General features: G+C 37.1%; 2 protein-coding genes across 7 annotated transcripts; one reads left to right on the top strand and one right to left on the bottom strand.

Annotated features, from left to right (window-relative positions):
* The first annotated feature begins 20,328 nt into the window (after positions 1-20,328).
* LOC113077163 (FAD synthase-like) lies at positions 20,329-28,298 on the top strand. 6 transcript variants are annotated; one of them, XM_026249616.1, is made up of 8 exons: positions 20,329-20,820; positions 23,627-23,779; positions 23,981-24,740; positions 24,867-25,014; positions 25,715-25,813; positions 26,406-26,595; positions 27,784-27,857; positions 27,947-28,298. In XM_026249616.1, the coding sequence occupies exons 1-8, from the start codon at positions 20,524-20,526 to the stop codon at positions 28,080-28,082; spliced, it is 1,857 nt and encodes a 618-aa protein (XP_026105401.1). In that variant the 5' UTR covers positions 20,329-20,523; the 3' UTR covers positions 28,083-28,298. The 6 variants fall into 6 exon arrangements, with proteins under 6 accessions (XP_026105401.1, XP_026105402.1, XP_026105406.1 ...); XM_026249617.1 differs by having other exon boundaries at positions 23,630-23,779; positions 27,947-28,084; XM_026249621.1 differs by having other exon boundaries at positions 20,684-20,820; positions 23,555-23,779; positions 27,947-28,084.
* Positions 28,299-31,619: 3,321 nt separating this feature from the next.
* Positions 31,620-45,235, bottom strand: LOC113077162 (ephrin-A4-like; the record flags this gene model as incomplete). The annotated part of the gene is made up of 4 exons (XM_026249615.1): positions 31,620-33,344; positions 34,011-34,037; positions 40,556-40,624; positions 44,908-45,235. Coding segments are annotated over 4 exons (531 nt in total), but the record flags the coding sequence as incomplete, so codon positions are not given.
* Between the last annotated feature and the right edge of the window lie 26,107 nt (positions 45,236-71,342).

The following is a 71,342-nucleotide window of genomic DNA, read 5'->3' as shown; positions in this document are numbered from 1 at the left end:
CCAGAGAGGTCCGGAAAGTATCAAAAACAGGATGCCAAAGGAGACGAAAAGACAGATGAAAAAATGTAATAAAGTTTTCTGCTGTCGTCATACACAGCTTGTAGTTTTGCATCAGATCTTAAGTCTGCATAGAGCTTCTCAGGACACTAGGAATGACTAAATATAGAATGATTGTCATGAAGTTACTGATGTAGTCAGACATAAGTGCTCCAGACATAATCCATCTCGGTAGATGTGTGAAATAGTACTACTGTTTTATATGCATGCGAGTGTGTTTATGTGCATGTTTATTCTCTTTGCATGTGCTGGGCTCCTCTCTACTAGCTCTTGTCTGACAGACTCCCATAAAAAGCCTATTAGCTGCAGCTGAGACTTTCAGAGAGGAGGCTTCCGTCAGACAGACGGATCAATAGAGTGAGAGAGGAAGAGAGCGGGAAGAGATGGATGGAATATGCTAAAAGTACTGATCCAGTGAATGTGGACCATTTAATAATGATTCAAACTGCTGCGTTCAGTGATGATTAGACTGGCACGATCAACATAATCCTCACCGTTTGGTTTAAAGACTTAATTTAGTCCAGGTGTTAAAAAAGTACACCAGGGATCTACTACAAGGGTTACACTGACCTCTAGAAGGTCTGTTAATTATCACTTGATTTGAAACTACCCAATTTATTGGTAAAAACTGAAATTATGCATACAATATTAAGCTAAATCTGAAGTTCAGAAGCTAAAGTGCAGCTAAATGTTTCATTTTTCCTTCAACATTATTAATAAATATATAATGAAAAATGAAATGAAACTCGAGTTTTTTGATTCTGTCATATACATATATTAATATGATACAATACACATTTTACTATAAGCCAGACTTAAATTCAACACTTAATTTCATACAAGACATAAAAAGGGACCTGATGTACACTATTTAGCACCTAGATTACATGAAGTCTGAGTACATGCAAGTTTATTTGTACCGTCTGAATCTGCCACCTCATGTCCTGTCACACATCTGAAAGCACTTAGAGCACACATCCCCATCTTTTCCTGTCACTCCCTTTCCCCCCTCCTCCAGATGATTGTGGGACCTCTATCGCCAAGCCGAGCTCTATCCCTATCTTTTTCCTCCTCTTCCTCTCGTCTTTTCCAGATCACCTCCGGCTGCGCAGCTTTCGCGCCCTCTGCACTCGTCCCTTTAAGTCTATCCTCCTCTCTATCCTTCCTCTCCTGAAATCCCTCCCTCAGCCTCCACACCGTGTATCCCACAGTGTTCCTCCTCTCCTCCTCCAGCTTCTGCCTCTCCAGCTCTCTCTCTCCCCTCTCCAACACACTCGCTCTCTTCTTCCAGATAATCTCTCGCTCCCCCGCGCCCTCCCACGTCTTCTTTCCCGTTCTCCAGGCTGTCCTGCTACTCCTATTTACCTTTAAAATGAAAATACAAAAAATAACACCTGAGAGCCTCGTTGCGATCTTCAAATTAGCGCATTAATTCACTGAATCAACAAACTCAGGAAAAAATTATTTGATTATACACAGATAATTAACCCTGATAAACAACAGTTTGTAGAAATGTGATTTAGAAAAGGACAAATGACTCAGAAAGCCCTGAAACAGTCAGAAGATACTGTATAGAAGATAACATGGGTTTGAGCACCATTTAGAGAATCACTGATTGGTTGGTGTGATCCGTGAAGAAGTTGAAGTGTGACAATCCAGCCGCAAGGGAACTATGATGTTCCTAAAACAACCACGTTTCAGCACTGTCAGGGTGACGGTAATAAGACCCGACTGGCCAAATCTGAAGTCCCGCCTCCAGAGATCTGCTCATTAGACGCTAACTGGAAAATCAATCAGATGCTCATTAGCCTAAATGACACCTTAAAATCAGGCAAACAAGTCTTGGATTGAGCGGATCTTTATTAGATCTGTTTCCTGAGTGAAAACAACCTACCACCTAAATGTCACTTAGCAAAGTCAAACACGAATTTTACTGCACCAATGCACATCCTAGGGGAAGCACTTTAAAACCCTCTGAATAGGGAGGCAACAGTCTTGTAACCTCTAACAGTTCTGACGCTAACAGACCAGGGTAACTCTAAACCTCACAAATGATTGGAATATATAGACCATTAACAGTTTCTACTGGTATTATGAATGCCATTTATAGCCAAGTCCAGCTGACTTCGACCAAATCCACTCTTGTTCTATGTACAATGGTTTTCACTGTATATATGTATATTTTACATCAGCAAACACAAAACACCTTGAGCTTCTATTGTTGTGGTTTCCTTTGTCAATTCAGGTGTTTCTGATTGTTTTTTTTTCACTCTTTAGCACCAGTGTGTGACCACAAAGAAGCCTCAGGGCTTCAAAAAGACATAGTGTCTTGCCTCAGACGTGCATGAATTAATGTGAGACATCCCAAGTTGTTCCAACAGATCAACAGGCAGTCAAAGACAATGATGTGGCTCGATTATCTCGGTTTTGACTGCGACAAGACCCGAGAGTGTGCACTCCTTTGCATCTACAAAGTGTCACGTTAGTGGTGCTATTGGGCCATTCTTATGGAGAGATTCCTCACAGAGGACCTGTAAAGAGAACCACTCAGACCTGGTTGACAAAGTGCAATAAGTTATGAGATAAAGTTTGTAAACCGTATCACGATGACATGGCACCAGTAGTTTAGTGCTGCAGAGCTCACTGTATTCAGTATAGTCCAAACGGCTTTGCTCATTTTATATCTTGTGCACTACACAGAAGTGTCCCAGACTTGGCTGTATTAACGAGTTGCTCATCGTGTCATGGACTTTATCGACATCAACACAACATGGCACAGGAACAGCACAGTATTTAGGAGAACTTGTACAGAGAAGTAGAAATCCAACTATATATATATATATATATATTAAAAAAGAACATTTAAATAATATCATAACCACACTATTGGTAACCTAGCTTGGGTGTAGCACCTGTCAGTTAGGAATATGGCAAAATCCCTGTTTTGATAATGATGGGTTGCTTCAGAAACACATGAGTGAACGAGATGCCAGCCCAACAGTGGCTACACTGTATCTAAATTCTGAGAGGTTTCCTGTTCATCATAAAGTGAAACCAAAGGCAAGTTAACCAGAGAGACTACAGTCAAGCACAGGTGTGGTTAATAGGCTAGACTGTATATTTATAATTAATGTAAGCCGAAACAGCTAATCTCACTAATCTCCTAAAGGTAAATCAAATGTTGAATTAGTGCAGTTGAGCTCCAGCACAGATGGAAAAACCTGAGTTTAACTACACCATTTGAATATAAAACATCATAAATCAATGATTTTGACGTCAGCGAAAAAATAAGTCCAATGTTGGATATGGCAACTCTTATTTAGAGATTGGCTAAATGAACTAAAGATTCAGAGCGAGCACCTTGAACTCTTGTAAGGTTTGAAGGCACGACTCTTTCCGAATTCGACATTGAACACTGAGTCCAGTTAAAAGCATAGCTTGGGACACTGCAACACGCTAGCGCTGAAGTTGTAAAAGACAGACATTGAGAACTTAACATGCCAATGAAACTGTTGCTATGGTAACAGACTAGGGAAAAAACGTGCGAGACAAGAGTCGTGACACAACCCAAGCAATGGCCAACAAGTTTTGCCCAACACAAAACCTGTCGGCTCTCTCCCTGTCCAACCACGAGAGCTCAGAGCCAGCTTGAATCAATGTTCTGCAGTGAGCACTGGCACAGGACAGGAAAGTTCAACCGCTGCCGCCACAAACACCACAGCGGTGATCAGTGTTGACATCCAAACTCAAAAAGAACCAGACACACATCTGAACACATGCACAGAGCGCAGTCGTGGCACTGGTCCAAATGAGAAAATCAAATATTGCTCGAGTACACACACACACACACACACACACACTCTTAAGACAGACTCATGCACACTTCCGCCTAAAGACAGCAAAACTAGCAAAAGCTAAAAAGTCCTGATATCTATTAAATATCTACTGATATCTATGAAAGCACCTGTTTATACACAAAAAAACACAGACATCTAGGTTTTGCATAAAAATCCTGATTTTTGTCTGCATAACTCTTAAGTAACACCAAAAAATCACTATGTAAATTAAAAATAGAAGAGTTCATAAGATATAATCCAAAAAAGTAAACAAAACAATTTAAAGAGCTTTTTTTGGTGGTCCTCACGGTGTAGTTGCTGCAGAAAGTTATTTCATCCACTAAGTCCTTGGATTAAAAAGAGAACGAGAGAGCCACGTTTTAGTTAAAAACGAACGACCTCCATGTTCACATCATAATCACATTAATATTTAAACAGTGCTAGGCAATTTTCCTCCTTCTCCCTCACATGCTTTCTGGCTCAGCCCCCTCCCTGAAAGACAAAAACACGCTCTTTTGTTTTATCCTTTTCTTCTGTTTTCTTCAAAATCACAAAGTCACGCCGGCTCCCTCGTTCAGCGTCAGTCTTGTCCAGCCTCACTTCTTTGGAATGGCGTGATGAACTGCACAGCGGTCTTCTTTTGTCCTCTCCTTCCCCCACAGTCTCTCATCCGCTCCTCTCTCCACCTCCGTCTGTGTGTGAGGAGCGATGTAGCCAACTGTCCTCTATTCTCCTCTCCTCCCTGTCTGGTCTCTCTCTCTCTCTCTCTCTCTCTCTCACTGATGCTAGTGCTGATTCCCCCTGCACTCCTGCCCCCTCCTTCCCTTTCGCTCTCACTCTCTCTTCGCAGTGTCAGTCATTTATGCATTTATGAGAGTGAGCATGCATGCACAAGCAGCCGAACACCTCTCTCTCAAATGCACAAAATTATGATGAGAGAGAGTAAACGCATCAATGGATGGAGAGAAAAAGCGAATGAGGAGCATGAAGTCTGCCCCCAATGCTCCTCCCATGGTAACTCAAGAGCAGGTAAGTTGCAGGGGCTAGTCATTTCTGTCTTGATATTCCATAATCCTGCACATAATTACAATTTTTTTTCATAAATATGACACTTAAAAGATACAGATCACCTTGAAATGAAAATTCTGTCATGTATGATGTACTTTCTTCTATGGAACATAGAATAAGATATTCTGAAAAACTGAAGTTTTTGTCCATACAATGAAAGTCCATGCTGACTACATTGGACCCCATTGACTTTCATTGTATAAAAAAAAAAACGAATTTATTTGGAATGACATGAGGGTGAGGAAATGATGTCAGAGTTTTCATTTTTGTCTTAACCATCCTCAACCACATCAACAAGCCAATGGCGAGCAAAAACAAAAAGCAGGTAATTTGACGCCATCCTCAAGGTTATCTATGCGCTTACAAATCCAGACCAACCACGCAATAAGCATCTAATTGAGAGTGTCAGAGTAACTAGAGGGTTTTGTGAGTCATTCAGTCGAGTGACCTGAATTCAGGGTTATTAGGAAGAGTCAACTGAACTACAAATCCCAGAGTGCACTCTGTCCGTGCTCTTGCTTTTCTAAGGACACTGCGTATGCTGCAAAGGTGCACTGATTCTTTTTTGCGCTGCTTCTTCCCTGTCACATCTCAGTGCTGAAATGTCCATCAGAAACGTCTGGAGGGAGGGAATATTCTGGCTAAAACACGGTTGCATCATGGTCCTTGGCTCCAGGGCATGGGCATGTCTGGTGAGCACACACACTTGGAGCAGACAGGCGGAGGGGGAGGGAGAGAGAAAGAGAGAAGATGCAAAACACACATATAGCAAAGAAATACAGCTCGACAATCACAAGAAATTCATTAATGCAGACAAACATTTACAACAGGGTAAACAAACACATGATCAATGCAAAAAGACAACTGATTCAATAAGATACTTTTAATTTTAAGCTTACAGACAAACAAACACAGCAGGGCTCAATAATAAGGATGGTGAGAGTATTTTGGGCACACTGATACTCATCGTTTCAACCCAATACTTATTCGATTTTTTGGTGATGATGATGATTTAAGCATTAGAAATTGTTCTTGCAAATTGAGCTGATGTAAATAAATATGTCACCAAGATAAGGTTATTTATTTCTTTAACACATGGATGAGGCTTTGCCAAAATGAAAGAATTATTGGTGAAAGTTAGGGGTGTAGAATATATTGGTACCAGATTGGTTATCACTAGGGCTGCACGATGTGTCGTTTAAGCATCGATATTGCGATTTATGAATCCATGATAGTCACATCGCAGGATGTGCGATGTAGGCAGTCGTAGTTGATCCGTTATTCATTAACTCTACAGGCTAGCTGCTCCCCGGCCCTTGACGAATGTGATTCGCGGATTATGTTTAAATAATTTAAAATTATAATGTATGTGTGCTCACCCCATTTTGTATGTAAGAAAAAAAAAATTTTGATTTCATATAGCAATATCTATCGCAAAAAAATAAAATATCGCAATGTCATTTTTTGCCAATATCATGCAGCCCTAGTTATCACCCAGTACTAAAGATTGGAATATTGGAAAAGTAAAAAAAAGAATAATTATTTAGATTACCTTTGCTGGCATTTAATAAGTCTTTAGAACTCAAATAAATTAATAACACATTGTAAAAAGAAATCGTTAGCAGATTTAAAATATAAGGACTTATTTTAGTGATTTATTTTAGTTTAAGACAACATACTACATTTTAATATCAGCCATTTATCAGTTAATAGCCATAACAAACTATTATGATTTATCCGTACTGGCCAGAATTTGTGAAATCCTGATGAAAGTGCTATAACATTAATTAAACGTTTAATAATTATTAAAAAAAATGTATATGCCATTATTCACCATCAAAAATATTTAAAAATTCGTTTTAATTTTGTTCAATTTAATAAAATAAAATAAAAATTGGGCTCAGAAAAAAAAAAATCTTATTGTTGAGCCCTGTGGGAACAGCCAAATTTTAAAGTGAAAAGCAAAACAAGAAATCACATTAAACACAATGTGCAATATCAATAATTTTACTTAATTTGCTTCCAAGAACAAATTCAAACAAAAATGAAAAGATCTATGCCAAGATGAACCCAAGAACCCCAGAGGAAATCACAGCAGGTAAGACAAGACAACAAATCCCAGGCTCCCCGCTTTCATTTTCAATTCTGGTGCCATGACCCAAGATCTCCAACACATTGAGATGAAATAAAAAGGTAAATCCACACCTCAAAAATAAGAAGTAAGAAAGGAAAGGAGAACACACACGTGGCAAAGTAAAGGTCCAGACACCCAACCCATCACCTGTTGCATGTCGGAAGTGTAACCCAAGGCATAGAGGCTAATGATTGTGATCAATGACAACGTGGAGGTGTTTCACCTATAGAACCACACACTAGAGCATCTCAGAACAGGAGGACAGGAAGTGAGCTAACACAGAGAGATGCAGAGCCAGGCATTATGGTAAATCTAATGACCTACATTTTCAACTCCCTGAAGAAACGTAATGTTGTGTATAAAGCACAGTGCGCGTGCATGTGTGGAATGCAGTAAAAGATATTCATAGACGGCACTAGATGTTCTCTTCTTACCCGGCTCACTCTGCTAAAACTTTTGTTGCCATGTAACTGCAAGGACCAGACTCGCATCGATTAAAAATAAGAATGGAGGACAAAATCAAAGCCTATTTTAATAATAAACTACATAATACACAGTGAAAGAGCAGAATATTCACTGTGAGGCTTGTGACACGACTGGTTAATCGAGGCACGCCCAACAAATTAACGTAATTTAGCCTAAATCGTTGATGAAAAAGCATTCATACCAATTATAAAGGGTGTAATTCCTGAAGGTTGAGTCTCTGTCTGAGTAATAGCATACAGCAGGTTTATAAGTTAACCTACTGGCTTCTACACTAACTCGGCCAAATGTGTCAGGTCAGGTTTTTCAGTAATGTATGACCAGCCTCTATGCCTCGGGACACATACGTGCAGGTGTGTTTGGAAACGCTTACCACATACTCCATTGGAAAACACTCTTTTGTGTGTCAGTTCTCCTAGAAAATGCATGTAAACGTATATTAGAATGTTCTCACACATACAAATTAAATTAAATAAAAAAATCACATGACACATCAGCAAAGACATCAATCACAGTAAGCCTTTGATTAGCCTGAGGGCGAAATCACCCAAAAGATTTATAAAAAAAAATAAAAAAAAAAAAAGGGGAGAGAGAGAGAATGTATTGACATAAAAAAATAATTTACCTCAGGAATGCATTCATTCATCTATGATTTATGTCATCTATGATGACTAAAGACTTACTAATTAGTCCGGTTTCCTCATAGCACCTCATCACAACTCCATCTGGCTACAACTGAGAGTTTGATTGTACATTCAAGATTAAAATACACCCCGCAAATAAGAAAAAGGCAAATTAAAGAATGTCTGCATCTATGTCTCTGGTCGTGCTCAGACAAGCCATGGAATGAAAGGAATGACCAGGCAGGATGGGAAACGGGTACATTATATGCTGTAGCTTGCCGATATCTCCAAAACACAAGCAGACTGAATGGGTGACAGCGTGCACATGTTCCAGCCTGCTGAGAGTTGATCAGAGCAGGTAACATTCTTCAAACAGTCATCCAGAATAGAAGTGTTCCTGCGGTCAGTAACCAATAGCAACTCCTCAGGAAAATTTTGTGCTACTTTGGTAACAATGTGTTCTTTGCTTATCAAAAAAAAAAAAGACACTAACTCTGCAGTGTGCACTGATCTCAAAAAGCATTGTGGGTGCACTTCGAACCCACATTCACACTTTTGTGAAGATGTGGGCAGAGGATGCAAGGTACACAGGCTCATAGAACTACAATAACTTTTGTAAATGTATGCAAAAAAAAAAAAAAAGGATTAAACTGGCACTTTATTTCCAATGTATTATATCTGCATTTACTGTACACAGGGCACAGAGACTGTTTGTTAGTGGCTATTTACAGTAGCAGCTTATTTTAGAAAAGAACCACCTACTCAGACTGACAAAAAATAAATTGGCTGATCACAGTTTGCTTTTTTAATTAAAGTTCAACCAAGTGTGTTGTGACAATTACATTAACACGGTGTTATTTTAATGAACAAAAAACAATAACAAAAACTGAGCAAAAACAAATGGTAATAAATATCAGTTTGTGACAAGCAACTTGTCCTGCCAGTCCCAGAGGTACATATAGTTCTGAATCAGCTGGAGGTGGACTGTTGATATTGGTGGAAGGGCTGCGTGTTTGCACTTCTCTTTCTGGGACTGGACAGAGGCCCAACACAGCCTGCTTTTTTTCTGCAAGGCCCATAATAACAGGGCTGACTGGAGGACTGAGCTGAACTATATAGCAGTGCAATGTTTCAGACATGCGGCCCATTTATGTCCCTGAAACCACATATCTCTGTGATAAACGATTAATAGAAGGCCTGAAGACGCAAGTAACAACTCTCTGTCAACTTGACACACAGCCATTTACATACATACAGAACCTTTGACCAAGATGTGACAGCATATTTTCAAGTGAAGCAGGAAAACAACATAAAACGCCCCAGAGAACTTTTACATGTGGTTTCATATTGGTCTTATGATACCTTTGATTCTTTCAGGCATGTACACTGTATAAAAGTCTACCTTTCACAATCACAGGTGTTCAGAGCACAGCAAAGACAGCAAACGTGACAGGAGATACTAAAATACTGCTCTGACCACAAACCAGGACTATGAACAAAACCAGAAAGCATGCAATAGTGCCCTGATTCTCGCACGAATACCAAGCTTAACACCATCATCTCACATCCACACTGTGGTCACGATGGCATGAATTGTGGGAATCTGTCGTTGGTTCTTCTGAGCGCACATTAGATTAGCGTTCACTCAGACTTCTAGACTACAAAAGTGTGAGCTTTCTATTTTAGGTTTCTTCCTCCTTCTCTCTTTTCCAAGTACTACCACAGTCTGTCCAGCTTAAACACACAGTGTTGCTCGCTTCCTCAAACATCAGTTTCCACTTTCTCTTCAATGCTGAAAGGTATATCCAAGTTCTACAACAACATATGCGTCTCTTTCAGGGAAGACCTTTCATTTACCTACATGAAAACATTTAGCGCATCATGAAGAGGTCTTCTTTGGCGCATCTTCCTAAGACAGTTGCGCAACTAGAAGCCTGTATTAGACAAGAATGGGACAACATTCCTATTCTCAGTCCCCAGACGTTTGCAGACTGTTATAAAAAGAAGAGGGGATGCCACAAAGCTGTAAAAATGGCCTTGTCCCAAGTTTTTTGAGATGTGTTGATGCCATGAAATTTAAAATAAACCTATTTTCCCTTAAAATTATACACTTTTATAGTTTAAACATTTGATGCGTCATCTATGTTGTATTCTGAATAAAATATTGAAATTTGAAACTTCCACATCATTGCATTCTGTTTTTATTCAAAATTTGTACATTGTCCCAACTTTTTTGGAATCGGGTTTGTAGATTTTAAAATCGAAAGAACTAAAATAACTCACTTTTTGGATTTAATCCACAAAATCTATTGGTTGAACTCTTCTATACACTACTGTCAGTATTAGGGCTATGCGATATGGACAAAAAAAAAAACCTATCACAATTTTTTTTTATAAATTTAGCGATTTCAATTTTAATCACGATTTTGACACACACAGACATGCTTTACAGTCATAAATGCATTGAGTATACATTTGAAACATATTTCCAAAAGAAAACCAATGAGAGCTTTATCAAAAAGTTGTAACATGTCTCTAGAACAGACAGAAGTCAAAATAATCACCAAGATGTCAAACAAAATGTCGAGACATATGGCAAAAAATTATAATAAAAAAATAAAATTAAACCGGTTCAGGGATTTATTTATTTTTTATTTTTTTGCCATGCATTGGTCATAGAGCTCACTGTAGCGGTGCCTCAAGTTTTATATGTTTTGCCCAATTTTGCCCAAATATTGCCCAAGGTTTACACATACTCCTTCTGCAGTGCGTATACAGTAAGTTATGTGTACGTGGTTCAGAAGCAGCAACGAGAGCACATTATTGTGAGGTGAAAGCACATTAAAATCATGCGCGAGCGCGAATCTATCCGCTCGCAGGCAGATTTTCTTTGCTCTGTTAACAAAACCAGATGCATGTGCTTAGATCATATTAAATCTTTTCACACATTTCTATTTATAACCTTTTCTGTTCTCATCTTTTTACTGCGTGCAGTGTGAACGTTCTGATCCGTTAACATGGGCCCCAAAAAATAAAAGGCTACGCATCACAGACAGTGTGTGAACCTGGAGTTTAATAATGAATAAAGCACTGTAAAAATACTCTGATGCAAGTAAAAGTCTTGCATTGAAAATGCTACTTAAGTAAATATATCAAGTATAAACATTACTTAATGTAAGTATAATCAGGGAAATTTGTTTAAAAGTAAACTGGGACTACAGTACTATTATTTTTTGTTATATCATTAGATTATTATTCATACGTTACTGCATAATCAGCAACTCACCAGGAAAATGAACAATCTCAGACACCTTGGTCCACGTATCACTTTTAATTTATTTTTTACGTCCCTGTACGCAAACAGGGACACATCATAGATTATTGCAAACCCGAAACAGCAATAATCAACCTGTCCTCTATTGTGCTTGGGAACTAATGGTCGGAGCTGCGTTCTCTTGAATCCTCTAAAGCGGTGGACTTCTACATTCTGATTGGTTGCTGCCCAACTGCTTCATAGCTCATTATCATAAAGTTGCCTTGATTTCAACTCTCCTCTACGCTCTCAATGGCCAAGTCGCGCAGCGCCGCTCCTCGCCGCTGCTCGACGATGGCTTACATTGAAAATGAATGACTTCCTGCCACTTTGACGCTCTCGATTCCAGCGGTGTGAACGCACAGTTAGGCATATGCCCAGTCTGCTCTGTTCTCACGCTCCACTTAGGCGCGCTGCATCCTGATTGGTTCAATTAACATACTTCGGGAGGCCGGGGCCACTGAAAATTGTGCAATAAAGCGATTTAGAAATCGCGCACACTCAAATCACGATTTTATTTCGATTTCGATTAGTCGCACAGCCCTTGTTAGTATGATTATTTAATGTCTCTTATGCTCTCTATGGTTGCACTACAGTAAAAACAGTTTTATAACAATTTAAAATAACTGTTTTCTACTTGTTCCTGTAATGGCAAAGCTGAATTTTCAGCAGCCAATACTGCAGTCTTCAGTGTCACATGGTCCTACAGAATTCATTGTAATGATTTGGAGCACAAGAAACATTTCTTCTTCTTCTTCTTCTTCTTATTATTATAAATGTTGAAAAGAGTTGTGCTGCTTAATATTTTGTCTGAAACCGTGATACATTTTGTTTTCAGCATTCTTTCTGACTTTCAAAGAAAACAGCATTTATTTGAAATGCCACTTTTGTGTCTTTGCTTAAGAAATATGTTCATTTCTAGACCTTATATTAATGTATGTAAAACGTTCTCACTGTTTTTTCTCCAACTCTTAACATTTCATTAGAATCGTTTAAATCCTGAGCGACCAGTATAACATCTTGTGTTTATACAGTCAAGAAAAACTTAAAAAGAATAAGTACTGACATATATTTTAATAATATGTGATATTACTGGTACATTTAGTAATTTTGCAGACGCTTTTATCTAAACTGACTGGGGAAACATAAAGCAATTCTTCTTAAAGAGGCAAACAGACACAGGAAGTGCTTGTAATACCAAGTTTTAGACATTGTTCAAATAAGTGCAAGCTAGAAAAAGAAGGAATAAATATATATATATATATATATATATATTTATATATATTTATTTTTTTATTTTTTTTACGATAAAGCCAAGTAGTTTCGAAAGAGATGAGTTTTTAGATGTCGCTTGAAAATTCAGCATTCCGGACAGGGGTGGGAAGATCATTCCACCAGCCAGGAATGGTGAACAAGAATGTTCTGGAAAGTGATTTTGAGCCTCTCTGTGATGGAACCACGAGGCATTGCTCACTAGTGGATCTCAGACATCTGGAGAGGATGTAGTAATAGTGAGTGGAAGTAGGTGGGTGCTGAGCCTGTGGCTGTTCTATATGCAAGCATCTATGTCTTGAACTTGATGCAAGCCGCAACCGGTAGCCAATGCAAGGAGATAAAGAGAGGTGCAACATGGGCTCTTTTGGGTTCGCTGAAGACCAGTCGAAACCTACATGCACAAATATTGTGGCACTACAATAGAACCTATGTGGGACTGACCTTAAACCAACCACATGCTAGAACTAGCAACAAAATACAGCCTGATTTCTCAAAGTAGGTCAAAGTCTCCAGCTTTTTAACTCATAATCAACCCTGGATATTTGTCAAAATCTCAACTAGGGAAAACATTTGCAAGCTCACATTTCCAAATGCCTAGGCATTAGGGACACAAGTGCAGGATTTGAGAAACAGCTTGTGTGTCTCTCGCAGTGGGTATGCCATGCGTGGGTTTACTCAGAGCAAGACTATTTGGACAAAAGGCAGTAGCATCCAAGGGGAAAAAATGTTCACAGGAACCGCAAACAGCTCACCAGGTTGGAGCAGGATGCCTGTGATCTCAGAGAAGGTCCTGTCGCTGGAAGAGGTCAGAGGTCATGTAACACTCCTCCAACAACAAAACTTTGGGACTGACTTTTAAAGTGACAGTTCATGTAAAAATGAACATTGTTATCAAATACTTGTCCTCATGTCATTTTGAGCCAGTATTATTTTCTTTCTTTCAGAATATATTTGAGAGCTCTGTCAGACTGGAAGATTATCAGTGAATAATGTCTCATAACGCAACTGTGGGGTTTTAGACGATTCATCACACAGCATTTTATGAACTTTTTTTTTTAGAACCTGTGAGTATAAATCACCATCCACAATACAGGGCTGGAATTACATAGAGGTGTGTAAATGATGACACATTTGCCATTTCAGGACATTTAGAGGCCTACCATGTAAGATGAGACAGTTGATCTTCACTTTCTGGAGTGACATTTCAGAGTTTGAGAAATAAAAAAAAATTCATCACTACCTCCACGACAATAACCAATAACAGACTGGATGTTAATGTGAGGAGACAAGATGTCCTGTTAGGAGACAGACAGACTGAGGTGCCAGACATGAGAGGAGACAGACAGACTAGAAACAACCATTTTTTATTTTTTTACTACTTGCTTATGGATCATAAAGAGCCAAATAAATCAGTTATAAACAAAGAATGTGGCTGCCTCTGTATTTTGCCAGTAGCTGGTTTCTGGGCGCACATTTTTATGCAAATGTAGGAATATTTGCATAAAATAAAAATACAAAATAGAAAATGGAATCAAACATGCTGGATGGAAAAAAAAAACAAGATGCAAATGAAGTTTTCAAAATGTATGAAAAAAAAGATTATACGCATACACAAAGTGGAGGAATTCTGTTCATTAACTATGATGATGATGATTAACTGATTAAATAAAGCGCATCAAAAAACACGAGGCTAGGAATGCACAATATATCAGTATCATATTATTTAATGACTAATTTTAAGCTTTGTGTGTGTGTGTATGTAAGTGCGTGCATGTGCCTGTTGAAGAAAATACAGAACATGGTCAGAATTGAACAGGAAATGCCCTCCCTACTTTTCTGGGTACAAGACAACCAATAAAGTGGTAAGAAAGAGAGGAAGAGAGAGAAACAAAAGACAATGCATACTGCAAGAGGTCTGTGCATAATAAAAGCATGACATTTAACTACACACCACATTTAGAGCAGAACTTTTTTATTATTATTATTATCATCATCATCACTGTATATAGTCCATGTGGCTTCAGTATCTGACCATGCTCCTCTACATGCAGCAGCTGAACTACTCGCTTTGTTGCAAACCTAACCAACATCCTGTTGACTCCAGGGTTGACCACTTCCACATCATTGCTGCTGTAGTTGTTTTAGCACTGGCCAAATTTCTCATCAAACAACTGCACGAAGATAGCTTCCTAAATAAACCTTCAGGGTGACAACACTGCAGTCTCATGACAGGAGACAGAGGGCAGGCTGCCTTCAGCAGTCACATACAGTGGTGAATACTGCTTCAGATATGCCACAGGCGAATCTGAAACCCATGGAAAAACCCATTTGACGTCCTGCTCAGGGTAAAGGACTAGATCTGGAAACGACTGCATATGTTGAAGCAGTCAACTTGACCAGGCAAACTATAAATCGCTGTTGCCCAGCAAAATTATCATCTGGGCTATCGAAAATACAAACTACTCAGCGGGACATTGTGATAGCACAGGAACATGATATCCTGTCGAGTGCTCCTAAGAGACTAGATGGGAAGTTTGGGACAGTAGCTCAAACTAAAGTGGCGTGTTTCTAAACTTGATATAAATTAGAGGAAGCCAGACAATGGAAAACATCAATAACATCACCAAAAACCAAAGACTCATTGGAATTTGGTCAATTGTTCATAAATCCATCTTTACATAAATCCGTCCTGCTTGCATTTCATCAATGCGATTCACTGGGCAAACATCATTCAATACGTAATCATTTACAACAAAAGCAAAATCTCGAAATACTTCCAACTGAAGTCCTCAAAATGAGATAAGCTGTTTGGAGGACACCTCAAAAGGGACAATATTACGGTCCACTCTGTTCTGACAGGTTCAGAAGACTTTCTGACGCCTCAAACAGATCGATACTCCTCAGAAACCGAAATGTCTGTTCTGGGCACCTGATTTTTCATCTGAGATTGAGCAGGTGTGTGTCACAGTGATATCAGGCTGTTTCAGAGAGTCGATTTTACAGTAAGAATTTCCACTTTCGGCCTGTTCGTCCTGCTTCTAATCAGGTGAAACTGTGAGCTATCTAGAGCTTCCTTCACCGGTTAGTGTCATCTGCAGGCAACCTAATAACATATCGGTAACACTTTAGAATAAGGTTCCATTAGTTAATGTTAGTTAACTACTTTCGTTAACATGAACTAAGCAAGAACAATCCTTCTACAGCATTTATAAGTCTTAGTTCATGTTAATTTCAACATTTACTAATGCATTATTTAAATCAAAAGTTGTGCTTGTTAACATTAGTTAATGCACTGTGAATTACCATGAACTAACAATTAATAACTGTATTTTCATTAACTAACATTAACGAAGATGAATAAATACAGTAATAAATGTATTATTCATTGTTTTTTCATGTTAATTAATACATTAACTAACATTAACTAATGGAACCTTATTCTAAAGAGTTACCAACATATCTACTTAGAAGATAAGGGGAAAATAGAGTTACAATAAACAAGGCTGTCAGTTCATCATAAATCCGGTTTGGTTTTGTCATGATGCTACCGTCAATCATCTTGCTACAAATATACTGAAAAAACAATGAACTGGTTGTAATTTTAATGGACTCAAAGTTAATAAATTATAAAAATTGTAGTTATCCAACAACTTCTATCACTGAAGCCTAAATTAGGCCAAAAATAAAAAGTAATATCAAGGCTCAAAGAGCTCTTCCCAAATTAAGCACATGGACATGATGCAAGATATGATGGAAAGAGCCCAGTTGGCTCAGATATTGTTATGTAAGATGAAATAGAGGCCGTCAAGAAAGACTAAACTTTAAAACAATTCCATCAGCAACAAAACAACGGACTCCGTTTCCTGAGACTGACATCACGGGCATTGTTTCATAACTGACTGCACCGTCCAGAGATCATGTACAGTTTGGGGACTAATGTCCCAGCCAGACGTCTGAATCTGATAAGAACACATAGCCTCGTCCCTCGTGTTGGACTGAATCATTATTTGAGTTGCTCCAAATGTCTGCGACAGCTGCTCATGCAGCAGATAAGAGCTCAGGCTGGTGTAGGATTCGCAGCTGGCAAGATCAGTCCATGATAAATGGCCCTAATGTTGAGGACAACTGCTCTTCACAACAAGAAAAGATTATTTACATTTGTGTCGCTGTAACAACAACATAACAGAGATAGACTGATAATTGGTTTTATAAATATTTTTATAAATACTCTCACTTCAGCTAAATGGTTAATCAGTGCTTTAAGTTCCTCTTGGACACAGCTTTATTTAACATAATAATAAGCACAATTCGCCCAGTTTAATATCATAATCTACTGATAATGACACCGTTTGCAGAGTCTCTTACAGTGAAACAAATGCGTAATATTGTTACTTAACAATTAAACAGTCCAAAAGTCTAAAACGTTAGTAATACTTCACATAAATATAAGATGTTAAAATAACCATTTATAATTATTTAATTACAATTAATATAATTTAAAAAATAATTCAATTAAAATTACTAAATGCATTCATAATTATTTGTATCACTATTATTCTTAAAACTTTTATAGTGGGTGTTGTTTTCATTGTTCTAGTCAACTGATTATTGATTTTGTGTATTAACAATAGTTACAATACGGTCACAAAACGCTGGACTTTTGGTCGTTCCTAGGATAGCAAAGTCCACTAAAGGAGGTAGAGCTTTCTCACATTTAGCTTCCAAACTCTGGAATAGCCTTCCTGATAATGTTCGGGGTTCAGACACACTCTCTCTGTTTAAATCTAGATTAAAAACACATTTCTTTCGCCAAGCATTCGAATAATGTATCTTTTAATTTGTGAGTGTAGTTGCATCTGATCAAAGGAGCATTTTTATTCATTAGCTTGGGTTAAACTAATTTTACTTTGTTGGATCAGCAGCTATGCTAATGATGTCTCTATTTTGTTTCTATGTTTCGCGTAACTAGGATTTACACAAGCTCCAGTCTGGATCCAGAACACCTGAGAAGAGATGATGCTGACCCTCAGAGGACCCCAGATGATGCTAATCCTGAATCAACAAACAGAACTAACAATTATTGCTAAATGTGTGACTGCATCATATAATAACTTAATTAATAATATTGATAGTTCATCGTCTAGCTGACTACTTCTTGTATTATTATTATTATTTTAATTTTTTCTAAAATCCTGTCAAATGTGCACAAACTACTAGCTACTACTAAATATTGTAGAAACATAATTTTCTGTAAAGTTGCTTTGTAACGATTTGTTTTGTAAAAAACGCTATACAAATAAACTTGAATTGAATTGAATTGAAAAAAAAATACAGTTTGGTTCTACATATCAGTTATGACACGTTTGAATCATTAAAAAACATCATACTGGACGATTTCTATAACACAATTCACATAAAGGCAAAGATTAAGTAAGGATAAAACTTTAAAAATGACAACGAATCTAGATTCTGAAAAGCTATCATGTGGTCTTACAGTAAGCACGCTGGGTAATAATGAGACAAAATTCTGTTAAATGTCAAAAATAAATAAATAAATTGTGTCAGTACAGGCCATAGAACTGGCGATGTTTAAAATAGAAAGGCTGCCGAGACAAAAGTAAACCGCCAAGTCTTGCCTCAAAACCTGAGAGATTGTAACAAGTTGAAACTGCTAGCATTCGAGCACGTTCCGCACGGAGCAGTCTGGATTCCTGTCCCGGATCGTACAGTCATGACTGTGGTCAACTTTTGCCAAACTTACCCGCTCGCTTCCTCTCGGCCCCTCGATTCCGGTCCTGCTCTCCTAAGCACTTTTCAAATCAACTGCTGGAAATGTCACATTTGAGGAACAAAAGACGGTCCAGATTAGAAATAAAGCACTGGGCTCGCCAGGCTCATTTAAACGTCGAGTACGAGTAATGTAATGAAACTTTTCTTTTCGGCTCTGCCTTCCTTTCCTCCCCAAGTCTTCCCCCCCTTGTCCACGGTCCAAAAAAGTCACTTCCGCGATCGGATGGCTGCTTGTATCATGTGGTTTGGCGTCCACGAGAGCGCTCGCACCTGGCTCTGTCAGCGCGCGCCCTTGACCTGTTTTTATTTATTTATTATTACGTTCAACGACGGGGACTCACAGTTCAACAAGTAACGAATTTTGGAATATGAGCTCATTCATGACTTAGCTACCTAAAAAAAAACTTGTAGCCTATAAGAAGCCACTATTTAAGTCGCAGTTAACACTATCATGAAGAGAGTTTAAGAATTTAAGAACAGTGCAAGTCTATAAGTATATATATAATAGAGGTCTTAGATTTCATGCCACCGTGCAAAAAGTTATTTAATAATATATCCAAAATTAAAGCTTTCTCCTAATTTAACCTCATGTATTTCACAAGTGATATGACTTTTTCCCCCCTGTGGAACTAAAAGTAAAAATGTTTTTAATGTCCATTTTTCTTACTTGCAATGACAAGAAATTGTGTCTAAAGATGTCAAGTCTCAGAATAGTGAAATCACAAAAAAAGTATCAGAAAAGTAGCCTGCAAACACAATATGGCAAGTCATAGCACCAAAGCACCAGCAAACAGAATTTGAACGAGGGCTGTGAATCCAATTTCATTTGTTTAGTCTAAGAATAAGAACATTGTGCGAGTTGAATCTGAGCAAAACACACAGCAGCACTTTTTTCAAGAACTGAAACTGAATAAACTAGGTCAGGGGTCTTCAACAGGGGGGTCTGCAGAATATTGCAGAATTACATTTAATACCTGTTAAATACAAAAACACAATATTAAAACAGTGAATGCTCAAATTTGGCTAAATGTTTCGTTTTAGCTTGATATAAATCAGCCATCTGTTGACAAAATTAAGAAAATTATAAATCTGCTTATTTTGCTTTTTATTTCAGGGAGTCTGTTTCTAGTTACTATTTTACGAACATCGAAACATCTTAATTTAACAAATGATAATATATGCCTGTTACTGTATTTTCAGAAATATTTTATATGAATGATTCAAAGACTCATTCGTAACATAAAAAAGACAACCTGAAGTCGCCACCTACTGATGGAACCTGCAGAAAGGGCCACTAAACAATTCAATGATCGAACTGAACCAATTCAAATGATTCGAATCACTGAGATGAATCATACTTACTATGAAGCCCTCCAAACACCACACGCTGGTGACGTCTGCTGGTCAAAACTGTGTAAACGCAGCAAAAGCTCATCCCAAACATCTATAAAATAATTTTATTGGGGAAATGCAAATCTTTCAGTTTAATAGTTTAATCTATTACTGCAATTAATAAATCATCTTATAGAATATGAAGTGTTTGTAAAACGTGTACATTTAGGACATGTTTTGGTTGTTTTATGGAGAGCTTGGTTAATCAGGTCAATATAAAAGTCTATTAGCTACAACTCTTCCTTTTTATTCTACAAATGTGTCATTGGAATCGGTACAAATTTATGAAACATGGCGAAACATTGAAATTTCAAAACGTTTCTGAACAGTTTTAAAGTGAGGAAGCCTCGTTTATTGACATCACGTGACTTTGGCAGTTTTCACGGGTTCGAAACAAATGATTCTCAAAGGTTCTAAAGCCCATCGCCGGGCTTCGAATCTGCTAGTTCTCTTCCGGGATTGAGAGGACTACAAACTGAACAGCTCGATTTACAAAAGAGAAGAAAGTGCACGCAAACTTTATTGGTTTCGCGTGGCGGTGGATTTTTCAAAATGGTGCGCGTGTGTGCTTATCCTGGATGCTTCAACCAAGAGAAATCCGTGAGACTCCGTCAGTGGGCGTCAATGCAAGAGGAAAGTTTGACTTTTCACACATTGCCCCTGCACGATCCAGAAAGATTGAACCTGTGGCTGATCGCCCTTCGTCGAGATACCGGAGCACCAGTCCAGTCCATCCGAGGATTGAGGGTCTGCAGCCAACATTTTGTACCGTCCGATTTCAGTGTAGCCAAAGGAAATAAAAGGCGTTTGTGTTCAACAGCTGTGCCTAAGATACAACAACGTGCTGAGGTAGGTGTGGAAATACACATTTAGCGTAATCATATGATTTCCCATGGAGTTGACAATGATAATTTCAAGGGGGCTCGAGTCCGACCCGAGTTATTTGGTAAAAAAAAAAAAAAAACTTTAACTAAGCGATGCGACGGATAATATATCATGCGGTGTCTGTAGACTTACGAAGTAAACATGTTAAACATAGCGTAACGTTACTATTAAAATTACTGAGAAACAAACAAACTTAACCATCATATACATTTTTGTGTGTCAAAGCTGCTTACAAGTGGCCATAAGACTAACCGTAGAAGAAAACTAAGCTGATTTGATATAAATGTTTAACAGTTGTTCAAAGGGATAATTAATTGTGAGCATTTACAATAGAATCAACGTTAATTTTATAAGAGACAAAAGCAAATAGTCTGCTTTTACTTCCACGGGGACGTTCCCGCCCTCATTACGCTGATTGGTTAGTTATTAAGGAAGTAATGAAACGCCTCGCTTCAATTGGCCAAGAGACGTCACGTGACCGGAGGAGTGCACCATGTGTTCTTACTGATATGTAACTGGCGTAGTTAGGGTCTCGTCCGGTAGTAAACGTTATAAACCAATTCTAGCTTTAAAAAATATACATATCCCGATTCGGTATTGTATTGAGCTTGCATTAGCTAGTATCGTTAGCTGGTAACTTTATCAATGTTCACAGATGGCATGTTCATAGCTTTCAAATGACCGTGACAGTACCTTGAGTTTTCCTGAGCCAGCCTTCAATGAGATAACTGCTCCATTGAATAGCTTTTAGTTGGCCACACAATCCGGGCTAAAGCAAGGATTCAGTTACGTGCCTTCCAGGTAAGAGAACTGCCAACAATCGTGAGTGATTTCATTTCAAGTCACTCTATGGTTTGATGAACCAAAAAAGAGTAAGATGTAATTGAACTAAAACAGCAGTGACATGAATCATTGGCAGTGACCGCTGTTTTCTGCTTTAGACTGACATTGATGTGGGAATATAATAGAAATGCAGTACTGTAGAGGTACAGCAGTTATGAGGTGAAGAGTGATTTTGTTGTTAACATCTAACATGGGGATACATGATTTAGGAAAAAACTTGGTAAAATTTTTGCGATGTGTATATATTTACAAGTATTGCAATATATTCACTGAAAATATCAAGAAAAATTGTTTTATTTTACATCACAGCTTACCCTTAAATCTTCTCTTTTGTTGACAACTGCCCGTTTATAAGCGCTTTGTATTAAAGTTTTGGGAAGATGGTTGGTGCGTGTTGAGTTTTTAAATGCATGTTATAAAGTTTATAATATAAACAATCCAAAACCTTTCAGAGATGAGATTGTGTGGAGAAGCATTTACTTTAAATCAAGAAAAGACTTCTTGGCTTGTCTTGAAGTCGGTGTGGTGTTCACACTACGTGACATTACGTAAATGATCCACAACAGGAGTTCATAGACTACACAAGCTGAAAACGTGTCTGTCACCCAATGACTCTATCACAGCATAAATTATCAAAGATGTGATCTAATGCTGGGTACACACCAAAAGATAATCGGACTGATTTTGGGCCAATTTCCCCCTTTCCGACAATCAGATTTTCCCCAGAGTGTCCGAACCTGATCGGAAGAACGTCGTAGCCGCCCCGATCACAAATCGTAAATGTTCAACATGTTTAATACTTACGCTCTGGAGATCATCATGTGAAACTAAACAATATCCAATCAGAAAGCGAATGATCATGTTCTTAAGGAGTGATAACAATTATTTAAAGTTTATTTAATAAGGCAATTTTTTTTTGCGAGATTTCCTGTGTTCACAGTCAAGACTCTGGTTGAAAATCTGCTCATGTGTGGTGTGCTGTTTTTGTCACATCATGGCACACCACACACTATAAGAGCAAGACGGTTAAATCTAGGATTTTTGTTATCCTCATGTTTGTGGTCGATCACATTTAGAAAATCTTATAAGATGTAAAAAATCTTTTGGTGTGTACCCAGCATAACAGAATCAAAGATGTGTCGCCGACGTCCATGAAATATTTGGCATGCTAAATATCTGGACCTGTCTGCGATTCAAAAACCCTGTTGTGTGAAATGAGTTCTGACTAAAAAAACACGTTGGCGATAACCTACAGCCAATGAGAGAGCAAGAGACAGGGCTTTGAGGAGGAGTTATTTCCTTATTAATTATCGCTTGCGTATGATTGTGAAACATAGTTTGCAGACCAGACAGAGTTGTAGGTGATCTTTCCTGATGATAGATAGATAGTCATGCAGTGTGAAGACAATGGCGATCCAACGACTTGGAAAACCATGCAGTGTGTGAAATGTGCATGAAAACCATGCATAAGACTCTGAAAACACAGGATCATTAGCTGGTCATGTGTAAATGAGCAAAGTGCAGCGCTCCATTGAAACATTCAGAGCATTTAATTAAATTAACTGCAGTCTTTGCAATTTGATAATTACACAAAGTCATGTCACGATTTTGGTTTCATTCCTATTAACCATGCAGCCTTAAGATCTGTGAGTTGTTTTTAAATGAAAGGTATGTCTTGGTTTCATGTTACACAAAGTCATCTAGAGAAATCTATAGATCTGCAGAAATTTTGATTTGTATCCACATTTTTATTGTGTTTGATGTTCAGTCTTAAAATTTGGCATTGTAATTGATCAAATTTAAAAGTCAAGTCGACTAGTTTTATTGCTCAGACTTTTGTGCTTGTTCCCAACAGACCCTCTCCATCTGTCTCTTCCTTTTTCTTTCATTGCCTTTCTCCTGTGTTACAATTTTTGGCTGAATGCAGCAGGCGTTGCCTCGGATCAGTAAAGTAGTTAAGAGGGTTCAGCGAATTGGTAGCCAAATCATCCCAATGGCTCAGAACTGCACTGCGTCCTCCACACAGAAAGATGGTGCTGTCACAGCAGCTATTCTCATCATAGGAGATGAGATCCTCAAGGTAATTTACAATAGCCATTGATAATAGTCACAATTAACCCTGTGTCTTATATATGATGTTATTATGACAGTTGGGAGCTGGATTATCTGGATATGGATTATCCGTTTTCCGACCATTGACAGATGCAGGGACATTTCCACTTCAGAAATTAAACTCTTTAAGAATTATTAGAAAGCAATGGTTTATATGCTTACATTACAGGGCCACACTGTCGACACTAATAGTGCTTTCCTGTGCCGTGGACTTCGCAAGCTTGGCGTCACCGTAGAGCGAATCACTGTCGTACCTGATGTCCAGGAAGTCATTGCTAAAGAAGTGGCACAGCTTTCCTCCGCTGTTACTCACCTCATCACGTCCGGTGGCATCGGTCCCACTCATGATGATGTCACATTTGAGAGCGTTGCGATGGCATTTGGCGAAGGTCTGCACGCTCACCCTGAACTGACAAAGCTAGTGGAGGGGTTCTTTGGCCCAGACACACCCAGTAGTGCCCAAATGAAGCTTGCCATGGTTCCAGTTTCAGCCAAACTCAATTTTGGCATAGACCCTCAGACAGGCCAGCGAAATCGTTTCCCTCTTGTCAGTGTCCGCAACGTATACATATTTCCCGGCATCCCCTCTCTGCTGGAAAAGGCTTTCAATGGACTGGCCCATCTGTTTTCAGGTTCTGGGACCACCTTTCACACCCGTGAGGTGTTTGTGGATGCAGATGAGACTGATATTGCCCAGTGTCTAACAAAACTGCAGGCAGATTGGGGCAAGCGTGTCTCTCTGGGCTCTTACCCAGACTGGCTTAGTAATTATCACCGTGTCCGATTGGTTTTGGACTCTGGCAGTGCGGAAGAGGTGGAACGAGCAAGAACTCAACTGATAGAAGAGCTACCTGAAAGATCTGTGGTTCCTCTCATCACTGACCCAGTGTCAGTCGCAGCTGAAGAGGTGTACGCACTCTCGAAAAGCGGTGAGCTGCCTTTAACCAAATTTGAGTGATGTTGTTGCAGTCACTTACATGTGTTTGATCTTGACCAGGTTAGATCTCGATTTAAATCAGTTGAGAATAACCTTGTTAAACATGTATATCTCACAGAGACGATGCTGGGGAAGAAAGTAGCTGCAGCATTGGGGACCATTGAGATGGCGATGGAGAAATACTTGACTAATGAAATCTGTGTGGGCTTCAATGGTGGCAAAGACTGCACAGCTCTACTGCATTTATATTATGCTGCTCTGAAACGGTAAGAGACTAAATTAAAGACAATGGCTAGACAGAAAAAGGAGAATATTGTTTGTAATTTTGTAAATAATTTTTGCCCAGTATCGCCTTTAAGTTTAGTGACCTCAAAACGTATTTGGACTCTTAATAAAGCAAACTTAAATGTATAGTTCACCCAAAAATTCTGCCATCATTTACTTACATTCACCTTTAGAGATAAATGATTAAATTAACCATTTAAGACAGCACGGGCATTACTTCCAAAAATATTACAGAAATAGATGTTTAAGTCATAAAATAATAGATATACTATCTGACATTTAAGACAAGTATTTGGAAATGTTCTGGTTGTCAAATGCTAGTGTATCTTCAGAGTTATGTTGATGAACTAAGGCTGCAATTATTTTGCTAGGTTTGTAAACTTGAGGAGAACTGATTCCATACTAATGATCACCTTAAGACCTCTATGCATAAAAATGTCTAAGAAAAACTTCTCACATCTGCATAATTTGTTTGCAGATGTCATGTGGTTTGCTATTTTCTGTGAATGCAGAAAATGTATACATTGAGTGTGTCCAAATACTCTTTGGAGCACTATATGTATTTATAAATGCTGTGAATTGAATCTAATGTCCATGTTTAATTGGCAATAATATAAATTTAATAATATAAAAACATCTTTAAAGAACAACCCCCCATCTCTCTCTCTCTATCTCTCTCAGGCGGTATCCAGATAGTAAAGACAGATTGAAAGCTTTGTACATTCGAATTGTCTCTCCTTTTCCAGAAATGGAGAGGTTTTTGCAGGATACGATTAAAAGGTAAGACAAGGTGTCTTTAAAAAAATGTGTGCATGTATATATGTGTGTGTGTGTGTGTATTAGGTACAGCAATGATTTAAAGAGGAGATCAAAAATCTGGGATGGGTTCCTTTCCTCCTGAGTAGGTAAATCTCAGACTGGATCCTCTGACATTTCTCCCAGAATTTTTTGCATACATCAGAAAACGGCATATGAAAACTATTTACAGTATGTATATGATTTAGTCATTTCTGATTCAAACAATTATTTTGACCAAATTTCTGAATTGTGAAGTTTTCCAGATAGGCTTTGAGCAGTATAACACTAATGTTAGAATCACCAGTCATGTTTGGTTACGCACATACAACATGGGATCTGGCACCAGCTAGTTAGTGAAATGTCTTAACCAAATCACTCGACTTTCAAGGGAGACGTGCCATCTGTGAGCCCTAACAGCTTTTGTACAGCTTCAGACGAACCAGCTGCAGTCTGTTCCTCATCCATGATGAGTTGAACATGGATCCAGCCCATCCAGGCCTCATTAATTCATCAGTGTCCATCAAAGCTCCATAGGTGTAATTAATTGGCACATCTCGTCCTCTCTCTTCTATAGATATGACCTGGAGCTGTTCTCGGTGGAGGGCAGTATTCGGCAGGCTCTGCATGAGGTCCAGGAAAGGAGGCCAGATTTAAAGGCGGTTCTGATGGGAACGAGACAGACTGACCCTTACTCGCACACACTGACACCCCTCTGTCCCACAGACCCGGGCTGGCCTGAATACATGAGGGTTAACCCACTGCTGGTAAGGGGGAAAGAATATATATATCTGTGCTGCTTAATATTTTGTTACTTTTTTTTTTTTTTTTTTTTACTGACTTCGAACTTTTGAACATTAATGTTAGATTAAAAAATTCAACAAACACATGAAGCTTTGTGCCACACTGCTTAAATTGATAAAGCAGTAAAGCCTATCCTGCACCTAAAACAAGGAGTCCAAAGCAGGGACTGGTGGGACAGTATTACTTCATAGATGGTAAGTGGTGGAAAAAAGTTTAGACTGGCACTTATGATTCATGATTCATTTATAACACTTATGATTTCAACAACAGCATCTCATTCTGTGCATTGATATATCATTAAGTCATTTAATTTCACATGCAGTGCACTTTCCAGTTTCAGTTTTCAACCCGTGTAAGTGTTTACATGTCCTAAAAATATAAACATTTCTGTTATGATGTCAAGATGACATGTACACCTTTCAAAAATGTTTTTTATGACATTAGTCTTTGGTAAATCGTTCAATTTTATGTGTTGCCCAGCGGCAACACTGCAATAGTGGAATGACATTATTACAATTGCTTAGCTAGCTAGCAAGGTCAGCTGCCATCTGTTAAGCTGTAACAATAACAACATTAATACTAGTAATATAATGTTGATTAGTCGTATGTTAACTGATAGGAACCCTATATAGATTACAGCAATTGAATTGAATCTGAATTTAATTGAACCGATGAGCTTGTAAATCAAAATTGAATTGATTTGTGAAATCTATCAATACCCAGTTCGGGTATTTTCTTTTTTTTTTTTTATGGACTTGGTTCTAAACATTTATTGCACATTTAATGTAATACAGTATTACTATACCTGTGTATTATGTGACCACGCACACACAAACACACAAATATATACATAAAAACAGACAAAAACCCACCTTTCCTGTAGTGTCTAAACTGACTCCACAGTCAGTAAATCACTGTCATGTCTCCCACTCACTCTCATGTAAGCCGGCAGCAGAAACAGCCAAGAGATGGTGAATGATGATGAATGAGGCTCTCCAACATCATTACACAGCAACTCCATCATCACAATCAGTGGTGCTTATGTAAAAGACACTGCAGTACAGCATGTTCTCTGAATTACAAATGCCCTGGATCCTTGTTACTTCGAAATGTTTGCCTCATATCCACCATCTCTCTCTCTCTTTCCGTAGGAATGGTCCTATCATGACATCTGGTCGTTCCTCAGAACCTTGTATGTGCCCTACTGCATTCTGTATGACAAAGGGTGAGGTGCTTCTCTTCACAGTCAGTCTTCACTTATCAAATGAGATTGTCTTCATGGTTTGCGTTTGCCCTTATCTCTCATCCTCGTAGATACACTTCTTTAGGCAGTATGGATAACACATGCAGGAATCCATCTCTTAAAGTGGTGGACGAGAGAGGGGTGACTCGCTACAAACCTGCCTACAAGCTGGAAAATGAGGAGGAGGAACGCAACTCAAGGGCATGACTGAGTTTTTTTCGAGTTTAGATGACTCGTTGTGAAACTGAGGACATTTTGAATAAGGAACTTAATCTGAAATATCATCTCAGTAACAGATCTTTTAAAAAGCCCCAGTATTTTTTATTCTGAAGAGTCTGTCTATGAATGTGGATGCATAGAAAAGTGAGAAATGTCACTGTATGCTGTACTTAAGATTTATATTAAAACCGGATCAAATCATGATTTGTGTTTTGTGCCTCAGTTGTGGGGAACCATGTGTGCAAATCTTTTGTCTCATTTGGTGGCATTTTCCAAGTTTTTCACGTTAGATAACAGGACAAGCTAGTTAAAATAATTATGTTTTAAGCGACTTAAGTTTAAAGTGAAAAATCTCTTCAAAGATTAGAGTAGTCTTGCCGTCTGAAGAGCATCGTCGTTCACTGACAGGAGGAGGCACAGTTAATGAAATGCAATGGCTGTTTCCCGCCTCACGGGTGCGATGGAGTCACGTTATACATGGTTATTAAAATAAAGTACTCTATCCAAGCGAGATTCAATCCAAGGTTATCGATGTCCCCATCTGGAAATTCATCAGCGGTCTGGCGACGGGAATCGATGCGGTGCAATCTAATAAAGCGACTCGCTCACGGACGCGTGGCCTGTTACACTTCAGATGACCACCGTTACCTTTATATCAGCAATAACCTTTAATCTTAGACGATTTAAATGATAAGAATAGTTCTTTAATAAAAGTTAGATACAGCCCAACGTGTAATTAATGGAAATTATAAGAAAGGTTTGTTCATCGAGGTAAACTGATCGAATTTGTAAGTGTAAAGGTAAAGTTGTACATTGGGGTAAGATGGCCCCCTTAAAATGGGGCAAAAGGCACTCTGGGACATCTTGCCCTAAAATATTAGGTCGCTTGAAAATGATAAAGATGAAGTGTTAAAGAGTGAGTGAGAGTGAATCTGAGGATTTAGCTTTAGCTTACCTTCACTTCAGGACGAAGCATTCTGAGGTGTGTGTGTGTGTGTACACATTGGGGAAAAATTTGTAAGTGAGCTAAACCCAGAAAAAAATATTTTTGGGCACATCAAGAGACATCTTCATTTCTAAAAGTAAAATATATATATATATATATATATTATATATGTATATATAATATAAAAGAACAACAACAGAAACATATAGTAATAAGACTACTAATAAATACTGTGATGGTTTTAGGTTATAGTATTTAAAATTAGAAATAAGTCTTACACAATTAGACAAGTAAACGTGTGTGTGTGTGTTTAAACATGTTATATAATGTTCATAAGTCATCACAATATTTTGGAATCCATTGTTATGTATGCTATTTAATAATTCTTCAGCCTGAGAACGATACTGTAAACTTCATAAATCGATAGTAATCAAATACTTTTTCCTATAGTGTCTTGTAAATATAATTTTTACACGCACACATACAGTATATGTTAAAAAACGATTAAAAAGAATGTCTAGCTGATATTTTGATGTTTCCATTAATTAATACCATTCAAATAATACTGAGAAAATATACATTCAAGCTTGTGTAATACTTATATTATATGATATTGAATTAATATAATATGTGTGACTGAAGTACTCTCACACTGATTTAATTAGAACTGTTATAAGTTAAACATCATCTTTTTACATCATAATTAAAGTTTAAAAGAGATTACAATTGCTTTATTACAACTGCAACACATCTTTATCACAATATATACTTTCTAGTGTCACATGCTCATAAATGCACACACACACTAAAAGTGCAAAGGTTTTAGTTAGGGAAATCAATATGTTAATGTTATACTTTGTTCTTAGTCTTGCACCCCTGAATCCAACTTTCTCTCTATCAGTATCTCTGTTTGTCTTCATTACTTGAATTACTGGAATAGCTATTATAAGGAGGTGTCCAAAAATATTGATGCAAAGTACAAAATGTCACATCTTTTCTCTTTATCAGGGTCATATTTCTGAATGCTGAAATATTTAAGTCATGCTTCATTCCAGCATGACTCATGTAACTCTCCTTAAGGAGTGGCAACTTCTTTTCTACGAAACTCCAATGAAAGGCTGAATCATCACTCACTCTTGTCAACAGCTGACAGTACAACACATATAATAATAATATAGAGTTTCTCACACCCACCCAACATCAGAAAGGGGAGTTTGATATAGTTTATACTGTTTTATATTGTGTGTATGCCATTAATAAAGATATAAAACACAGAATATTAATATAGATTAAAGAGCAGTATTTGACTGTTCAATGATATTTTGTGCAATTTATTGTAAATAAAAAGAGTCAGATTTTGTTTTACAAGTAAATACTATTTTAGTATTTTAACTTCAGAATTTCAGATTTAATTCAATGTTATTTGTTTCTTTTTAATTATTTGTGACATATACAAGCAATTTCTGATAGAAAATTATTTAAAAGGAAAACACACACACAAAAAAAAACATTTTCCCCAGTGTACGATCCTCTTCAAATAGCATTATTTTACAAGATTAGACTGCATGTTGGTGTCTTATAAATAAAATAGGGAGCATATTATTGCACCTTTTGTAGTTTGCTTTTGGCCTCTGATAGAGCACGTATTGTGAAGATTACAGTAGATATCATAAATTTGACGATTTAGTGAGTTTTAAATATTTTCTTCATCATAACAGCTGACTGTGGTGAGAACACCTGGAACTGATCGAAGCACTGTTGACTTTAATCAATATATTTTCAGAGTGCCAATATTATCTGGATATCTGGAGAGAATTTCAACTCTTTTTTTTTTTTTTTTCTTTAAAGTGTTCCATGTATTAATTAGACAATATTTAGGTACAGTAACTTGGTATATTCTGTGTGCTATGTTGGACATGAGCTATTGTTCACACACTTAGATCATGTTTTATTAAAGTGTCCCAAGAATTTAATGAGGCTGTCATGATTTTTTTTTTTTACATAAACATATTTTCATATAAGGCTGATGATACATGGGGCAGCTTTTTGAGCAACTTTGTTTGGGCACTTTCACATTGAGAATGGGTGACAAATTTCTATCAGGGTACTTTAGATCGCTCATGGGCCCTGTGTCTCATGGTTGCCCGTTGACACACAATTGGCCAAAACAACAGCTCAAAAAGTTGCCCCGTGTCATCAGCCTAACTGTCATTTTTCTTTTTTTGAATGGTTTTTATTTAGAGACTATGTCTGGAACTTTTAAACTCCTCACTGTTGCATTTCTTCAAGAGACACATATCAATGATGTTAGCCATGTTGAAGACATTTGTGGTTGGAAACTATTTTACTGTTTTTATCATCCACGTAGCAAAGGTGTTGCAATACTGTTAAAAATATGTATTTTTTGACAAATTAGATTATACAGCTTGGCCGCACATAATAAAAAAGGCAAACAAGCTGATTTTGCAAAAAATAAATAAATTCATGAGTCCTGACTGGCTTTCAAGTAACACATACTGTACATGAAACAGGAATTTATACTGTAAAAAAAAAACAAAAAAAAAAAAAAACATGGAATGTACAGGTTAAAACACATTAGGTTTTATTTTTGTTGCTCATTTTGCCGTGGAAAAATGGCTAAGATAAAGTTCTTCACAGAAGATCCTGATCACTTCACAAAAATGTGAAACATTCAAATTACAAAGATACAAAGATAATGACATTCCTACACACTATATAAAAATCTGTAAACTGTTCTGTTTTGGCAGACATGATTTGCATCTGAAAATATGAAATTAACAGAAAACCATCAGAAACTAGAGAAACAAAAACAAAACATTTATCAGAAAATGTATTAACATTCTAAAACTCAAAAAGTGGACAAAATGACTTAACTATTATTAGAACTGAATTTTAAAAAAAATAATTTTTTTTTTTATTTCAAACATTAAAAACAAACAAAAATACTTAAATTATTTAAATAAAAACATTTCCGGCTTCTCTTATATGATGATAATATGTATAATTCATTGTTCAAATTAAAAGTACAGTAAATAAAACATCTTGATAAAAACAACGGTTAAAAAAGGATATTAAACAACACTAAGGAAATATAGTTTTCTCTATAATCAATGCATTATTTCAGACTAACTGGAAAAAAAACCTGATTGCTCATGCTTATTCTTTTTGCATATTCCCTTATTAAGGTAGACAAAATGAACACTTTCATTACATATAATTCACATACCCACAAACAATCATGTGTGGAAACAACCAATGTTGTATGAACCTGATTAAGTGCCTTATTAAACTGCTTGCTTTACAGAGAGTTAAGAAACACGCAGACCAATCAGAGGAGTCCATACTGGGAAGTGACTGATCATACATTTCCCACAAGTGACAAACAGGAAGTAGTTTCTTCTCTTCCTGTGTGGTCCATGGAGGCCGTCACTCAGTCACGCAAATTCCAAATTACAAATAAATTCGAAAGAAATTCAAGACACCAAAATTCCAGGATATTCCACGTAATTCCAGAGTTCTGCCAGGTTGCGTGAAGTCAATACAGCAACAAAGAAAAATTTAATGTTGTGGTCTGGCTTTGGTTTCAATGCATGTTTGTATGTGTGTGTGTGTGTGTGTGTATGTATGTATATATATATATATATATTCTTCAAAGAGAGAAAAAAAAATTATGTACACTAAGTATTTTCCCCCCAAGCTGTTGATGACTGGATATGGCAGTGCTCACACATTGGAATGGTCACTTCTGATCTGTCCCTGGTCTTTCACTCAGTGGTACAAACAGCAGGAGCGGGAGCTTCATCCTCCTCGTCTTTGGCTCAGTTTGTTGTACAGTAGGACAGAGGGGGGGAGCAGGGGCTTGTAAAGGAATGTCTGACTCTCAAGGACAGAAGGATTAAAAGAAAATGAACAGTAAGATAAGCTCTTTGAAGGTAGATTAGTGTCGCTCTGTTACAGAGTGAACTTTCAGCAGAACAGACAGGAGTAAAGAGCCACTGAGAGTGGACAGAGAGAGAGAGACAACCAGAAAGTGGAAATTGAGGGATGGGAGATTAATAGTGTGACAAAAATGACAGAGAAAAGGAGTATGAGAAAGAGAGTCTGTGTGTGTGTGTGTAATCCACAGAAGTAGAGCAAGAATTTACTGTAATGCAACTGGTTATGGAGCACTTGTATTTAGGTTTTAAAAAGAAATATTAGAGAAAATAAGACAATAAGAGGAAGATGAGGAGGAGAGAAAGTCACTGGACGGACAGCACTGCTGGGTGATGGTCTCTCTGTGTCTATAATAATCATAAAAAGGTAACACAGACAAACAAATAAATATGATGTAAAAATACAAATGCAAAACAAACAAACACACTTGCACACATATATTTGGGAAGCACACTATATTAGCATCTGAGATTTTGTAAATCAATCCGTATTGGCACATATTGGAAATGTAATGGTTTTTACCCATTTTAACATTTACATTCATCTAGCATCTTGATGGCTCCCGAAATCTAAAAATGCAGTTTCATATGCATAAAATATAGACTTTATACTGTTTATAGTGGTCATAAAAAATTAAATCAATGATAAAAAATAATTTTGCATTAGGTATATGCAAAATCTAATTCCAATTATATTGTTTCATATTGTTCCTGGTGTGGCAAGGGCACACACAAAACCTGATATGAAAAAAAATATAAATAAATTAATATGTTAAAAAATATGATCAACAATAATATAAAAGTGTTTGTATTAAGTAGTGTAACCATTTCAATTATTTTAAGTAATGTAAATGACTACATTTGGTCACTTTCATTAATTTCTAACGAATGTTTTTATAATTATATATATATTATAATAATTAGCTTTATTAATAATAAAAAAAAGTTTTGTAGGTACATCTTATTATAAACCAAGGGACTTTACAAGTAAAGTGTATGCCAATAAACACTAACCTTCTCGTCTTGATGATCCAGCTGTTGCTATAACATATATAGAGAGGGAGGGAGAAAGAGAAAGAGAAAGAGACATGTGAGACTCAAGTGATTTCTATTTTTATTTATTTTTTTGTAGAACAACAAACTTCGAACATCATTCTTGAAAACAAATGAGGCAAAAAATTCACATAGAGACACATTTACCATTACTCAGGCAGAAACATAGTGAAAAATTACCAACGGCTGCGCAACCCCAAAATACGTCCTCAATGCAAATTCTCTTAAAGGTCGCACACGGAAAGATAGCAGAAAAAAAAAATGAAGGTGGAAGGAGATGAAAGATTCTGCAAGAAACAAAAAAGGTGGAATGGAAAGATGAACAAAAGAGAGGAGTGCAGAAAGGAAAGATTTAGATGGGGAAAAGGAGCAAGAGATACAAGACTGAACAGAGAAGGGCCACAAAAGCAACAAAGATAGAGTGATGGAGCGAAACACAGGAGAAGACAGAAGAGAAAAGACGAGATGAGGAAGTGTGAGAAAAGCAGAGGGAGAACGAACAGGGAAGAGAACCTGAAAGAAGGTCAGACGGCAAAAGGAAAGAGACGAGAGTGGGAAAGAGGGAGGGAGTTTGTGTCTGTGTGTCACTCTCTCAACGGGGGGTCAGACTGAGAAACATAATGGAGAAAAGATGAATGGAGAGAGAGAGAGAGAAAGAGCGAGAGACATACAGAGATATCGCAGATGTGGAGGAAAGTGGAGCATAGCAGACTCAACAAGAGCAGAAAAATGTTGAGGAAAACTACAGAGCGAGTTAAAAGTGGAAGACAAGTGTAAAAACAAACATAAAGATAAACTTAAAAAAAATGAACATGAAAAACTGTTAAATTCACACGTGTGAAGTGGTATTCTATGACTGTGCCCTTTTTAGATTTTCAATTTTGGAATCAACTTCTTGCCTTCACGGGTATGTTTGTATAAAATGGACAAATAACAATAGTTATAGATAGAAGGGTTTAAATTAATTTCATGTACTTTCTCAGTTAATCTGGTCACACAAACTGCACGCATAATAATTATGAAATATTTGGAAAAATGGTTTACGAGGTTTTAAATGAAGCATAGCATGTCCCACCGCAGGACATGTCAGTTTTCCAAAAGCATTTCACGTCAACTAATTGGCTGCTCGTTAAGCAAAATCAAGTTAACACACATTAGTTCAAGTTAGTTTAACCCATCATTAACACTTGACTAAACAGAGAGATAAAATACCTTCTTCTGATGAGGACACTGCCTTTCGTCAATGTTTACAGCCAAGAAAAATAAGAAAAAATGTGTGCAAATAAAACAATAGAACATGACTAAGAATGAGCAACAAAACTATAGAAATGTTTAAAATTTAATTATAGTCAATTAAATGTAAAAAAAAAACAATGCATAGGCTAAATGTAATGCATTTATAATGAACCACTAATCAAACACGGTTTGACTTTATCATATAGCTATGGATCATGTAACATTCTGCTACTTTTTGTCCAATTTTATCTTTCTACAAATCCTAACTTTGGAACACGAGTTTTAATTTTAATCAAATTTTTAATTCATTTTAATGCTAATTTACATGACAAGGGCATGGAATTATATAATAGGACTAATCTAAAATCTGTATTTTAACCAAAAATATCATAAATAAATAAGAAGAAAATCATTATTAAGACAATTAAAACAAATTTAAATAAAATACATTCTGCAAAACACAAAAACAGTGTGAATTAAATTAATTTGTTTACATTTGACAACACACAAAAAAGTTAAAATAAAAATGAAATGTTAATCAGTCATTAAATTAAAACGAAGATGAATAAGAATTGATATTATTATTTCTATTTTCTGATCTTCTATAATTACCATTCAAATATACCAAGTATCCAAATTTTTTCACGTTGTTTTGAACAGAAAAGGCACCTTAAACTGAAATGAAAAAAAAAAACGAGAAGATCATTAGTCTTGAAGAAAAATATATTATTTCAACAAAGGTTTAAACCTATTTTTCTCTCTTACTAAAGTTAAATGAAATGTTTGCTTCAACAAAATGGCAGTTTTTGTTTTCAAGCACAAAATGGCTGCAGTTGCGCTTTCCTTAAAACATGGCTGCCATGGTAAGATGCAGAGAACGCCCGGGAAGAGGATACGAGAGATTTAAAGAAGAAAAGAGGGCTTCCCTACTTCTGCGTTTACTGCAATTTTACCCTTTACTTTGTTATTACAAAATGAAATAATTCGACTCGCATGACGAAAACGTAACTTTAATTTTCCCATTTATATTTGCGGAAAAATCGGTCACTTCAAGGAAAAACTACACTTGTGTAAAGGCACCGAATTAGTGTTTTTTATCATTTTTTTCCGCTTTGGAAAAAACGCTCTGGTTAATGACAAATCTAACAAGGCGAGAGAGGTGAAAAAAAGGGGGAGGACGAGGCATCCACTGAGGTGGGCAGCGCAAAACGAACAGAGTTTCAGGTTTTTGAAACAATTAAAAAGATGAGAAACGGCCAGAAACTGGAAAAAGGAAATGGTGCGCTCACAGCAGGACCGAGCGAGTTAAAAAGAGTCGAAAAGACAGGGATCAATTAGAGAGAAAGTAGAACTGACTGAAATGGTTTTTCACAGCAGGGGAGAGAAGGACCGAGTAAGACGCTGAGGGGAAAAAAACAACAGCAGAATTAATGTTTTGACAAGTTTCCCCCGAGAAAGTGCAGGGAGCGGAGCAAAGTGAATGGGATGAAAGACGAGGGGCACCCAGGAGCTGTTTTCCACGAGGCGCCACTCAATCAAGACCGAATATTGGCAAGTTTTTGGATTTAATTGCACTTTTACAATTTGAGCGAGGTGTCTTGCTACCAAAATCCAGGTATAAACGTTATAAAGCTTTTCTTACGAGCATTGGTGCATTTTGCGATATATGCACACACACGAGTGCGACACATTGGCAGCTTTTGGGGATCCTTCAAGCATGAAACCGTTGCTGTCAGGGGGAACAATTTCACTGTTACACTCCATGAACAGCAGAATCCGTCATGGTCTATAATGAGCGCTACATTCAGTCAGACTTTTAATAATTCACATACAGCTCAATACGTTTCAAATGAATATAAAGGCTAATTTCACAGCGTTAACCGACCTTCCAACCAACTTGTGACCTGATTCCCTCTGGTATTACTGATCTATTTGCATGTTCTGTTTCCCATGAGCCTAGTCATTAAGGCTCAAATGACCTAGCGAAATGAGATTGACTTAATTAAACTTTAAATACAGCTTGCTGCTGGTGCCGCGTGACTGAGATTTAGCTCCGGTTGCGGCTGTAACGTTGTTTCCATGGCTCTGGTTCTGAGGCAAACACTGACAGGACTCGAAGTCGAACACGGACTGTCAGATAAAAGACCATCCGCAGGAAGGAACTGAAGTCGGTTTGTGGCGCTACCAGGAGGAACAAACATCAGCTGTGCTAAACATGCCCTGGCGCAAAGTCCCGTCACACACCTCTCTATTCATTCGTCTTTACATGCAAGTGATCAGAGGAAAACCGCACAGGGAAAATGCTGTAAAGGTGTGCAAGAAGGTATGAGGAAAATACAAAGGGGCTAAAAGCCAAATGTGGTGGAGAATGCAGAGATATTTGAAAGCAAAGGTGGATAATAAGTGCAGATCTTAATTTTAAATGCTCTTTTTAGGCTTGTAGAAAACAATACATTTTAGTTGATGTCAGGAGGGTTGAAGCATGGTTAAAACCAATAAATATTACAATTTAATGCCAAATAAATACACACCAAATTGCTGAATTTAAACGAACATTACAATTTTCATGGATGATAAACGTTAAATGAGTGAATAAAAAAGAAGCCAATAATAATAATTGTATGTATAAAAGTGAATACATGAAGACAGTTTGAATTCTGCTAAAGAAAAAAATTACAGTTTGAAAAGAAATTATTGCATTTTTTTAATTATTGCATTAAAAAAAAGACTAAAACGTAAATATAATTTAAAAAATAAGTTGTATTTTTTATTATGATATTATATAAAATGATATTTTATTGTCTTATATACACCGCTAATTCCTTCTGTACAATATTTACTCAAAATCAATACAGAAATACTAAAAATGTGCATTACACATTGACAAAGCTGACACGAGAATTAATGAATACTTACGTTAATCGGCCAACCAAGCACATTTGTCAACCAAAATGCTTAGAAATGGTCAAATATATATAAATATATATATGAATGAATATAAATAGATGTGTCTATAACTATTCAAGAACATGATGCAAGGGCTAGACAGAATGAAACATGAGATGAAATCCAGAAATGGACAGAGTTCGTAAAGAGACTCGGAGAAAGTGTAGTGGATAAGACTCTGATTAGTTTTGCTCTGGTAACGACAGATCATAAAAATGAGGGAGGGAAGGAAAAGACTAAAAGAAAGTGTGGGGGAGATTAGTGCCACTCCAGGAATGACTAAACACTAGGAGGAGAAAGAAAGAGAAAAGGAGGGAGGGAGAAGCAGGGATGCTACAGTTTAGTCTGGATTAGTTTCGGTCAGAGAACAGAAAAAGAGGGGGAAAGATAGGGAGAAAGGGAAAGAGAGGGATAAAAGAGATGGACCATCTGAAGCGAGAGCATGAGAAGGGGAAAATGTGCAAAGACGAGGAAGAAAAGTTGTCATTCCACGCATTCATTAAAGCATCTACCACGGATAAAGTAAATGTTAATTCAAATGAATGAAGAAAAACTCCATCTTTCTCTATCAAAGATTTGCTCCAAACACAAACACATCCACCTCAGATCATTCTCAGCTACAGATGTTTCACATACAAACATTTCAAATCAATCGCAGAAACATTTTCTGCTCCAACCACAAACTAGAAACTAGATATTTCTCACTGAAGGTTACGCAACACTCAGAAAGAAGCAAAACATCTTAAAGGCTTCAAGAATTTGATTTCACAACAGAGCGTTTCTGTTTGATTTACTTGATGTGGAACAAACGCAATGGTTATCCACTTTTCAAACTACGAAAAAGTCACTGAGATATTTAAATACAGTGCTATTGATCTCAAGTCAAACTAGCCAAATGTCCAATATTTTCAGAGCTGATTTACTACAAATGGTGGCAAGAAAAGTTGGAGAGCTGTGAGAGGCCAGAAGGCAGGTTTGGGGCCATGACAGGACTTGGATATTGGGTTAGACAGCTTCTGAGGCAGTGTGTGTGTGTATGTGCATGTGTGTGAGGCAGGAGGTGGAATTGGGTCGGACGGCTTACGGACGGGACTGCCATTCCCACTCTTACTGGGCGGCATTCCCTGCTGATCCCGCATCAGCCAAGCCGAGCGGAAGGTCAACATAACTGCAGGGGTCTGAGAGCCAGCCTCTCTCCACGCACAGGGCACGCACACACACACACATACACGCACACGCACACACAGACACACACACACACGCACAGACAGACACACACACACACAAGCTTTCAAACATCATGCTATAACAAAAATTTTTATTTGCCAAATATAATTTAAAAAATAAATTCAAATATCAATTGACAACAGTTTACAATAAATGTGATTTTGTTGCTGTACCATATATATATGTATATATATATATATATATATACACACACACACACACACACACACACACATTTAAAGTCACTTGACTATACAGATTATTTTTTCTATATTGTTTATCTACAAAAAATAAAATTTTGAAACAAATGTATTATATTATAATTATGTTTATTGTAATTCAAATTACTACAACTACTACTACTACTACTACTAATTATTATTATTACTTAATATAAAAATATTTATAAATAAAATCATGTTTTATATACAAAGATTATTTGTATACAAATTACATTGTTATATTATCTAAAAAAAACATACAATACAGATTCTAATTTCAAAACAAATTAATGTTTATTATAATATAATGTGTTATAACATTATAATTATTATTCAACAGACAGGTTGACTGATTTTCTTGGTAAATTATCTACAGAAATAAATACAAACTAATTCCAATTTTAACAAATGTATTATTTTATTTTTGTTTATTTTAAAAATTATGCATATTATGCATGCATGCATATCTATAAAATTTGAAAATTAATGTGTTGTTTTCCATGTACAACAACATCAGGTGACTGTTCAGCCCAAGACAGGTATGAGACTTTCTTTTCTATTTGCTGCTTTAACCTCCATTTAAACCATTGTGTTGCAGAAAAAAAAGAGAAGGAGGCAAAATAGAATGATGAGCCAGAAAAAGAATGCATTAGCAGAAGAGGGGGAATGGAAAGATGAGGACATATCTGCAGAAGGTAGGCAGAGAGGAGGTTGCGTGCAGAGAGAAGGGTTGTGTCTGATGGCGTGAGAGGGTGTGTGTGTGTGGTGGTGGTGGGGTGGGGGGTGTGACATGATTTTTTTCCCCAAGAAAAAAAAAGGTCAACCAAAAAAAAAAATAAAAAAAAAATTGGAGGATGAAGAAATGACTGTACTTACTCGGTGGACAACACACAGTGACTCGTAGTTTCATACATGGGAGGGGGGGTCCGTCATCTGTAGACAGGGCTGGAAGGAAAGAAAGACAAAGAGAGAGAGTAAAATAGCAGACTGATGTCTTTGACACTGGGACAGAGGAATCTACATTTGTTGCCACCAAATCGATGCTTTAGACTGCTTGCACAAAAACACAAAAACACACATAACCCAGGGCCATAAAAAGACTTCTTGACTCTGATGGAATGGCTAATCCATTAGCACACGCAGGAGCTGTAACGACCGACTGTGAGCCGTTCCACAAATGATGGACACTCGGATGCAGTCAGACGGGCTCCACGCAGACATTCACACCTCATAAGCGTACATGATTACACCGTTACAACATTATTTACACACCTGGAGGTCATATTTACTTTCAGCTCATCTCGAAGTGTGATCCCAGCGTGACGGCATATATTCATTTTGAAGAAAATTCCACAACAGAGTTGCATCAGAATGCTCAAGCACAGTCTAACATTTCCTCAGTGGGGAAAAAAAGAATTAAACGTGCCCGGATTATGAAACATTGCGGATGTTGATGATAATGGGTGTATATTTTACATTACACTACATTTCTGCTTTGTTCTTTACTGCAAATGAAAGGTTCTCGGGGCGCTTAGGCCCTTTAGGAAGAGAACATATAATGATCTTCATTTACAGCTGCACTGGAACTGCAGCTTGTCAAGCTGCTCATTTCAAGTTGTTCGACTGCAGTCAAAAGCAGCTTTTTGAAAAAGTGGTTCAACACAGGAACTGAAGGCCTCAAAGTTTAGTTTTAAAGTTAAGCTGAACCTGTCAGTTTTAGTCATAACACAATTTTGACAAAATGTGTAGCTACTGCATTTCATCTAAATTCAAGATTATTTATTTAATATTCATTTAATATTTTATTTGTCAAACAGCTGTATTTATCTGACACAAATATTCAGAAACCTAATTAGGGAGACAGCATTACAGCATTTGAACAAATCATTTTACACTAAATATCACCAATAACTCCACAAAAATGCTATATTTCAGTCACCATAATTTGTATAAATCGAAAACAAATAATGAAAAGCCCTATTTAACTAAATACTATATTAAAATTACTATTTTAATAGGCTACTGATTAGTTTTTTGAGTGCACACCATTTTAATGTATTTTGCAAAATAAGAAAGTATTAATTTCTACGTTAAAAAAGAAAAAGAAAAAGAAAAAGAAAAATCCTCACTGCACCTTTAACGTGATGACTTCTGCTAGAGCCTGCTGATGTTTTTTTTTAGCATTCTGCATTAACATCAAGGGTAATTCTGACGTTACAGTTGTAGATACAGATAGAATTAATGTATATGTACACATACGTACACACACACACAAACACACACACACACACACACACACACCCACTGCAACACAGCATGTGCTCGGTAATGCCGTGTGTTTCTGCATATGCATACCTCATTAGCATCAGACCATGTTATGAACACTGTAAAACTATAATGAATCTCTTCCCAGAATCTGAGCAGCAGGTCTGGAGGTTCAGGCTTGAGTGGGTCTGCCGTTTTAAAGAGCGTCTCCGACTCAATGTTTAATCATAACCATAAATTTATAACAGCCATTTCAGTAACACACACCACAGCAGCAGCCATTTTCGTCTAGTAGAGAAGCTTTTAACCGAACGTCTAACAACCGCAGATACATCCATTTAGTATGCGCAGTAATTCCACATTGAGGATAATGAGAACGGCTGACTACAGCGAAGGTCTGTGTGTGTGTGTGTGTTTTGGTTTTCTGAAACCCAAAATGCATTCGACCATATCTTTTGGGTTTGTGTTCAAGGCATTTGAGTGATTCTGGATTTCAAACCAAAAGTCTGAGACCACTCATAAAACTGCCTCTATTTTTATTTATTTTTTAATGCATTTTTTTTCTTCAAAAATTATATTAGCAGCATAGAAATTTTAAGTGGGACGTTTAATTGAAAAAATGAACAATTGAAAATTGACGTTTAATTGAAAAATTGTCTTTGTATTTGGTATGGGGGTCAACGACAAAGTGCCCATGATAAACGCAAGAAAAAAAAACATTTTACAAATCTAGTTTAAAACACATGTGCCATGATTTTAAGCAGTGTACTCAGTACACAGTGTTCTGTGTTTATGTTTGTTTCAGATGGTTTGAAATTCTTAAAAAAAAAAAAAATTCAAGAAAAGTTTAAATTAATTGCTCTCAAACATGTCTGGTTTAATCAAGTAAAAAGTTGCACTCCTTACACTGTATTATTTATAACTGAATTTAATCTTTTTAAAAGAAGTATCATGAATTGAAAATTCATAAATATCATTACATTTCTGGGAATGCACCACATGACATCTCATTGTTTTAAACCAACAACAACAAAAAAAAAGTCATAAGCTTTAATGATTTTTTTTTTTTTTTTTGCAATGTTGTTTGCACAATAACTTTAATGTTGCATGTTACAAAAAATATGAATAAGCAGTTTCGCAGTTTAATATGTATTTGTATTAATTGTAATAATTTTATATTTTTAATAATTATAAAAATTATGATAATTTTTAAGAAATAAAAAAATAGATAATTTAGTACAAAGTAAAACACACTCATTATAGAAATGTGCGCAATGTTTAAATTTGATGTATATTTATCTTTTTTTTTAAGCATGTTGGTTGCACCATGACTAATTTGGCAGGCACATTTTTTACATATTAATAAGCGGTTTTGCTGTTTAATATTTATTTGTATTAACTGTTATTTTTTAAAACAATAATAATATTTATAATAATAATTATTATTATTATATTAATAAGAAATATTAATACTTTTTTATTTTAAAATCTGAATGCAAAGATTAAGACAAAGAAACAAACATGCTCATAGAAGTGTATTCAGTCAATGAATTAACTTAACATAAATTTTAAGTGTATCTTTTAACAACAATAAAAAATGGCATCGTGTCATTGGCCCATGTCTCTCTGTTGATTACATTAGTTACAGTGAAGCTGAAAACTCGATCCATGTTGTTAATCTAAAAGGAAACGATCCAATGGGAGACTCACTTACAGGTACTTCCTGTATTAAAGTCCAGTTTTTGTCTTGAAAGCACATCTCTACATCTCCACATCTCTTTAGTAGTTATCTCTTCTGTTTCATCCTGGAATGCTCTTGCTTGTACCAACACACACAGACAAACTACAACTTGAATTTAGATCGGACACACTGATCCCTTGTTTTCAGCTACAGGATTGAGCTTAAACAATTAAAAAGACAGACACATTGTTACACTTTCTTTGAAGTGAACAATAGACACACACACACACACACACACACACACACACACAAGCAGGGTAGGGTAGGGTTCGTGAAGTTTGACACAATGGCTCTTTGCTGTGTATACACTCTCATGCTGGAACAATGCTCTATTGTCCAGGTCAGCACTGCTGTAATTTATGTAAAGATATGTTCCCCCCTTTCTGTCTCTTCCTCTTTTTCCCACCCTCTTTCTGGCCTTTTTTTGTCCCACTCTTTCTTTTAAGGAGACACTTTCCTCTTCTTCTACTTTCTCCCATCCTTCATCCAGTAAGACCCCTGTGTCAGTGGTTTTCTTCATCTACTTAGGGTTCCTACAGTATACTGATTCTCTTTCTATTCTCGGCTCCATCATGCTATTCCACTCTTTCAGATCAGGCACATTGATAGAATATGGTAAACTTCCAAAGTTCTAAAAAGCAACAGTAAAAAATGGCTAAATAACAATAAACCACTGATCTAGCATTAAAAGCGGTTCGTTTTAAACAAACTAAATGTTTAATATTTAATACTTCAGGCTTTTTTTTTCCCCCCAACATAAATATTAATAAGAAAACAGTGTTCTTTTCTAACCCAGAAGGGGAGAAGAAATAAAAGAAGGGAACTGAAAAGCTTTGGCCCGAAATCAAATCTATAAAAACAGGAAAACTGTCATGTAATTTTATGGCCACAGACCATCTTTCCTTCCTTTTTGGAGCCAAAAGAGGACAAGGGTAGAGCCAAAAGCAAAAAAAAGGAGCATTTTCACTTATACGTTAATGAATATTCATATAAATCCTAAAAATAATTATTAGATACACATGCAGATAAACACAAAAGTGGGGACTGGGCTCCTGCTAACCAGGGTAGTCAATTTTTTTTAAAAAAAGTTGCTGTTAAAACATTATTTACTACAATTTATCTTAATTTAAGTTGTATTTAGTATAAATGCATCCATTTCAAGGTTAAGCCGTCACCCTGATTGACGTTTTTGTGTATGTTCTCCAAACTGCAGCTCACTTACAGCTATAGTAGTAATGGTGTCCGGGCAGGAATTCAAAGCCCAGGGAGAAGGGCGTGAAGCGCTGGATCTTTTCAGAGAACCTGACAGGACCGTAGGGAGCGTACGGCTGGTTACACTCCCATCTCTTAATGGCCTCTTTAGTCTCCACGCAGCCCCTGAACTGGGCCTCAGACACCAGGTAGAGAGCCAGAGTCTCCACAGGACCGCTGGACGGGGGGTCGGCGGGATAGTGTGGACACAGTATATCCAGATAATCACTCAGATTGACCTGGACAGAGTAATCATCTCCTGTTAACCTGAGAGCAAGAGAGAGAGAAAGAGTGGTATATTAGAGGGTGTATTTCTATCATGAGAGAAATTCATTGCCACAGTCATTAAAAATGGCATTTTTCCAAAGTCCACAGAACAGATTTCAGATGCGTCAGCAAGATCCGCACTGAATCACACTTGCTTGGCCGCTCCGTGGAATATTTAGTGATCAGTCACTGCTGCGGAAACAAATGCTTTAACGCGTCAGAAAATGAGTTATACCAGATGATACAGACAGAGGGATGCAGCCAAATCTTGTAATTGTAAAGATGGGCAAGCTAAATTAAGCAAGTTTTCGTGTTACTGGAGTGATAGTTCACAATAACACTGAAAGGAAAGAGAACCCCTGAGGAATTCAGAAAGGTCAAGAGATTCACACAGCAGCAGATACGGACCATGGCTCTTAATAAAAGCTTCATGCTAATTAGTGAGGGTTTCCTTCCTTCGCTTGCCACACGCCCAAAGTCAAAAGTCAAGTCGCACTAATAGGGGAAGAATTAGCATAGAATGGCCCTTAGTGGCTTGGTAAATAAATTCACGCTTCCATTTGTTTACACACTGTTGATTTTAAGAGGAGGAAGTGTGTACAAGACACCATCAATGAAATGAAAGCAAGAAAGAGAGACACAAAGAAATAAAAGAAAAGAAAAAGAAATCATAAAGGATTAAAAATGAAAGATGGAAAGAGAAAACCGAGAGAGATAAAAGGAAATTAGACAAAAAGAAAGAAAAACCAAAAAATATATAACAGACCGAAAGAATGAATGAAAATGAACAAAAAAATTATGAACAAAATAAAAGATGAACAAACATAATGAGAGAAATATGGAAAAAAGACAGGTAGAACCAAGAACGAATGAATTAAAGAAAAATAGAGAGAGAGAAAAATATTAAGAAAGAAAAAAGAAAAGGAAAAGTAGGAACAAAAAAAGGTGAACAGAATGACAGAAAAATAAAGAAAAGTCAAAAAGATAGCAAGACAGACAAATGAAAGTATGAATGCAGGAAATTAAGAAAGGAGGAACAAAAAGAAAGCAAGAAAAACTAAAAATAGAAAGAATGACAATGAACAAAAGAATGAATAAACAATAAGGATGAACAAAAATAATAAAAACATTTTGGAGAAAGACAGGCAGAAGCGATGACAGAAGCAAAGAACAAAAGAAGAGTAGGGAGAGAGAAAAATATAAAGAAAGAGAAAGAAAGAAAAAAGACAGAAAAGAAAGTGAAAAAGATAGCAAGACCGAAAGATGCAAAGAAAGTATGAATGACAGAAGAAAATAATGACAGAAATTTAAGAAAGGAAGGAAGGAATCCAAACAGAAAAGAAGAAAAAAAGAATGTAAAAAAGAAAAAGTTTGCAGTTCACAGTACTTAAGAAGTGCAGCTCAACTACAGACCGTGGAAGAGAGGTGAGGACGGAGAGAGAGAAGGGTTAGAGAGCGGAGAGACAGACACATGGAGGGAGGTAAAGAAAGGGTTCTGCTTTAATTAGTGGCCCTAGAGAGAGTTTGGTGGGAGACAGCAAGAAGACAAGATGGGTTTTAATTGTCTTTCTTGACTGCGAACGTGTGTGTGCCTGAGAAGGAACGCGAGCGAGGGATGAGAGGAGGCCACGGAGGAGAAGAAGTACAGGATGTGAGAGCGAGGTGGCCGGGCCAGGTCTGTCACTGGGAGTCTTTTGTGAAGAAGCGGCAGAGGAAGTCTGAGAAAGAAAGAAGGGAGGGAGGAAGTGAGCAGAAGAATGAGGAGGGGGTTATACAGAGTTAAGTGGGTGGACAGAGAGACGACAGAAAAAGGCTAATGAAAGACTGCAGACCAGAGGAAGAAAGAGCAAGGGAGCCAAAACAGATGGAGTGCAGAGGGAGAAACAGAGAAACTTAGAGAGTAAACTAGGTATCTGACCCACAACTATGACCTAGTTAAAAAATTACCTCCATTTTTTTGTTGTAAACTCATACAGAACCAAAAAAATACAAGATGTGCTCTGGCTGAGGCCATCCTTCCATTAACTTTCATACTGAACCAACAACAGTGATTTGAGATGAAGATAAAGATCATCTCTTCATCAAACTATCATGACTTAGTCCATCCAAGATCTGACAGCAAATGTCGTATTTACAAATATTGCAAGCTTGGCCAGTGATGAGACATCCATAAGTTGCTAATTAGCTGTCAAGCTAATGTAATTTTCATCAATCAGGCCCATCTGAAGAGACAATCATCTCATGTCGTAGTTGAATAAATGAACACTGGACCAGAATAAATAGAGTTTGTTTGACCTTTTCTCTTGTTTTCTCAGGATTATACATTCAGAAACTAATCTGAGGATCAGTTTCATGTTTAATTTCATTAGAGATTGTTATTGGATATTTATTGGTTAAGGAATAAAGAGTCATTCATACCAAGGATGGTAACTATAAATATAGAAGTTTGATAATTGTTCTAATTCTATTCTATTCTATCACCCTCAAGTTTAAAGAGAATTTAAAGTGATCGATGACATAACTATAGCACTCGCTTAGAATAAACAAAACAATATGGTCTGTTGGTGTGGATGCAAATATAGTCTTTTATTTTCTTAGTGTGAACGGGCCTATATGGAAGAGGAAAGCTTTAGAGTGAAAAATAAAATTGGTAATTGTGAGATAAGGATTAAAATAAAGTCAGTTATGAGGAAAAAATAACTATGAAAAAAGTTGTAAATATGAATTGACACATTGCTTCCATGTGTAACAATATGCTTACAGTATATCATGTTTTTCACAAAAAATATTAAGCAGCAAAACTGTTTCCGGCATTGATAAAAATGAGAAATGTTTCTTGAGCACTAAGTCAGAACATTAGAATTATTTCTGAAGGATTGTGTGTAAAGACTCTAGTAATGCCTGCTGAAAATTCAGCTTTGCCATCACAGACAAATTAATTTAAATAGAATACAGTTTAAAATTGTAATAATATGTCTGTATCTTCTGAATCCTGTATCTTTTGAATACTTTTGGTATTTTGACTTCAGAACCATAAAAAAGAAAAACTTTTGAACAGTAGTGTAAAATAAGAAATGATCAAAATGTTCTGTGTTTGGTAAGTTTGAACCACAGAGTGTAACCACAGAAATGACAACATCAATTCAAACCAACTTAAAAAATAATAATAATAATTTCAAATCGAGGGGTAATGCACCGCAATTACTCAAAGTACACAAGTTTTTAGGATGAAAGCCGCTGAAAAACCAGCGTAATCGAACTCTTAGATGGTTAAACCTTCTGGAGAAAAAGGTTAGCAAGACTAAATCGTGCAATTATAGCATCTGAGAACTGCAGCTGAACTTTGACAGTGTCAGACAACATTATGCCCTAGTTATAATATTCAAACTGCTATAATTCACAGACACCAATAATTATGTGTAGCTGAGCTTCCAGTCATAGCACACTCTCTTTACAGTGCGGCAGAGATGAAAGCGCAATAAGTAAAGGAAATGTGTTTACGGGTCCCTCTCCTCCTCCACACAGCGACTCGAGCGATGACACAACCAGTGAGCTGATCAATAACTGTGACTGAGTATTGGTTCTCAATCTCCACGACAGGCCGAATCGATCAGGAATCAGTCATACGAAACTCAGACAAGGCCTTATGATCAACACCCTGGAGCTGCATAACACATCTCAATTAACACACCCACATACTCGCAAATACATGTACACAAGAAAATAAAATCGGTTATGAACTGTCAACTAAAATGAAGCATGCAGAACGACTTTCCTACACACATTACTAAAAGCTGGCAGATCAACTCGTCCATTTACATATTACTTTACAGAGGGCAACTGAGAGTAAAAAGGTGAGGGAGTGAGAGGGAAAAAGAAGCTATAAGGGACAGGAGACATAAAGCAATCAGCAGAGAGAGGTTAAAGTGTCAGGCTTTGTCAGATAGTCTGAAAAAGGAAAATGCCCTGAGTATTAGAGAACGACTGGGGGGTGGGGAGGTGGGATGCTAGGCCCTGTAAACTGTGGTAATCATGGTCGTATTCACTGTGGCTGCTTCCCTTGAACTGAGACCTGCCGTGGACTTCAGTGGATGCATGAATAATGATGAAGAAGAACTCAGTTTACTGAAGAGGAAGAATAAATACTTAACAGATTCATGCACTAGGGGCTGTCAATTGAATGTGTCAATTCTGTGTGATTTATTACAATTAAAACAATCCAACAATAAAAAAAATGTAAATATGGGAAAAACAAAATACAGAAATGCATCCTCTGCAAAGTTTACCTCAGACGGACTAACAAACTAGATTAGAAAAGGGTTTGCATAAATTGTATGTATAAATAATATTAATAAAATAATAAATTAAATATTAAAATCTAAAAAAAAAATACAAACTAAAACAAACAAAAATTATACTGTAAAATACTGAAATAATACAAAATGAAAGAATCTGAATGAATGAATTTGGAGAAAAAGGGGATTTAATAAATAAAAGCAAATTTTGAATCTATTTTATGTTTTCTTATGCAACAATAAGTCTTTTTAATTCTCATAAATTCAGGGCTTTTGACATCAAATCTTGACAATATATATTGCTATTTGCAGGTAATATGCTTGAAGGGATAGATCACCAAAACTGAAATTCTATTTATCATATAATCATGTGTGACTTTGTCTTCTGTATGACATAAAATAAGATCACATTTGAGAAATTTCTCTGTAATTTTTGTTGATAAAGTGGAAGTCTGTGGTAACCAAAACTGTTTGTCTATCAACCTAAATATTATCTTTTTGTGTTCTGCAGAAAAATGAAAGTCATACAGGTTTGGTGCGAAATTTGGGTGAGTAAGTGACAAAATTTCCCTTTAATCAGTTATCATATCGTTTTTTTTTTTTCACAGAACCGCTACAAATACAAAAAAGGCACGAGATCTTAAATGATTAAATCATTAAATGATTAAATACAGACACAGTAGATTATCCTACAAGATCCATATAATGTCTACCACATATATTGTGTCTGATTAAATCCTGCAGCGCTGAAGCCAAACTGGAGTCATTATACCATTACAGCAGGCGCTTCACGCTTTTAATAATAGAACATATTCATAGTAAAAAAAAAAAGAAGGTTGTGTGGGAGTATACGCCTTAGCGCGAACATGAATGAAAATAGGGGCCGACCCTGCCAGCAGCACCTTTGATCCCTTTATAAAAGAGAATAATTAAAACACGAACAATTTCACAACCACGGCGGATGAATACAGAGCAGCTCCAACAAGGCACGCATACCAAGTGAGCCACGCAATCTCGCTTCAGTCTTACTGTACACAGCAACATAATTGCTAAATGGACCTGATAATTGATCAACAATGCCAGGCTATCCACAGAACAACATGAAAACATGCTGGGAAAGGAAAGGGAGCTGTGAGGGCTGGGGTCAGTGAAGGTGACCTAATTGGCTCCTCGAGCTTCAGGACTGGTGAAGGTGAAAGTTGGGGGTCCTGATGGACTCGGCAGTGAAAGAACCTCATAAGAACTCTGAAGTCAAACAACAAGGAAAGGGCATATTTATGTAGAGCTGCCCTGAGGCGGCCAGCAGTAGGTTCATCTGAGGAGCTATGATAAGAGATTGGGAAAAAATACACGAAGACAAGGACTTGGAAGGTTTTGAGAACACAGTATATAGTGAAGTCACAGGAACTGAAAGAAGGAGAGAAAGTTTATTGGAAAGATGAAGGATTTAGTTGAGGGGTTGAGACTCAAGGTGGGCTGGTATGCTCGGCCAAGCCGAACTCTTCCAGGCAGGACACCAGCATGGGAACAAGGGATGTGGAGCAAAAGGAGGAGAGGAGCAGAAAGGGTAAAAAAAAAAGAGAGACCTTGGCAACAGGCAAGGCATCTGAGGGGAGTCAAGGGGGCTACAGGGGTGAGAAAGAGGATGGGTGAGAGAAAACAAAAGAAAAAGAGAGTGTACTCATTCCCCAAAGCGGATCCAACGCTCCACTGCACTTTCAGTCAGTGGTTCATCCCTCCATCGCAGACAGTAACAGGAGGAAGAGCAAATGAGATGATTTAAATCAGAAATAGATTCTCCAACGCCTGGGCAATACAAAATTGGGAATTTTTGTATACATTTTGATAGTGTTTAAAATTTCATCTTTAAAAACAGTATGCCAGTTTTACTCACATCTCACAATTTATGCTAACGCTTAGTATATGTGTGTGAGCGTGCATCAAAAGTTTCTAATTACAACATGCTCAATCAACAGTGTTGAGCATTGTAACCAATCACAGACATGTCGGCTGAGCGCTGAATGCAATGACCAAAGCATTTAACTTAGTCAGTGACACATAAAGTCTGATTTATACTGGCCACAAAAATTATATTTACAAGAACTCAAAACTGAAATAGTTAGAGCAGATTAATAGTTCCCAGCATGCTTTGCTTCAGTTCAGTCTCTTTTATGCATTTTTACACAAGACTTGTGTAAGGGGAGATCTGTTTGTGCTTGCTGTTATGTTGAGACTTAAAAATTGTTTCTGGGGGTTATGCTGAAGAATAGAGCCTGTGGTTAAGTCGAAGATGGACCAATCTTTATACTGCTCTGTTTAAAAGTAGTATTGACATTTGTTGATTGCATTGATAGTGTTTTATTGTATCAGCACATGTGCTTTAAGCAGCTAGTTAGCTAGCAGGAAAGAGAAGTCAATGTTATTAATTTAAATGGTTTAAACCAATATGGTTAAGTTTCACTAAGCATTCAGAACTATTGATTTTTAAACTTAAATGAAGTGATCGGTTTCCTCAATTAAAAACTCATTACAACTCACTGGGTTTTACAGTGCACAAAAGGAACAATTAACACCATATTTACTTAAAGTTATCAATATAAAAACAATACAAAAGTTGCCTATACTATGCAATGAATCTGATCTCTAAACTGTGTTTAAACATTGTTCGTTTTAATGAAAGATTTGCGTGTGTATAGAACACACTTGTGCGGTGAATGAAAAGTCCAGCGTTTTAAAAAGCGTCTGACTGCACGCACTGCAAAGACATTAATATCCCACGCATACTACTGTACTGTTGATAATGATGGGGGCAGGTTGGAGAAAAAAATCCCCTAAACCAACAGAAAATAGCATAAAAAGAACTAGTGTAGCAGAACATCTTTAGACCTGAGACCAAATAGATTAAAAATGCAAAAATATTGAGATTTTTTAGCTGTATTGCCCAGCCCTACGTTTTTTCTGGTCAATATAGATGGCAGGCTTTCATTCAGTCACACCATCTTCCTCTGACTGCCTCCCCCATTTTAACTCAGGAATATTTCATGCGATGTGCATATGACCTGTATCAAAGTCGTCCTCATATTCACCATTAACCCTCAACCTTGCACGTTCTCTTTTCGCCTTCTCTCCGCCAATCTCTCGCTCTCTTTCTCTCCCCAGCTCTCATCAGGTCAGGATAGTCTCTGGGGTTTGACAGCCACGCTGCAGATGCAGCCCTGTTAGAGCCTGTTTGAAAGAGGACTTCAAAACCAGTGAAACAGGGAAGAACTCAAAAATCACGCCACTGTGGAGCATTTCATCACTGTAGGGTTAACACAGACAGGGGTTCTCATCTCGCAGGTCTGTTCTGACGGTCGGTCACGAACATGAGCAAGGAGAGAAAAATGATGCTAAATGCCAATGATGCCAATATTATATAGGATATAATAAGGCATAGTGAAAGTATCAAAATAAATATGCTGTTTTGAAGGAGGAGAAAATGCTTTGGAAGCCAAAATGGACAGGCTGCATGAGATGCCCTTATTTTCCTAAAGTATGAGCGCAAATACACAACAAATCAGATATGACCCAGACTACACGAATGCACGGCTTATGACAACCACAATGAGTTTTGTGAATTATTGGCTGCCGAAAGCATGATACCATTGAAATTAAATTCCGTATAATGAACAATTTTGGTGTTGTGGTGGGTTCCAAATGATGTCCAATAAAAAATCTGGTCCTGAAGCAAAACCAGTTGAGCACCACTGCACCACAAGGTTCTAGACCAGCAAAATCACAGATGCGCTCATGAACCTAGCAATTGAAATGTTAAGATTAATCACTTCTTTTCCATGATAAACAGGGTTATGGGGTCAGATATGTACACACTCACACATATTATACGCTACCATTCCAAAGGTTGGCGTCTGTATTTAATGTTTTTTAAATAAGCCTCTTATATTTAACGAAGTTGCATTTATTTGATCAAAAGTACAGTAATAAAGTCAATACTATATGGGTTACTATTAAACAATTTTCTAATTTAATATATTTTAAAATGTAATCTATTTCTGCGATTGGCAAAACTGCATTTTAAGCAGCAGTCTTTAGTGTCACATGATCCTTCAGAAATGCTGGTTTGGTGTTCAAGAAACATGTTTTTTTATTATTATCAGTGTTGAAAAGTGTGTTAACGTGAGACTCTTATCGGGCGATAAAAAAAATATCACCGCTAATCTATTCTCAAAATTGGGTTGGGAGCTGGGTTTATACTAAGCAAGCTATGATGACTTTCACCTTGATATTTTATATAACTGACTCGCTGAGGACAGCCTTAAAAGATGCTCAGGACAGTTGACGGGCTACGGCTGCGCATCATCACGAAAGCTTATTTTTTTCACATGTTGTTAAGCCTTACCGCTTGTCGATTTAAACATTAAAGCATCCAAAAACAAGACACGGAAAAGCTAAACAGAGTAGCTGGTTACTCGTGCGCTGTGTTCGGTGCGGAGAGAAAGAGAGAGAGCCGTGTATCACGGACAGCGACACTGAATCGAGCTCTCTTCTGCGAGGTTCTCCTCGAAGTCCCTCCAGCACCTGAACGAACAAATACTAAATCGCAGTTTGAACTAACAAAAATATGCTAAAGAGACCGATTCAGTACTCGTGGTGTTCTGGTGTTCAGGACTCACGTGGAGAAAGGCGTCTCAAAACACTTGAACATCGAATTTGCTTATTTTTGCTCTTGTGCCGACAAATACATACAAAATATGTCAAAATATCCACCTTGGAAATTATGCTTGTAAAAGCTGTCAGTTATTTCTGAAGTGAAAGTAAACAGTTGAGGAAGAAAATGTGATGTGTATTATATTGGATGCGTTCATCGTCTCTTAAAGTGACCACGCCTAATTTAGCGACTGGCTGCTGTAATGTTAATCCAAGAAAATGAAAATCACTCACTGCTCTTGACTGAATTACTTTGTAGTTTTAACAGTCAAACCAAAAATTATTCAGACACCAGATATAATTTTTGATATATATAGCAAAACTGTAATGTGAGAAATGTTGAAGGTGTCTGAATAAATGTAGGTTTGATTGTATATTTAATTTATTGAAGACTTTCCAGTGCTATTTTACATTTAATTATTTGGTTTCTGTACCTTGACACCAACAAACTTAAAAAAAAAACTTAAACATTGGTGTGAAACAAGAGTAATGTTGTTTGCACCTTGTGCAATGTGGAATTAGTTTACAGCTTTTTCAAGTACTTTGTGATGCATTTTGGAAACAGGATATGAGCCCCTTTTCTAATGCACCACCTAGCTTGATAAACCCCTTCTCAAAGACTTACTGTTTGTCAATTTACACACATATTCTGAATGCCTTCAACAGAATTCGAATGAGCCATTTTAATCTAGATTAATTTCAAGATCACAGTGAGATTAATCTAGATTTAAAAAAAATTATCTATGCCCACCTCTAATATATATATATATATATATATATATATTAGGATTATTTCATGGAAAGTAAATAAATGTAAAGAATTTTACATTGTTACAAAATATTTCTGTCACAATTGACCGCTTGAATGTATCCTTGCTGAATAAAACTATTAAGTATTAAAAAAAATAAAAAATAAAGAAATAAAGAAATCTTGCCTTCCACATTGTTAAAATTAGAACGAGAATCTGACTAAATCATTTAATATTTTACATAATGTGATTCAACAAAAAATGAGCGCCGCGAATTTGTATTAACAAACAAATTATTTTCATAAACCAAATTACTCACGGTGCATATGCTCATTTTGGAGTAGTAAACACTAAATACAAAGTAGTTATGAAGAGAAAAGCAGGAAGACTTTCAGGGACTGTGAAGGCAGCCATCCACAGCTTCCAAAACTGTCACAAATCCAAAAACACATTCAGACTGCCTCACGAAATAAACCAACCCTGCCACAAATATGTCCTTCCCCTCTGCCCCCTCCTGTGATAAACCCACCTAAGCTCCAGCATGTGGCGCATCCCCAAACCCCATGTTAGCATCAGCGCTAGCCTAACAGCCGCTAAGCTCTTCATGCGGCTCTGATGTGTTCAACCGTTTCAGACCGTGTGTGTCTGTTCATTCAGCCATGTTGTGTCTAACCTGACTATTAAGACTCTTCAGACAAACACCTACTTGGTTTCTCACTTTGGCCATCTGGTACCCCCCTATTTACCCCTTAATCTCATTCTCTACAACCATTTCCTGTTCACTGCTCTATATGACATTCTTGAAGTGGTCGTCTCAGCCTCCTTCAGGTCTCGTTTCCTCCCTGTTTTTTCCTAAAAGTGAGCAGGATCCAAAGCCTTTGTTAATGGATGTTATTCCGAAGTGTAGAGGAGGAAACAAGGGAACACGCGCACACACACAAAAACAAACAGGACTTCTGACCTTCAGCTTCCTTTCTGGTGCCAGCATTTGCGTGGCTCTTTCTATCTCTCCACAGGCGCCAGGTGTGGGGCCACATGTGGTTAGGGGCTTAGTTTGTTTCCTGTGAGGTTATGGCTTTCCACACATGCTAAACAACCTAGTGAGTTCATGCTAGGAATGTATTATTCATTTGTAGTGTGTGAGAGAACCGTGTTCCAGTTGAAAGAACAGCACCAACACCCAGTTGCCTTTGCGGGGACAGAACAAGGTTGTTCTGCAGGTGCAGCAATTCGTGATATTGATTTGAACATTTTTCAGGACAAGGCTTTTGTGGCATGGAAAAGCTGTAACTACACCCCAGAAAATTTATTTCTATCGTTATGCTGAGGAGAACTTGACAAAGACTAACGCTTCTGACTGAGCTAAGCTGTATTCGTTTGTCCATGGCATTTTATAACAACTAACGCAGGGGAATTTCTTTTGGTCAGTGAAAAAGTGATTCTGGAAATGCCATATTTCTGGTTATTAATATGTTACATGTTCCTATGTGTCCTAATGTGCTATGTATGCATTTATAAATGTGGGTTTGTGTCTGTCAAAAGATCAGTGCTCTTTTATAAACTTCAGATTAGAAAGTCTGATTTAAAGAATAACAAACAAAAGCTTTATAAGAGATTTAAAAAAATATATAATAATTACAATGCATTTTAAATTTATTAACATAAGAGGAGTTTCAAATTAACAAATTATTCTAAGATCAATAACAATTTTATTATGTTGCATCCCAAGGAAGGACTAAAAACAAAACTGCATAAAGTTGTGTGAAAGCTATCTATCTATCTTCTAGAAAATATTTTAATCATTTGCTTTAGCACAGCCAATTATTTAATTAATTCTGTTAACACACTATATTTTTTTCTTAGATTTATAAATTAGTCTTTTTTGCTTTAAATTATATTTTACATTTTAGGAAGGGAGTCCCTCACAGGACCATCTTCATACATCCTAAGGTCATCAGGAGGTTTATTAATTTTTTATTTGTTGTACATCTATTTTTTTCAGTCATGAAATGTTTACAAGATTTTAATCATAATTTCTTTGTGAAAACGTTCATATACAAGCTTTTCACTCAGATAACCATGTATGCCGGATTCACAAACGAAACCCATTGCTTCTTAATTCAGTTCATTAATTCGTTCATTAGGCTTGTTCGTTCATCCATTCAAGCTAATACATTACGGACAGACGCTAAAGATTGACCTACATGCTCCTGTAATCACCATGCAGCGGTTGTAACGTGTGCAAAAAACCTGTTTCTGTGCTCTGAGAAGCTAAGGCTTGCTTGGAGCGCGGAGCTTGGCTGCTCCTCTGCAAAGCTGCAGGAGATAGGTTTGTAAAGTCTTCTAAAAAGGAATGCACCGTGTGTATGTGTATGGAAGAGGGGGGTGTTTAGCATTTAGCAAGGCACCGAGACTTTGCCAAGTCTTTGTGTGCCCCCTGTTTTCAAATGCGTTTATCACTGGGCAACGGTGCGGCCCGGGGCTCTTGAGGCCGGAGCTCAAACAGAGAGCCGGGTCTATTTTCTGCCTGTTAGCACAGCGCCCCGTTCACCAAGAGTCAGCAGGACCCACAGCTCTACAAAGAACAGGAGGGGATGACTTTAGCATGCGGTGTGTGTGTGTGTGTGTGTGTGTGTGTGAATAAGTCAGGATCTGAAAGAAGAAGATTAGCAAATGGCCTTCTCAGCCTCTATGCGAACCTGTGCTGATGCTCTGCTATTGAAGTGGACACTGGCTGCTTTTCTTGCTGAATACAGATAAAGCTAATACCTACATAAAATAATAGCTTTTCAGTGAATACCCCCAAGCATTTTAAAAGGCTCTTTTATAGTCTTTTTTCACCCATTTAACACCATGAAAGAAACTTAGTACCTACTTCAGGCTGTGAAAGAAACCCCAAGAGCGAAAAAAAAAAAAAAAAGAAAACGAATGAGAATGAGAATTTTGTTCATTATAAACTACTAAAACACCAACGGAGCGCAAAAGAGCCACAATTAGAGAGTGCAATTTTGGAAAGTGTGCAAAGGGATTGTTCACCCAAAAATGACAATCCATACACCTGTTATCATTTACTGACCTCTCATGGCACTTCAAACCTGCATAACTTTCTTTCTTCTTCGGAACACATAAGGTTATATTTTGTAGAGCTGTTATTGCGCATACGATGGAAGTCAATGGGGTCCAAAACAAAATAACGGTGCAGTCCAAAACCAAACTACATTGGACCCTATTAACTTGAGTTGTATGGACCAAATTTAATGTAAAAATTACTGTTAAGTTATGGCCTGTTTTATTTCCCCCCATAACTTCTTTCAAAATGCTGCACAACGGAGGTTTACTGTTAAAATTAAAACAGGAGTGAAACAGGATATTCAGATGTATTCCTTTAAAAAAAAGTTGTTTAACCTGTATAACTGTTATTAATACTTTGAGAAGTACATTCTACTGTACCACGTAACATGTCAGAATTTCTTGAAGTTAAATGGAACTTATTTTGTAGGTTTCTGTGTATATGATTTATTTATTATTTATTTATGAAATGATGAAATGCAGGTGAAGTGAACTAGAGCAGCTCAGTTGTGAAATGTCCTCATACAGTGAGACACCACGAGCGTCACACGAGCTTGAGTGGGTGTAGTAGACAAAAGTCATTCACACAGGGACATGCAGAACATACAGACTTCATATTTAAGAAACAGCTTCTTTCCTCTTTAATAGTCACATACACTAGTTCATGTTACAATTTGACACTTGACTTTTGATTTATTCATCCAAATTGCCAAATGCCATGATACAGTACATGTAATACAGTTAATTAAATTTTTACGACTTTATGATTCCGCAATTCAATCCATGTTTTTTGCACTGCCCTACGTGGTAGGTGTTGTATTGGCTATAACGGTCACATGAACATCTCTGAATCGGTGCTTGTGGGTGTCCAGGGGGTATGTAAGGCCAGAGGTGCAGTGATCTGGGAGTCAGCCAATCTGGAGCCGGGCGCTACGCCAGCCCCTCTCCGCCCCACCCTTTCCTCCAAACCTCAGACTAATGATGGTTCTGGCTGTTTTAAAAACCTTTTGCGTTCGCTTTAAATACAACTTCCTCCTTTAGCTACCGTACAGCCGACGGTGCCTTTCCTCGGAGGGTCATTAAAAGGCCGGGAAATATGACCAAAGGAATGAAAAAAAGGAAAGCGCACACAATGGAAAGTGCGTTTGGAGACAGGTGTCTGCCTGTAGGATTGGCGTAGCGGCCGCTGTAGTGGTCTGCGGTGCGCGTGCCCCTCTCTGATCTGCAGGCCCAGCTGTCGATGGTAAGTGGGTTAGGGCGAGCAGCCACCAGAGTTACATGCTCCAGTGTTCAACCCCGCTCTGCACTGAAAAGGGCGCCTGCTAAGCAAATAAGCAATAACGATAAATCTGAGCTGGCTTTGGGCATCCATCATTGCGAAAGTGGGTCACAGTTTTGATAGGCTAGGAACTCTTGGCTGTTTCTGCCTCTCTTTCCCGCACACATCCCTCCTCTCTTGCTCTCTCCTCCTTATTTAATCACTACATAGTCCAGCTCTTTTCATTACCTGGTCCATTTACTCTTTAGCCATCCACCTGTAAAGAAGACTTCCTTGTCCCTGACTTTGCTTTACATTAGGGCTGGGTGATATATCTGACGATATGATCATGTGCATCTAGTGAGTAAATCTGGTTCCGTGATTAATGCTTAATCGCCATCAAATGGCCTTCGATAATGAACATGATATTGCGTAGCTTGTCAGTGATCTACGGCTCTGTCTATTAAATGCCGCTCAATTTGAAAACAAGTAATGGCGATTTAGCGTTAATCACGGAACCAGATTTACTGACTAGATGTGCATGGTCATATCATCATCACCCAGCCCTAATTTACATTTTAGTATACTTATATTTTATTTACAGTGTATACAACACATTCAAAAGTTTGGGGTCAGTACATTTTTTTCCTAAAAGAAATTCAGCAGGAATGCTACTTTGCTACTGATCTGTAATACAGTTTATTACATTTTATTCTACAGTTTAAATCATTCTGTGCATTCTGTGTTCATACAAATGTGTTACTTTTTCCCCCAACTGATTCAGATCCAAAGTTACCAATTACCTCTTAAAAGCAAATAGCCACTTAAAACAATAATAATGTGCAACATCTAATTATCACTGCATGGAACTATTGAAATAAGCTACAGAGAAACGGGTATGGCAGGATGTTTTAAAATGATTTTTAAAAATGGACAATGTTTGGACAACGGGGAACATTTGATCACCTGATTTCACAGTGCAAACAAAATAATGACAAAATGTCCTGTTGTTTGTTGCAGTCGCACCTAGTAAAGACAAAAATCAGATCCGATGAAGAAGCTTTTAGGTTGCATTATAACATCATGTCTCGTTAGGAAACAATGAGAGAGGTAATAAGCCTCAACTTTTCTTCCCCCCTCTCTCTCTCTCTCTCTCACACACACACACACACACACACACACACACACACACACACACAGTCAGAACTATCAACTCAGAAGATATGAGGCATTATCATCCTGAAGTGGAAGAGGGGGTCCATTGGTCCTCTCATCTTGTTCATTCATCCTTTTATTTGTGGTATTGTAGCTTTTTAATAAAGTTCAGTCTTCCCTCCCTTCACCCTCCACATCACTTCCTCACTCTCTGCACTCACTTCCTTTCCTTGTCAACAATTCTCTCTCTCTCTCTCTCTCTCTCTCTCTCTCCCCCCTTCCTTCCCTTCCTCCCAATGGCCGTCCTTCTTCCTCTGGCTCTTCCTCTCTCACACACTGTTTATTTAAGCACTTTCACGGTCACTGCATTGTAATCTCATGGGACAAAACTGCCCTTTCTCTTTTACACTACCTCGCTCCTTCTTTCCTCTCATCCCATTCTCTCCTGGTAACCTTCTCCATCTCTCCCTCAGCTCCTCCTCTCCATCTTTCTCTGTCAAAATGTTTCAAATTCAAATTCAGAATGGTTTTTCCTGAGCTGAAAGGGCATGAAAGAGTGCTGGCGCTTGGCAGCCTTGAGCTTTGTGGTGCAGTGGCCAGGCAGAGAGCCGGAGTAGAGCCAAGCACCTCTGAACATGCTCAGGTCACAAAGGCCCCAGCCGCACAAAGAGAAGAACTCGCTCCATACAAAAAGCTGCACCCACGGCCTGCATTAGGCACACATAGTACAAAAGGCTAAAAATGCCCCAAACAAAACCCAAGAACCCAAACCACACATAAGTCTTCTGTAACACAAAAGAGAAACTGAAAACAATTAACAAAAATCTTAAGTATGATAATATAAGATAAAAGGAATGAAATAAGTTACAATACTAAGATAAATAATAAATTGAGGTATGTAAATACAATACAAAATATTAAATATGAAGAATAAATAAGAATAAAACTAGTACAATTAATTAAAATTAATTTAATTAAAAATTAAACGTGTGTGTAATTTTTATATATATTTTTATATTTAATTAATAAATACTAAAATCATAAATTAAGCAAGATAAAAATAAAATGCAATCAAAGTTAAAATGAAATTATTGATAAACAACAAAAATACATGAAGTAAATTTTTTTATATTAAAAGTATACTTCTAATGTTATTAGAAACTTCTAAAAATAACATGATGAAGTAACTTAAATACTAAAGAATAGTAAAAACAATTAAAAATAGCTAGAATAAATTAAATAAATATAAAAAAGTCTAATATAAAACAATTAAATGTGTTGTATAGATTCAATAAATAATAAAAATAAACTAATATAAAAATTGTAATCAATACCAAAAAAAGAAAAAAGTTTTAAATGTATAAAATAATACAATAAAACAAAATATCTAACTCAGTCAAAAGCAGCTGGCTGAAGTGAAACATCAGGGCCACCATTAGATGTCTGTAAGCAGGAGGATGCACTTCATGTACAAAACACTTTTGAACAGCGCAGACAGTACTGAACAACAGCCGAGCCGTGAGGGAGGCAGGGCCAGGGTGGGTTCAAGGAGCACACACATTGTGTAGCTATGGCTTCCCCCATGCCCCATGCAGAGAGAGAATTATCCACTTAATTCAGGATTACTGACAAGCAGCTACCACTAGAACAATGAGACAGTCCAGTGCAGTCTTTTCAGATAACATTACAAAACCCATCATGAGTGACATCTTCAATACAAGTAACATAAGTACAGCTGCCCCCTCATACTCACAAGCAGAGATGCAGAAAGGATTCAAAAAGTGGTAGACACATTGATGTAGGAGTATTGATGATCTCCTCATAATAATGTGGCGAGATGAATAAAGAGATTTGTAAATATAATGATTGCTACGCCCCACAAGCATCTGCAGAATTATTCATCACTAAGTTTCTAACAATGATAAAGAAGCTGCAGATGGTAACCTTGAAGATTAATTACTAAAATTGATTAAAAGGACGAGAGAAAGTAGAACTAGTATATTTTTTTTCAATCTGTTACTTGTGTGGGCTTCTTCTTTTTTTCAGTTTCTCATTTGATCAGTTCATACTAAAGGGATACTTCACCCAAAAATGAAAACTACCCCATGATTTACACACCTTCAAGCCATTCTAGACGTTTATGACTTTCTTCTTTCAAAAGTGAATGGTGGTCAAGATTTTGAAGCAAAAAGTGCTCCACACAGCTCCAGGGGGATAATAAAGCGAACAAATGGATTTGTCTAAGAAAAATATCTAAATGTGGTGGTAAATCAGTTATTTTCTAAGATTTGATTGGTTTAATGGGGTACACATGCTTCATAAAAAAAAACCTAATTTTTACCTTTAGATTACACCGCTGTTTCCATTCTCCTAAATACGGACTATTGACTTCCTGGTTCTATGAAGCCCCTCCCGCAGAAATACACAATTGGTTCAGATTGATTAGCTGGCCCAGGACATGTTGTGATTCGCTAACCTTCTAGTGCACATTGTCTGGAAACATCATGCCCCTTAGCATTATGGGTAGGTGCATGTGCTCCGGTGTATTGTAAGCAATGTTGTCAATATTGCCTTATCAATTTAAGCCCGAATCAGAGAATATTAGTGAACAGGATCGAGCAGAAGCACGGCTCCTCCAGGACTTTTCAGAATGCCTGTTTTTTTGCTATCTCATACTTTATAGATATGCTGTTCTTTGTAAATGCTACTGCTGTTTATGTTAGCTTTGGATATACTGTTTTACCCTTACTAAAGCTTTAGTACAGCAGAATACATTACTCTGTTGTAGCATTTTTGTAGAGTAATTGTTAAATTTATAACAGTGACAATCTACTACAACAACTCTTTTTCTTCTCTAAAGCAGCCCAACATGGCCTCACCCCCTTGGTTTCATGTTCCCGTGGGAATTTTAGGGTTTGTGATGTCACCAACCCAGGAAGAAGCTTGTTGTAGTCCCTACCAGCTGTGTGTTGTAGACCTTAAAAAGAGAATTCTGTAAAATAAAATATTTCCTTTTGCAGATGTGGTTTATGTTCAAACAGCAACGCTTAAACACAAACTAAAGTTTAAAAAAGTGTAATCATAATCAAGGACCCCTTTAAAGAGAACTTAGAGAGTATGGGCTGCTTGAATTTATGCTTCAATAATGAGGTCCAAGTTTTTTTTTTTTTTTTTGAAAAATGAATTTACAATGGTGAAAGACTTCTTCCCACAGGTAGACTGCATGTGTTCTTGCCTTGTTGGATGCTACTCATGATCAATAATCACGTTCATTACATATACGTGTATGCCAGTGAATACGGGACAAACTGCCTTCCGTATAGCTTTCATACAGAACGCTTCTTTGATGCCTTAAATTCGGATGATTCTGTATTATATGGAACGTTTAACAACCCCAGTCCTACGTCATACACTGGAAGGCCACTCTCTAGTGAACGCGAGTATGACAATTAGTAGTAGCTAGAGATTATGGCTTATGAAGTTTTAAATATGGACAAAGATGCATCACTTCACTTCAGGAATCCTTTATTAACCCCACGGAGCCGTGTGGAGTACTTTTTTTGATGTATGGATGCATGCACTTTTTTGGGCTTCAAAATCTCGACCACCATTAACTGCCATTATGAAGCTTGGAAGAGCCAGGACATTTTTATTATAACTCTGATTGTATTCGTCTGAAAGAAGAAAGTCACATACACCTAGGATGGCTTGAGGGTAAGTAAATCATGGGGTAATCCCCCAAACCCCTACTAGTAGTATAATATATCATCTTAGACTAGTCTCAAACTGATGTCTATGAATAAAATTTCAGAAAAAAAATGCATTTGATCCCACAGACAGTGCAATAATGATGGCAAAGCTGCCCACCATATGAGAAACGGTACAGAGAGCTCTGCAGGAAATCTGTTCAGTGTGTTCCAGACACTAACCACAAGACCTGCTTGATGAATAGGACCCAGTCATCATCAGCACTGGTTGTTTTGATTGCGTTCTGCTTCCACACAGAGAGGACAAATCGGTTTAATAACCGGAGAATCATGAGCTGCCGGTTTGAAGAACTGAAACGGTTATCAGAACACATCTATCAGAAGCACACACCCTGACCTGCACGTGCACACAAGCTGTATCCCGTCCCGTGCACACATGGCCTTGCCACAATGAGCAAACCAGCACGATACCCAGCATTCCATGCATTCCGCTCTAGACTCTTCTACACGTATCTGCTAAACTCCACCACCACTTATAATGGACTCCCCACACACACACACACACACACCCCATTTACAATAACAAATGACTAGTCACCCACCCACAGAATATGTACATTCAAACAATACATGCATTCGAATGCACAAATGCTCATGCGTATATGATGCAAATTTGCATAAAAACCTGAAACTTAATTTTTAAAAAAAAATGTGCACACACAAATATCCAGTTCTATGTTTATAATATAAAATCAAAAAAATGATTTCTAAATAAAGCCAGTTTTTTTATTTAATGCTTTTAATGCTTTTATCATCAAATACTGATATAGGAAATTAATTTCACGAATAACTTTGAATATGTCATAATCATGTCAGAATCTTTCATTGATTGATTTGATTTTAATTAATATATACTGCATCTACCAATCACTACAATAATGAACCAACAACAAACCAATCCCACTCACATTTACACTTACTGAAAAAAATTAAAATTGGGTGAGGAAAAAATTATTAGAAATTCGCACACAAATCATACAAACTAACAGACAAAACTCACAATATGGTCATTTTATGGTACACACTATTCCCCAAATGTTCTCCCTTTAGGGTAAGTAAGCATGACGAGGGTGTTTCTCTCCACGACTGCACAGTGACAGTGATAGTAATACCTGCTGACATCTCTTCCTCCCCGTCTCTCTCTCCCTCTCCTCCTCTCACCTCACCCCTTCTTCCCCCAGAGGGGCTCCCCTACCGATTCAGGCGCCAAAAACTGTTGATCCTCTTCCTGCCATCCTACATAATGTGCTTGCCTTTTTTCCTGCTCATTCAGAATGGGCAAAATGTATTTTTCCTTCTCCGCAGAGAGAGGGAAGGAAGACAGAAATGATGCAGGGAAGAGTGGACTATCAGGATGTTCTGCTCTGACAGTGTGTGGACTAGAAAATGAGAAATGATGAATTGTCAATTTGAGATCAAATTAATGTCAGATTATCGACGAGTGCCTCAGACAACGCTCAGGTTCAGTTTTAGTGGCCTTGGGTCTCAGGTAATATAATTAAAATCTGCTTTTGTGTTAAGTGCATCTTATGCTAGACCTACATAAAAAAAAAAAAAAAAAAAAAAAAATTCTGCAAATCACTGTTTATTGTTTTTATCTTTACTCTATTGTATTTATTTGTGCTGTTGCTTGTAGTTGGATGGAATAATCTTCTCCTTTTTTCATTTTATTAGAAAGTATAGTTTTTCCATAAACGTAGCACATACTGAACTGTACCGAAACCGTGACTCTAAAACCGTGAAACAAACCGAACCGTGAAAAAGTTGAACCGTGCCAACCCTAATATTCCTGCAGGTCTTTTCTTTTATATGTGCAGATGCCCTTTGCCAGAGATGAGGTGTTGCAGATAACACTAGCAAATCCATCATTTATTAGACTATCGATTACATTTTTATCAAGGTATCACGTTTATTTTTGTAATCCACTCCTCATAACTGAAAGCCAATTCAGAAATAATTTTATCCATCAGCCAGGCATTAATATAAAGTAATAATAAATAAATGAAAGTAATGGAGCAGTGGCCAAATCAGTCAGCAGGATTTGAAGTGATTTGGGTCGATTTGGGTCCTAAACAGATTTTAGGACCCGAGAAGACCTCTCTTCAAAAACGTAGAATGAAATTTTGAATGAATGTAATAAAAGACATAGATTGTACTATATGTTAGCTTGCTTATTTTGCTCAAGTGCAGGATTTATTCGAGTCAATTTGTCATATTAACAATAAGTATTGTTATCCTTAGTATTGTTAAGATAAGTAAATATCCTTCTAACCACAAAGTTTAGACCAGTAGTTCCAACAACACAACTTTGTGATGCTGTGCAAGTGTTCGTTGGAAATATTGGTATTGGTTGGTAAAAAACGTAAATCCTAGCTGGCAAACTATGCTTTTAGGAAGCACAAGCTCAAATAATAAGTTGCTAAAAAAAACACCCCAAAAAAGCTGTTTGGCTGTTGTTTAATATTAAACAATTGCCCATAAGGCCTTAGTTACATCAGCAAGAAGGAAAGTAGCCTAATTTCAGAGAAGAATAAGTTTGATGATTGTGATTATAAAGACAACATGCACAGATTAATCATTTACAAGGCCAAGAACATGCATTGATTAAGAAAGCAGGGTCAATTTTGATTTCATGTTGACTTTAAAGGGGTGATGCAGGAACCAGATAAGCAAATGGCTTATAATACTTTTCAAATTGCAACATAAAGCATGGATAAAATCAACAATGTTGATAAGAATTGGTTTGACAGAAAAATAAGAGTCTGAACCACAAATCAACACACTCCCATTACACACACACACACACACACACACACGTACTGCCCTTCAGTCAACCACAAATGGTAATGTGTTGACAGACAGACTTACAGCTCTTTATAAACTATATTCATGCAAAGCCAAAAAAACACATAAATTAACATTACAGCTAGAGGCCCACTAGGTTTATTCACAAATTAATTACAACAATATACAGCCCTATTCCTCACCTGCTTTTACAGCCTACGCTGTGCTAGAACATATACTGTTACAGAACAATAACAGCTAATGAAATAGTGATAGGCTTTGCTTTTTGGTAATGAGTAACTAAGTAAAAAGATATCTCTAAATGCTGGACCATTGGTTGGTATATGATTGACTTTTTCTATATCATAGGCTACTTCACACAAATTGGTGAACTTGGGAATGATTATTGGCCCTTTAATTTTCACAATGAAAATAACAAATAATTCTTTCAGACAATAATACTTGTATTTTATTTATTATAATAATGGAAATGACTCAACAGAAGGAAAATTGCAATAAATCCTCCCTTTAAACAGTATGTTTTATTTATTCACTCGTATCAGAGCACAAAAAACTTAAATGTACATGATTTTACAAGAATAAAGTAAAAAAATATAGACTATTAAATATAAAGAAGAATATACAATATAGACAGAATTTTTAGCAGCCATTAATCCAGAATTCAGTGTCTTCAATCAAATCATTTTCATGTTGATTTAGTGAAAAAAAACTTATTCAGGGTGGAAACTGTGATACCGTGAAAGTTGATTTCACTAATTCCATTCAAAAAGTGAAATTTGTAAATTATATTTATTAATTACACACCTACTGATATATTTCAAATGTTTATTTCTTTTAATTTTGATGATTATAACCGACAACTAAGGGAAATCCCAAATTCAGTATCTCAGAAAATTTGAATATTGTGAAAAGGTTCAATATTGAAGACACGTGGTGTCTGCTGCTGGTGACTGCTGACTTGACAGTTGTCCAAATGACGACCATTGACACATTGCACAAGGAGGGCGAGACACAAAATGTCATTGCAAAAGAGGCTGGCTGTTCACAGAGTTCTGTGTCCAAGCACATTAATAGAGAGGCGAGGGGAAGAAAAAGATGTGGTAGAAAAAATGTATACAAGCAATAGGGATAACCTTACCCTTGAGAGGATTTTGAAACAAAACCCATTCAAAAATGTGGGGGAGATTCGCAAAGAGTGGACTGCAGCTGGAGTCAGTGCTTCAAGAATCACTACACACAGACGTATGCAAAACATGTGTTTCAGCTGTCACATTCCTTGTGTCAAGCCACTCTTGAACAGCAGACAGCGTCAGAAGCGTCTCGTCTGGGCTAAAGACAAAAAGGACTGGACTGCTGCTGACAGGTCCAATGTTATGTTCTCTGACGAGAGTAAATTTTGCATTTCAGGGTCCCAAAATCTGGAGGAAGAGAGGAGAGGCACACAATCCACGTTGCTTGAGGTCCAGTGTAAAGTTTCCACAGTCAGTGATGGTTTGGGGTGCCATGTAATCTGCTGGTGTTGGTCCATGGTGTTTTCTAAGGTCCAAGGTCAGCGCAGCCGTATACCAGGAAGTTTTAGAGCACGTCATGCTTCCTGCTCCTGTACAACTTTATGGAGATGCAGATTTCATTTGCCAACAGGACTTGGCACCTCCACACAGTGCCAAAGTTACCAGTACCTGGTTTAAGGACTATGGTAACTCACCTAACCTTAACCCCATAGAAAATCATGTTCATACTTTTCATATGGCTAAGATTTCTAAAAATCCTTTCTTTGTATTGATCTTAAGTTACATTCTAATTTTCTGAGATACTGAATTTTTTATTTCCCTTAGTTGTCAGTTATAACCATCAAAATTAAAAGAAATAAACATTTGAAATATATCAGTCTGTGTGTAATGAATAAATATAATATACAAGTTTCACTTTTTGAATGGAATTAGTGAAATAAATCAACTTTTTGATGATTTTTGATTCTAATTATATGACCAGCACCTGTGCACACAGACACGCACACACACACACAATTATTTCAAAAATAGCATTTAATTTGAATATAAATCACTGTAACAATGTAAAAAAAATATTTACTGTCACTAATTATCATTTAATGCATTCTTTCTAAATAAAAGTATTAATTTATTGAAAAATTATATTACTGACCTCAAACTTTTGAATAGTAGTGTATAATTTAATTATGCTTGTGCAAACACAACTAGAACAACACATTAGAAAATGGGAAAGAGTAACTGATGCTCATGGGATGGGAGGAGAGGAAAAAGATTAAATAGTGTCTGAACTCACAGACATCACAAGCTGGCACAGATCTATATAGGGGTCTAGCTTAAACAGTATATCAGGCCAAGGCACTTCTCTCGCTGTCTCTCAGATAATACATGTCCATTAGCAGAAAAAGGAGGACACCACACAAGATCAAAGTCTCAAAGAGACAGAACATCCTATACATCCCACAGAGGAAAGAGAGTTGTGCATGTGTTTGCATGTTTGAATGTGTGTGTGTGTGTTTCCTGAAAAAGCAGCTTTTCCTTTAAACAATTTTTGCATGTGTAATATCGAAATCCAAAACAATAAGATTTCCGGTCCGCATTTGATGCCTCACAACAGGCAGTGCTAGAAATGCAATATCTCCCAGCCAGGCTAATATGATTGTACAAACAGAGTAAAACCCCCATGTCACGCAGTAATTTGGTTTGCCCGTTGAAGTGTTGGCGCAGGTACGGAGTTGGAGGTATTTTCAAGAGGCCACCATGAGGTTAAGTCCAGTGAAAAAGAAGAAAACTGTTTTTTAGTTATGAATCCTCAACCATGGCCATATCCACTCCTGCATTCCTCATCAAACACTAACCGGTGCGAACAACTCCCCAACAACAGGAATAAAAAAAACTGAAAATATGCAGTCCAATTACCACATGCAGTGTTTTTTATGCTGCAATAGCATTAACCGTGGTGAATTAGCTGCTTACTGTTAATAATAAAATATATCTTAGGCTTATAATGCAAGGAAATTTGCTTTTATCAAGGCTCCAGATGGCAAAATGGTCACAAATGCAACAAAAAAATAAATGTGACGATTTAGAAACTAAATGACTCATATCATCTTGTGAGCTTCAGTGATTTGTGAAATGCCTCCTATGATCCAGTATGCTGCTGATCTGTAAGCAATTTAAATAAGACTCACTCAGAGCTGAATTTACAACTGAACTGCAAGGTGTGTGTGTGTTTTAGCACAGTAAGGTCCAGCAAGTAGAAGCAAATCGGGTATAAACTGTAAGGTTAGCATGTTAGAACAAAATATATTATTTACTTATGAGGCGCAAATAACAATTAAGGATCACTGGAGTGACATTAGCCCCTTTTCACATTCAGATATTTCTTTGACTCCCCATAAAACAGTTCAGAGTAATGCATCATCTGCGTCAAATGTTATGATAAAGCCAAAGGTAGATGTCTTACGTCAGTGCATTCTGAAACAAGTACATGCTCATAATGGTAATCTTGTTCTGCATTCACACTTTACTGGTTATTTCCCGGTAATGTTACAACTTCTCGTAGATTGCCAGAAAAAAACTGGGGGAAAAGAACACTAAATACAACTCTAAAAGCACTATAGTTAACTAGTCTAGTCTTTATATTACAATATCTCTGAACAGTGACTATTGTTAGAGGCTTAAGTAAACAGCACTTAAAGTTTCTGAACAATCATCAACAATGCTATATCAAGCATGTCTCTAATTTGGCAACTAAAAATGTACATTACTGTAACTCCAGAACATTTCATTTTTGGGGACAATGGTTGTTTTGTCTTGGCACTGGTACACAATTTGCTTGTTAGCTGGCTAAAGACACTCTGTGCCTCCAAAATTTCTTTAGTAAATAATCTATTTCTTTAGACACCAAGAAAATTTACACATTACACTTAAAACTTCATTTTATCTTCCAAAAGACACATTCAGGCCACCGGCTGGCATACAGACTGGCAACATACCCGGCCTCTAATAACGCAATAGCACATGCAAGCACATGCAAAACCAGCCATGCAAAGGATAGCGAACTTGTGAGTGATATTGATGTGGTCATGCTGAGAGAAGCACTATAGGCCAATGTGGAGGTGTGAGATAATAGAGAGTACTTGCTGATAACATCTGAACGGTGGGTATTAGCCAAATATCCAGGCAAGGGGAAAATATGGAAACTCTCTCTTCGCCTTATCCAGAGGGATGGCTGCGAAGCCAGCCCTGCGCAATCCCACAGAGAAATCTGAAGCTCATATGATCACAAAATTATAATATTAAACAGCTGACAAAACTTTCTCC

The sequence above is a fragment of the Carassius auratus genome, unplaced genomic scaffold, assembly GCF_003368295.1.
Source record: "Carassius auratus strain Wakin unplaced genomic scaffold, ASM336829v1 scaf_tig00021839, whole genome shotgun sequence".
Lineage (NCBI taxonomy): Eukaryota > Metazoa > Chordata > Actinopteri > Cypriniformes > Cyprinidae > Carassius > Carassius auratus.
Note: the sequence above shows the minus strand (reverse complement) of the source record. Positions and strands in the feature narration are given on the sequence as shown.

What these genes read in the sequence shown, in the direction of transcription:
- LOC113077163 (XM_026249616.1), top strand. Translation starts at nt 20,524, where the DNA reads ATGGTGCGCGTGTGTGCTTATCCTGGATGCTTCAACCAAGAGAAATCC. An exon ending in TAGGAGATGAGATCCTCAAG is followed by an intron (nt 23,780 to 23,980) that starts GTAATTTACAAT and finishes CTTACATTACAG; the next exon opens with GGCCACACTGTCGACACTAA. An exon ending in GTACGCACTCTCGAAAAGCG is followed by an intron (nt 24,741 to 24,866) that starts GTGAGCTGCCTT and finishes TATATCTCACAG; the next exon opens with AGACGATGCTGGGGAAGAAA.